The following is a 72089-nucleotide window of genomic DNA, read 5'->3' on the forward strand; positions in this document are numbered from 1 at the left end:
TAACCACTGAATCACCGTGCCGCCCCAGTTTCCAATTGATACCAGTTTCTGATTTCTAGATATTTTAAATTCCCGAATGACCATGATGAGAGTTGAATACACTACACTGCCCTAAAGTGGGATATTCTGTTAATTCAGTTCCTCCATATAAATCTGAGCTGTGCTGGACTCACAGTCTGAATTATATTGTAAACTAATCTCAGAGATCATTTCTTCACCGCTTGGACATTAACATTAGAAGATAGGAATAGGAGGCCATTCAGCCCTTAAAATGAGCTCCTCCATTCAATTAGATTTTGCCTAACCATCTACTTTAATAGCATTCGCCTACATGTGCCCCTTATCTAAGGGTTTTTTGTTTACGTGTCGAATTCTGTTGAACTCAGTCTTAAATATACTCAACAACTGAGCTTCCTCTCTGAGGCTGGCAAATCTCAAAGACCGCCATTACTCGAGTTAAAAGATTCCTTCATATTTCAGTACCAAATGGTCTACCTCTCATTCTGAGACTCTGTCCCATAATTCTTGACAGTCTCCCCCCCCTCCTCCACCCCCCCCACCCTCTCAGAATGACATACACGACCTCAAGATATTCCGAATCCAACTTCTGGAGGATAGTCGTGGCTGAAGTGTAGGAGATGCTGCAAGATCCCACAAACACAAAGGTGATGAAAAACTAGTGCTGAGTTCAGAGGTAAATACTTGTCAGAACACTGGGGATAACTTTTTTAAGTAGCTTCAGAGGATCTTACACGTTGACCTGAGAGGGCAACCAATATCTTGAAAGGCAGCATTGGATTAGTACAGTGTTGCCTCAGGTCTGGCCTACAGCGTCAGTTGGGACTTCATACTTATATCTCCAGAGTGGGACTTGAACCTACAACCTTGTAATGCAAGATGCTGACAGCTGAGCTCCCGCTGATATTGAAATACAGTCTGACATTATATTACGTAGATTACATTACTTACAGTGTGGAAACAGGCTCTTCGGCCCAACAAGTCCACACCGACCTGCCGAAGGGCAACATCTGATCGGTCAAATGGCTGCTATGATTACACTTCAGGAGTGATTCACTGATTGGAAAGCACTTTCTCCAATATGCTCATGCTTGGATGATATGGGGCTGTGAAAATGCAAGATCCTATATGATTTGGGCAGATCTGAACAATGACTTTCCCTCAATGTGATCAGAACCTGCACCACAGATATATCTGTAGTGGACCACAAGTGTGCAAGCAGCAATAACAACAACAACAGCCTCTACTTATATAGCATTGTGAACATAATAAAACCACCTAAGGTGTCTCACGGGAGTGTTCATAAAATGAAAACATATTCCTCAAACAGGAACTATGTCTCCTATACATTTAATCCATACGTTACCCATATGGAAAATATGTCATTATATGTTCGCAGTTTGTAATCAAAATCTTGGATATTCTCCCATCACTTTTGCTCTGTTGGTAAATAGCGCCCCCTGTGCTATTTTGCCTGCAACGCTCCCTCTGGTTTATGGTGGCACAAGGTAAAATGGTGGCGAATGGTGTCAGTGGAGAACTGGAGCGAGCAACTGAATCATTCGCCAGTTCTTCAGCCGCCACTCCCTGAAGAACATGCTAAAGGGAGCTGTCAGCCACGGACAGAAGGAGTCCTACAGGATCCCAACACCGTTCACCGGCCATCCCGTGAGGAATACTGAGCAGAGTACAGACAGGTGGAACGGAAGTGGTGCTAAGGTGACAGCTGTAACATACCAGGAAAGGAATTCAAGACAGCGGCGATAATCTCCACCTGTTCAGAATTTCACCCACAAAACCACTCTTCCTCCCAAATTGTAGATTAAACACATTGGTAAACTGAATCCATCCTGTACCAGGTTGTCCATCAGGGACACAAGAGAGGTCAGGAAAAGCCAATAAAGTCAGAAATTCTTTCTTTTTTTTTGGACCGACCTTTCCTTTCTAACATTTCCTTCTCTTCAGAAACAACTTGAAACAGTCTCCTGAGTTCAGTTGTGCTTCCAAAATTATTTTCCTCCTCCACACTGCAATTTAGGAGTGTGTAGGATATAACAAGAAACAAGACATTCACCAATAGTTACACTCTATTCACATCTACTCACATCTTTTCTCATCAAAATCTGCTATGCTGACCCTCTACTGTCTACTCTTCACTTAGAGTCATATAGCACGGAAACAGACCCTTCGGTTCAACCAGTCTGTTCTGAAAATAATCCCAGACGAAACTAGGTCCCACCTGTCTGCTCCTGGTCCATATCTCTCCAAATATTTCCTATTCATGAACATATCCAAATGTCTTTTGAATGTTGTGACTGCAGCTGCATCCATCACTGCCTCTGGCAGCTCATTGCACACACAAACCACCCTCATGCCCCCCATGTCTTTTTTAAATCTTTCACAAATCACCTTAGAGATATATCCCCTAGTTTTGAAATCTCCCCCACCCTAGGGAAAAGACCTTTCTATGCACCTTGCACTTGTATAAATCTCTATAAGGTCACCCCTCAACCTCCCACGCTCCAGTGAAAACTGTCCCCACCAATGGAGCCTCTCTTTAGAACTCAAACTTTCCATTTCTGGCAACATCCCTGGTAAAACTTTTCTGAACCCACTCCAGTTTAATAATATCGTTCCTACAACAGGGTGACCAGAACTAAACACAGTATCCCAGAAGACGTCTCACCAATATCCTGTACGTCAACATGACATCCCAACGTCTATACTCAAACATCTTGTCTAGCTTCCCCTTAGATACACCCAAACCAATTATTTCAATTATTCCCTGTGGTAATCATTTGCTCATTTGCACTATTCCTTGAGTAAAGATGTTTTTTTCTGAATCCCCTACTAGGTTTGTTAGTGGCCATTTCATATCGATGGCCTGTAGTTGTACTTTCCTCCACAAGTAGCAACATATTCTCTCCCGTGTTTACTCTCCCAAAACCTTCCATAATTTTCAAAAAGTTCTATTAAGGCATGCCTCAGTCTTACTTTCTTAAAAAAAAAGGCACAGCTTGTCAATTCACTCTCGTAGCTTTTAAATTGTTTTTTTATACAATTCGTTCATAGGCTGATTGGCTAGATATTTATTGGCCATCCCTAATTACTCAGTGGCCAGTTAAGTGTCAACCACACTGCTGTGGGTCTGGAGTCACATGGAGTCCAGACTGGGTAAGGATGGCAGTGTCCTTCACTAAAGGACATTTGTGCATCTAGGTTGGGAGGTTATTTTGCAGCTGCACAGGACATTGGTGAGGCCACTTTTAGAATTTTGCATACAATTCTGGTCACCCTGCTAAAGAAAGGATGTTGTTAAATTGGAAAGGGTTCAGAAAAGATTTACAAGGATGTTGCCAGGGTTTGAGGATTAGAACTATAGGGAAAGGTTGAATAGACTGGGGCTGTTTTCCCTGGAGTGTCAGAGGCTGAGGGGTGACCTTACAGAGGTTTATAAAATCATGAGAGGCATGGATAAGCTGAAGAGGAAATGTATTTTTCCACGTGTAGAAGAGTCCAACAGTGGAGGGGATAAGTTTATGGTGAGAGGGGCAAGTTTTAAAAGGGACATGAGGGGCAACATTTTCACATGGGGGTGGTGTGTGTATGGAATGAGCTGCCAGAGGAAAGTGTTGGAGGTGGGTACAGTTAAGTTTGGATGTTTACATGAATAGAAAGGGTTGAGATGAATATGGGCCGAATGGGAATAGATCAGTTTAGGAAACCTGGTCAGGGCAGACAAGTTGGACTGAAGGCTCTGTTTCTGTGCTCCATCACCTTGTGTTCATCATTAGACTCTTAATTCCTGAGTTTGAAATGAATTCAAATACCACCAGTTACTGTGGGAGGTTCCAAGCCCAGGTTCACAGATCTCGAGGTGAGCAGCTCACTGATAATACCACGAGGCTCTCAGGTCCTGCTTTCCTGCCTTTAAAATGCTGGCGGTTAATCAGTGTCGCTGACACTGGAAGCCTTCCCCCGAAGTGAGCAATAAATCCAATTCTGCTTTATCAGTCCCCCTCACAATCAATCACATTACTTTACTACTCGATAACACCTGATGAACACAGCAAGTGCACTGACGTATTCGACACCTGAGTTACCATTATGATCAAACTCCAGATAAAAATGGCCAAAGTTTGTGAGAAGATTTGTAACTCGGGTACTCGTTGTTGTGATTCTGTTCGCCGAACTGGGAATTTGCGTTGTGGACGTTTCGTCCCCTGTCTAGGTGTCATCCTCAGTGCTTGGGAGCCTCCTGTGAAGCGCTTCTGTGATGTTTCCTCCGTTTCCTATAAATGCCGGAGGAAACAACACAGAAGCGCTTCACAGGAGGCTCCATGGCACTGAGGATGTCATCTAGACAGGGGATGAAACGTCTGCAACACAAATCCCCAGCTCGGCGAACAGGACCACAACAAAAATGGCCAATTTATAAATCTTTTGGTCACAGTCGTTTACTCCTATGATGATGCAATCTGAAAAAAACATATCATATATCTACTCCCTTTGGATCAATGCATCTCAAGACACAATGGCTTATGGCCAACACAGCTTGCAATGTATGGAGCTGCAGATTATCCTGTTTTCAATGATAGATGAATTCAAAGAGACTGGAGGGTGACTGGTGTGTAATAGAAAGGGAAACACTGTCATTGCATAGACCCACATCAAGTCAAACCAGAGAAGTACATGACAGAGAAAAGAGTAGCAGGACAGATTAACAGAAATGAAAAGAAATAAGATGGGGCGGTAATTGCCAGATCTGTAAATTCCACGTAATAAAATGCTGAACACATCATGGACTTCCTTTGGAGGATGTTTTAAGGGAGAGTCATGTCAAATAAATAAATTAACACTGAGATAAAAACAAGAAATATTGGAGAAACTCAGACAGCAGCTTTGGAGAGAGAAAACAGAGTTAATGTTTCGAGTCCAACATGACCTTTCTCTACTAACAAAAGTGTTCCGTATCATGGCAGGGATCTGGACCAAGCAGTTCTGGAGAAACTGCTCTCATTCACAAAAAAAAAGAGACAGCACGCAATTTAATTTAAATGCTGGCAAATGGGATTAGGTTAATTTAGAATATCTGGTCGGCATGGATTTTGGACCGAAGGGTGTGTTTCTGTGCTGTACAAATCTATGAATCTGATGTCATTAGCAAAAGAAGCCAGCATGGAAAAATGTTTTGAAAGAGCCAGTGGTCAGCACTGCCTGAGAGTGTGGTGGAGCCCCATTCAATCAAGGCTTTATGGACTTAGACTGTTACTTCAAAAGGAAGAATGTACAGTAATGTGAGGAAGGGGCAGTATGGCATGAGGTGGGATGTTCATTGGGAAAGCTGTCACTGACTTGATGGGCTGAAGGGACTCCTTCTTTGCTGCAGTCATCCTGTGATTCTGTGAGATGTGTGGTTATTCTTAAAGGTCACACTTTCCACAAAGTTCGCTCCATGAGCCCACGATAGGAATTTCAGGCCATGGTTCTCTCTTTTTGAGATGAAGTGTGGGGGTAAGGGTATTAGATGTTGACTGAACCTCAGAGCTGACTGGTGAGATTCAACGTGCATCTCATAGACTTCACAGTGGCCTCCTGGCTCCCCAGATGCTGCTGTCCAATCAGAAGCTAGCAGCCTCTGGGGCCTAAGGGCTTTCTCCTTGGGGTTGCTGACTTCCTGTTATTTTTCTTTGAGTGGGTGAGGTAATGATCAAGGGGAGAGGGGTTTGGGGCTGTCAGAGGCAAAGTCTTGGATACTGGGATTTTGGAAACCAGCCCTGTGACCCGCCAATCCCTTATCCATGACCCGAATTGCCCCCCAGAGGGCAAAACAGTAGGCAGGTTACCTTGGTTACCCAGGTGGGAGAGGGCAATGGGAGATGGTGTGTTAAGGCCCATAACGGTCATTAATTGACTACTTAAAGGCATTAACTTGTACATATGAACATAGGAATTAAGAGTGGGAGTAGACAATTCAGTCCTTTGAGCCCTCTATGCATTTAATATCTCAGCTGATCTTATCCAGGTCTCACATTCACTTCCCTACCTGCTCCCCTTCGCCCTGCATTTCATCAGAAATATATCTATTTCTTTATTAAATGTGTTGATTGATTTTGCCTCCACTGCACTCTGGGACAGTGAGTTCCCCAACTGTGCGAGCAGGCCATATAGTTCTCCGGTGGGTCTTTTCACCCAGAGGTTAGGAGTTGAGAAGAGTTGGGGAGCAGGGTATCTGTTTGGGGTTAACTCTCCCAATTACCTCCCTTTCTTGCTATCTCTAATGCCATGTCCACAGAGCAGAACATTCTTCCTTTGTTGTCTTAGGAAGAGTTCTTCATCCACCTGGCTGCTGTTCCCTTCTTGTCTCAGGAATCGGTATATTCCCCTACCTTGTAGCTGATCCCCTTACAGATTTGTATTCATTCTTCTCTCGAATAAAATTGAAGGAAGATTGCTGTCATCTATTCAGTGGAAGCCTTGCTGCCTGAATCCACTTTTGAGCTGACAGTGTAGAGCACGGTCGATTTTAATATAGGAAATTAGGCCCAATTACTCGCAATAGGCCACAGCTGCTGAGGCCCAGATTGAGTTACATTACAGTCAGTTCTGACTTGCACATTGCCTGCCGAGAGTGTCTGGAGGCAGAACGCTCCACATCCAGTGGTAAAACTCATTTATCACCTGAACATATTACAGAGGAAAAGGGGTAAGTGGGACTTTTACCATTGGAGGAGGCCAGGAGATTTGGAGGAGGTAATCTTTATCTCTTCACATCTTGACCTCATATGAAGCCATTGTGTTGGATATATATTTCCCACAGGATGGTGCTGCTTTTGAACCTTTTTTGAGTGCCATTGATCAATGAAGTTTTCATAAAAGATTCCAGAAATAAAAAATAAAATAAAACTTGCGAATGATACTCCCACTCTTATCGTACACTTGGAAATGGAGTGTACAGTTCTGGCCACCAGAAGGGTGTGGATACTGTGGCAAGGGTACAGATAAGGTTTACCAGGATGTTGCCTGGTATGGGGGATTTTAGCACGGAAGAAAGGTCGGTTAGACTGGGTTTGTTTTCACTGGAATATAGGAGGCTGAGGGGTGACCTAATGGGAGTTAATAAGAATGTAAATGGCATGGATAGAGTGGAAAGTATAGGGGTCAATTACTATGGGACACAGATTCAAGATGTGAGGGGGAGATGTTTAAAAGAGTTGTGCAAAACAGGTCTTTCATACGAAAGGGTGGTGAGGGCCTGGAACGCGCTCCCGGAGGAGATGGTGGAAGCAGACACAATAACAGCATTCAAGAAACACCTGGACGAATACATGAATAGGAAAGGAATAGAGGGACACGGATCCTGTAAGTGAAGACAGTTTTAATATGGAAGGCCAAAATATGTTGGCACAGTCTTGGAGGGCCGAGGAGCCAGTTCCTGCGCTATGTTGTTGTTTTGTTCTTTGTTCTCGTACATTCGTTTTCAAGTCTTACTGTTTCTTTATTCTCCCCCCCTCTGAGACAATGTTTCTGTAGGCCACTCAAAACCTTGACTCCTGTCAACCACCGACAGAGGAACAGGAGGTGGTGGTGGTGGTGGAGTGGTCCAGCTCAACCAGAAAACCCAGACGGACGTTCTCAGGACATGGGTTGAAATCCCACCCTGACCACTGGTGACATTTAAATCCGAATAAAAAGCTGGAGTTTTAAACAAAACTCAGCAAACGGCCAGTACCTGCAGTCAATGGTTGCTACCCACCCATCTGGTCTAGCCATCATGTGATCGCAGACCCACAACAGTCTGGTTGATTCTTAACAACCTTCTGGGCAATTAGGGATTGACATTAGAACTGTACAGCACAAGAATGGGCCCTTTACCCAAATTAAATTAATCTTTTCTGCCTGCCCTTGTTCGATATCCCTCCCCTCCTTGCACATTTATGTGTTTATCTAGAACGCCCTTATCAATTATGCCTCCATCACCACCCCCAGCAGAGCGTTCCAGACTCCTACTATTCTCTGTGTAAACTCTTTGCCCCTCACATCTCATTTGAACTTTACCCCTCTCACCTTATATGCATGCTCCCTAGTATTAGACATTTCAACTCTGGGATAAAGATTCTGACTGTCAACTCTGTCTATTGAACTCAAAATTTTATAGACTGCTATCAAATCTCCCCTCAGTCCCCATCGCTCCAGAGAAAACAACCTGCGTTTTTCTAGCCTCTCCTTATTGCTCATACTCTCTAGTCCAGGTAACATCCTGGTCAACCTCTTCTGCACCCACTCCAAAGCCTCTCCATTCTTCCTGTAATGTGGCGACCAGAATTGAATGCAATACTCTAAGTGTGGCCTAAACAAAGTCTTATACAGCTCAAGAGGCTGCGAAGAGAGAGAGAGTTATAATCAGCGACACAAAATAAGTGAGAGTGTTCCAGCATTCTCTGGCCTAGGGAAGACAAGATCATGCAACCTCTCCTGATTTGAGATCACACTTCAATGACATCCCCATGTTTGTGGGCCTCAAACTGGCTTCTTAACTCTCCCTGGCGGGTTCAATAACTTTCTGACTGTCTCATCCGAAGCCTGGTGTTGCTGGATCGTCACTTGAAGCTCACTAGGCCGGAGCCTTACCTCAGAGGCAGGAAGCGAAGACCCTACTCCAAGGGACTGAGGACAAAATCAAAGTTGGCATCCAACATGGTGCTGAGGGAGTGCTGCTCTGCCAGAGATGCCCCATTTGTCTGCTCTCCGAGACAAAAGATCTCAGGGCCTCGTACGATTAAATGCAGGGGAGTTCGACTGGTGTCGTCACCAAGTGTCAGCCTGCAACTGTTATTGCTTTAAAAAAAACGAATCCCTTCTCCCACTTGCCTGTGGGATCTTGTCTCGGTAACAGCAGCAACTACACTTCATTAGCTGTCCAACACTTTTGGATCCTCTTAAGGCACATAAGTTGCTGTATAAATGCCAGGGTTTCCTTCTTCCAAATGATACAAACAGTGCAAATTCACTGTAAAAACAAAAACTGCAAGAGAATCGAAAGCAACACCGAGTCTGGTTCCATGCATCAATGAGGAACAGAAGAGTAGGTTCAGAGAATGTGACTCAGTAACTGAAGTAAGTACTAACAGAGGTCTGTCCAAAGAAAACATGCAAGAAAAGTACAATGTGACATTGACCCAGTACAATAGTTTGTAGCTGTTTCTATTTTGTAGACTAACGAGAACATGGAGTTGAAGGAAACAAATGTAAGACTGTCTACCCAACACCAATCCAATGAAGGCTTCAGGCAGATCATTGCTGCACTGAGTACACTGCGATTTGTAAGTTGGAGATATCGTGGGAAAATTATGAGGGTACTCTTTCTTAAAGAAGGGTCTTTTGTTGCATCTTTATCTGCGACATAACTCTATAAAACTTACATTCATATAAAACCTCACAAGCATCAACATGTTGGCCAACTACTGGAGTTTCTCTTGGGCCCCTGGTGATATGGCAACTTCTACACTTCCCAGACCCAATAGCTCATCCTTCAGTGTTAGGTCCAGCTGTGCCTCTCACTGTTTCTCTACAATATATACGCAGAATCATCTCCCCAGATAGAACTGCATCCTCACAAACAGAATTAGAACATAGAACATAGAACATAAGAAAAATACAGCGCAGTACAGGCCCTTCGGCCCTCGATGTTGCACCGATCCAAGCCCCCCTAACCTACACTAGCCCACTATCCTCCATATGCCTATCCAATGCCCGTTTAAATGCCAATAAAGAGGGAGAGTCCACCACTGCTACTGGCAGGGCATTCCATGAACTCATGACTCACTGAGTAAAGAATCTACCCCTAACATCTATCCTATACCTACCACCCCTTAATTTAAAGCTATGCCCCTTCGTAATAGCTGACTCCATAAGTGGAAAAAGGTTTTCATTGTCAACCCTATCTAAACCCCTAATCATCTTGTACACCTCTATCAAATCTCCCCTAAACCTTCTTTTCTCCAATGAAAACAGCCCCAAGTGCCTCAGCCTTTCCTCATACGATCTTCCTACCATACCAGGCAACATCCTGGTAAACCTCTTCTGCACCCGTTCCAGTGCGTCCACATCCCTCCGATAGTATGGTGACCAAAACTGCACACAATACTCCAGATGTGGCCGCACCAGAGTCTTATACAACTGCAACATGACCTCAGGACTCCGGAACTCAATTCCTCTACCAATAAAAGCCAGTACGCCATATGCCTTCTTCAAATTGGGCACATTTGCCTTTGCAGTACATTCTGAGCAGCATCTGATGTCACTCAATACTTAAATAACTCGATGGAAAATCAGATTCTGTGCTGCAATTAACACAATGCCACATCAGGATCATTGCAAGTATAACCTACACCCCTGAAGGCAGCATTTGCATAAACACTTAGTGCAAGCCACAGATGAGTAATGCTGTGTCGGGTGAAATGCAGTCACATTTAATGCAAGTGGACTTTCAGAATCCTACAATTTTTGTGCCATCTATACCACCTTTCCCATCAATGCAAGACAGTGACAGACAATGGAGAATCATGGCAGAGTCCATTAAACAGTCAGACACCAATCTGCATTAACAGTAGGTTCAAAGGCAAGTTCCATTGGGCCATTTGTGAGCTAAATGTGGTTGGAGAGCTGAATCTTCCCGTTAAGTCTTCACAAATCACAGCTAAACTGTATAAGTCCCTCACATGCATAGGGAGCTGACAGGAACATTCAGGTCTCCTGGTTATGGGTCACATTGCCCCAGTATTGGCTACAAAAGAGACTTTAACACAGCTGGTTCCTCCATCTGTGAATTGTTAAATATTATTCTTCTATGGGATGTAGGTAATGGTAGCTGGGCTAGCACTTGACTGGACTAATTGCCCACAGGGCAGTTATGAGTCAACCACATTATGTAAAGAACATTAAGTAACCAGATGGGTTTTTATAACAATCAATGATAGTTTCACAGATATTATTATAAAGACTATCTTTAAATTCCAGATATACAAAAATGTTTATTTCTGAGCCTGACCCTCTGGATTATAGTTCTGTGATGTTACTGCCCTTCCTCACAGCCAACAAGATGTTTTAGAGGCATTTATTTGCACAGGGAAGCTGGTATCTTCAACTTATCAACCACCCGAACCTTCCCCATTCAAAACCTGGAAAGCCACAATTACAAACATTGCACTTCTTCATTTTCCATAATTAACTGACAAAAGTATGGATTAGCTGAGGTTGCAATGATTGACCTCCAACCATCAAAACAGGTATGACACCAACCAGTAGTTCCCTCCTAAGTCCCAAAGATCCCCCCAAACACTCATAAATATCCTGAACTCCCAAGTGATGAGACTAATTCAGTTACTTCCATGCACTGCCTCGGCTCCCAATCAAATCATTGTAAATGGAAGGATTTGAATGAGCCCGTTCCTGAGCACCTTAATTCAAGGATGCTTCTCAGTTGCAAACTGCATGTCAAAGTATCAGATTCATTTCAAGCCAAGCTAAGGTTTTACGAGGCACAGGCTCAAGTTTCCTCAGAATGCCTCCATACCTCAGGACTTCAGGAAAAGATTTTGAACAATCTCCCTGTGTCGGTGTGGGTTTCCTCCAGGTGCACTGCTTTCCTCCCACAGTTCAAAGATGTGTAGGTTAGGTCGATTGGTGGTGGGAAATTGCTCCGTAGTGTGCAGGCTAGGTTGGCCATGGGAAATGCAAGGTTACAGGGATAGGGCAGGGGGTACTGTTGTGGGTAGGATGATCTTTGGATGGTCGGTGTGGACTTGATGGGCTGAATGGTCTCTTTCTGCACTGTCCAGATTCTATTCTATTGTAAGAGAGAAGAAAACAGCAGAAGGGAACAAGTTTCTGGAAACAAGGAAAATCATTTAATTGAACCGTATTGTTCTTAGGAGACAACTTCAGGAGGGGCTGTTGCCAAGACAGCAGAGCGGGAGCAGGGGCGGGGGGAATTAAAATCAACAAACAGCAGTCTGGGATGATTTGCTTCCACTGTGACTTCTACATAGGCAGTCCTGGCAAAAAAAAAGCTTGATCAATTGTTTTCATGATAACCATGGCAGCTTCAGTGAGACTTCTGTTCCAAAGAGTTAATAAAGAATTTGTAATGATGCTTGGGACATCTTCAGTCCCTGGTTTCCACGGAGTTACCAATGTAACCGGATCAGGAAGAGATCTTCAGTTTCCCTCAATCTAAATGCCTCCACTTTTGAAAAGCCAAACCCTTTGCTGAGTGTGAGTCCATAAGGCACTGAGTGGTTTTCAGCTGCAAGGAAGACAGTGAGATTAGTGTGGGGACACTGATGAACAAACACATAGATAATGGTCTGGAAAAGGAATCTGGGACCATGTGCCTAATTGCAAAGAGAGTCACCTTTGTCCAAGCAGAGATTAGCTTCTACTGTCCCGAAAGAGCTCGGAGCCACATCTCTCCTGATCACAGCAATGGAACTCTACTAACTGTTACCCTCATTTCAGGCCAACCTTAACAGAAAACGTTTCAAACGGGGATGCTTTAGAAAGAATAAATTTCTTGAGTTGTCAAATCTGGCTGGATTGTTGCTGAATAGCATGCCTCTTTAGATTCACTATCGTGTGGAAACAGCCCTTCGGCCCATCAACCCTACAAAGAGTAAGCTACCCAGACTCAACACTGCAGGCAATTTAGAATGGCCAATTCACCTAACCTGCACATCTTTGGACTGTGGGAGGAAAACCACGCAGACACAGGGAGAATATGTAAACTCCACACAGACAGTTACCCAAGGCTGGAATTGAAACTGGGTCCCTGGTGCTTGGGAGGCAGCAGTGCTAACCACCAAGCCACTGTGCCACCCTACAACATTCAATAATTTTATAACTGCTAAACTGTGTTCAATGAAAAATCAAACATGTATACATTATTTATCCTGAGTTAATGGTTTTCCTCACTGATTTGTCACTTGGATTTAGTATTTTTTTCTCTCATTTCTGAGACAGTCCCAAAGTGTAGAAGCTGAATTTGGACAGGAAATGAGGAAAGGATGGCAGTTGTCTACTTCATGGTGAATAAATATCACATCATCAAAGCTTTATCTCCAGAAGAGACTGACATTCTGGGGGTGGAACAGTGCTGAAGTTAATTTACTTTACCTTTGAATTTCTTATTCACTTGTGGGACATGGGGATTGCTGGCTGGGCCCAGCATTTATTATCCATCCCTAGTTGTCCGTGAGATGGCGGTGGTGAGCTGCCTTTTTGAACTCTGACAGTGCATGTGCTGTAGGTTGACCCACAATGCCCTTGAAGAAGGGAAATCCAGAATTTGACCCAGCAACAGTGAAGGAACAGTGATAAACTTCCAAGTCAGGATGGTGAGTGGCTTGGAGGGGAACTTGCAGGTGATGGTGTTCCCACGTATCTGCTGCTCTTGTCCTTTTAGATGGAAGAGTTCACATGTTTGGAAGGTGATATCTAAGGATATTCAATGAATTTCTGCAGTGCGTCTTGGAGATGGGACTTACTGCTGTTACTGAGCATTGGTGGTGGAGGGAGTGGATTTTGTAAATGTCATCCCATGTAAACATGTCTTGGATGGTGTTGAGCTTCTTGAGTGCTGTTGGAGATGCACCCATCCACGCAAGTGGGAAGTATTCCATTATACTCCTGACTTGTACCTTGTAGATGATGGGCAGGCTTGGGCTGCCACAGCATTCCTAGCCTCTGACTTGCTATTACAGCCACTTTGTTTATGTGACGAGGCAAGTTGGATTTCTGGTCAATGGTAGTGCCCATAGTGGGGGAATCAGTGATGGTAACACCATCGAATGTCAAGAGATGGTGCTTAGATTCTCTCTTATTTGAACTGTCCATTGTCTGAAATTGCTCAGAAATAAAAGATAAAGACATTTCAGCTATTTCTAGATAGTTAGAAACAAAATCTACAATTTGTGACATTAAAGTAATGTCATCAATGATGTGTCATGAATCCACCTTTCCAAGTCAATGTTTGCATTCTGCCCAGATAATGTGATTCTATAGGCTCTCATTGGGACAGCATTGTGGCTCAGTGGTTAGCACTGCTGCCTCACAGCACCAAGGACCTGGGTTTGTTTCTAGCCTTGGGTGACTGTCAGTGTGGAGTCTGCACAATCTCCCTGTGTCTGCATGAGTTTGCTCCGGTTTCCTCCCACAGTCCAAAGATGTGCAGGTTTGGTGGGTTGGCCAAGCTAAATTATCCAATGGTGTGCAGGCTAGGTGCATTGGCGATGGGAAATGCAGGATGATGGGAAGGGGGTGGGTCTAGGTGGGATACTTTTCAGAGGGTGGGTGTAGATTTGATGGGCTTAATGGCCTACTTCCACATTGTATGGATTCAATGATTTCATACACAACAGATCCACAGCTTCACAAACCTCAACCCCTGACAGGAATATGCGTTTGTACCAGAGTGGAGGAAGTGGCATAGCGAGGACGCAGGACTGATTCAAAGGGTTGTCTGTCATGTTACTCTTTGAGCACAAAATCTTCAGGATTAATCCACAGGGGCTTCTCTCAACTCCTCCATTTCAACATGAGAGACCTGCTCAGTAAGGGAGTTCAGGAACCACAGCAGGTTCCTGCTGAGGAGAGAGGAACAGTTGATCGGGTAAGTGCTCATTCTTTTGACAACTTCAATTGTTATTATTAGGTGCTGAGCTTTCAGTTAGATGTGTTTTCACTGCAGTAATTAATCAAAGTCCCATAAAGTTAAGATGGTCGTTACTTTGACGTTACTGTGTAAGTATTAAGGTGCATTGGTTTCTTTTTATTCATTCACAGGATGAGGGCATCGCTGGCATCGCTGGCCAGAATTTATTGCCCGTCCCTAATTGCTCAAAAGGGAGTTAAGAGTCAACCCCATTGCTGTGGGTCTGGAGTCACATGTAGGCCAGATCAGGTAAGGATGGCCGTTTCCTTCCCTAAAGGACATTAGTGAACCAGATGGGTTTTACCAACAATCAGCAATAGATTCTTGACCATTATTAGACTCTTAATTCCAAGTTTTCATTGAATTCAAGTTCCACCATTTGCTGTGTCAGCCTACCACCAGACCATCGCTTCCCTGTTATTTTCTGTTGGGAAAATTGCCACTGTGCATTCAGAGAAATTGAAAACCATGCTGATGAACTCTAGTGTCATGAACTGAAGTGACATAAATTATTACCCTAGAGTTTTAGAGTCATAGTGAGGTACAGCATGGAAACAGACCCTTCGGTCCAACTTGTGCATGTTGACAGATATCCTAAATTAATCTAGTTCCATTTGCCAACACTTGACCCATATCCCTCTAAACCCTTCCTATTCATTTACCCATCCACTGCCTTTTAAATGCTGTAACTGTACCAGACTCCACCACTTCCTCTGGCAGCTCATTCTATACATGCACCACCCTCTGCGTGAAAAAGTTGCCCCTTAAGTTTCTTTTAAATCTTTCCCCTCTCAACTTAAACCAATGCCCTCTAGTTTTGGACTCCCTTACCCTGGAGAAAAGATCTTGGCTATTCACCCTATCCACATCCCTCATGATAAGGTCACCCTGCAGCCTCCGACACTCCAGGGAAATTAGCCCCAGCCTATTCAGCCTCTCCCTATAGGTCAATCTCCAACCCCAGCAACGTCCTTGTAAATCTCTTCTGAAGTCTTTCAAATTTAACGGTATCTTTCTATAGCAGGGAGACCAGAATTATATGCAGTATTCCAAAAGTGGTCTAACTAAAGTCCTGTACAGCTGCAACATGACCTCCCACTCCTATACTCAATGCACTGACTAATAAAAGCAAGTACACTAAACCTCTTCTGCACTGCCCTGTTTACCTGCGACTCTACTTTCAAGGATGTGGAAATATTTCAAGATGAACTGATGGTTTTGGAGAGGCACAGTTACTTGAAATAAAACTTGCCTGCTCGTTTAAGTTTGAACAAAAACATTATCTACCTGTAGAATTATTTTAAGCAGAGGTCAACGAGTATAACTCAGATAACATCCTAAATATATGTGACTTCGACTTCAATTGACTCACTCATTTAGAGCTGCACTAGTTATTTGGGCAGTTAGGAGAAAGTTAGCATGGCAGATGCTGGAGAGTCAGTCAAAAAGTGTGGCGCTGGAAAAGCACAGCAGGTCAGGCAGCATCCGAGGAGCGGGAGAGACGACATTTCAGGCATAAGACCTTCATCAGGAATGTTTGGTCAATTGAATGCTTGGCTGAATTTCAAAAGCTTCAGAACTAATTAGTTCAACTTGACATTGTGTACATAATTTGATTGACAGTTTTAAGGAGTTATTAAATGATTACGTATATCTCCAATGTTGTTTATTTTTCTCTGCTTTTATTACTAATTGACTACTTTAGGAGATTCAAAATGATGTCATTGAGTCCATGGTCTCCATACCCCTCCTGGTATAAATGGCTGCATTCTTTCTTTACAGCTCCATGAGAATGGAGATTTGATTATTTCCATTTCCATTTTAAAGGCTTCCTACTAATTTGACATAATTTTGGAGTTCTGTCCATACAGATACTGGGTAAAAGGCTAATGGAGGAAACATGGAGAACTGGAAGGGGTTTTAGCAACGGTAGGAGATCAGGGTTATGAGAGAATGGAACTTTAGAAGACAATAGAATCACAGAATCCCTACAGTGTACCAACAGGCCCTTTCACCCACACCAACCCCCCAAAGAATAACCCATCCACACCCATACCCTATTATCCTATATTTACTCCTGACTAATGCACCTAACCTACACATCCCTGAACACTAGGGGCAATTTAGCATGGCCAATTCACCTAACCTGCCCATCTTTGGACTGTGGGAGGAAACGGAGCCCCCAGAGGAAACCCACGCAGACACAGGGGGAATGTGCAAACTCCACATAGACAGTCGCCCGAGGCTAGAATCAAACCAGGATCCCTGGCAATGTGAAGCAGCCGTGCTAACCACTGAGCCACTGTGCCACCCGGAATGATATGGATAGGCAGCCTGATGTTCTTCTAACCAACCTGCCTGGACCTTCTAACCATTCCTGCCTTGACTTCTGCTCTCCCCTGACACTGCCTTGGGTTTGCCTAGGGAGTCCGCAAGCGGAAATCTTCATGTACACCACTTCTTGAGTATTATTAGGGCTCCACTCACCCATCCAAGCAAGTGGGAAGTATTACATCACACTCTTGGCTTGACCTTTGTAGATGGTGGACAGACTTTGAGGAGTCAGAAGGTGAATTATTCCTGAATTCTGATCTGCTCTGAATGGTGCTGACCATTGTGCAATCATCACTGAGCATCTCCACATCTGGGTCATTGATGAAGCAACTGAAGATGGTTGGCTCTAGGACACTGGCCTGAGGATAAGGATGTCAAATATCCTTCCCCAAAAGACATCAGTGAACCAGACTGGTTTTTTAGACAATGCATGATCATCATTACTGAGATTAGTTTTTAATTTCGGATTTACTAATTAAGTTTAAAATTCCGATAGATTCTCTGGTGGGATGTGTAATGCTGCTCGCCGCTTGGTGATGTGGGTAGTAACAAGGGGGAATGAGGGAGAATGGAGAGATGGGGAGGTAAATGGCAAATGAGGGAATGGTGGGATTGGAGTGAACTGCAATGAGGTGGACAGATAATGAGACAGAAAGGGGTAGTCAGAGTGGGACAAGTGTACAGAGGAGGGGTGGAGAAATGGGGGCAAGAGGGGGTAGAGAGCAATAATGGAGGGCGGGGGAGAGGAGCACAGAGATAACAGGAAATGGACTCACACAAGCAGACACGCACATACACATACTCAAACATATAAACGCACATGCACAAACACGTACACATAAAGAAACATGCATACACATACAGAGACAGAGACTCAGACTCTCACACATACACATGTTTACAGATGCATACATGCAAGTACATATCATAAACATTACATGGAGAGGCAGCTGTAGGATGAGGTGGGAAAACAATAGACGAGAAAGGGGAAGAGGTCCTGATAATACACTCAAATCTACAAGAGGAAAGGACAAAATGGCCAAGTGATATGAGGGAGATATGAAGCTGAATAGAGGCAAGTGTGAGATAAACAATGAGACACATTTAGAGAGAAGGCCGCCAAGCAAGACACACGGAGTGTGACAAACAAAAACAATAACAAACTGGAGTTTAACATCCTGAACCGTCCCAAGATAGTTCACAGGAGTATTGTCAAATGAAACTTAACACTGAGTTACATAACGAGGGCTTTGTGGAAGATGACAAATTGCTAAAGGTCTAGTTTGAGACAGGTTCAGGTTTAGGGAGGACATTCTACAGTTTGGCCGGAGGTTGTTGAAGGCGCAGCTCTGGTTAAAATTGAGGATGCTCGGGAGGTTAAGGTTGGGGACAGGAAGATATTACTGAGGTGCAGAGGAGTAAGACCATGCAGGGATCTGAAATTTTAAAAATTGATGCAGTGCTTAACGAGGAGTCAACTTAAAACAGTGAGCACAATGGGATCTTGTGGTGCAGTGGTAATGTCCCTGCCTCAGGGACAGAAATTTCTGTTTCAAGTCTCACCTACATCTTGTCATAAGATCTCCAAACAGGTTGATTAGAAGTCATTTTGTGTGATCAGTGAGCAGAGCGTTGATGGGTGAATGGGACGTAAATGAGAGTTAGGCTCCACTTAGCAGAATTTAGCTCTCTACCAGAATTTAGATGTCCTCAGGTTTATACAGGTGCGGGACAACCAAGAATGGGTTGACAATAGTCAAGTCTACAGGTAACAAAATCTCCAATGAGGGTCTCAGCAGCACATGAGCAGAGCCAGAGGAGGAGTCAGTCACAGTGGAGATAGAAATAAGCCAGTCTCAATGATGGTGTGCCTGAAAACTCAGCTCTGAGTCAAATAAGACACCGTGATTAGCCAGTTTGATTCTGAACGTCACCAGGAACAGCAATGGAGTCAGTTGACAGACACAGAAACGGTGGCAGGAACGGAGGCACTGGCTTCGGCTCATCAAATATTTGTCACCATGACAGTGGAGGAGTCGAGAACGGTCTCAGTGAGGTGAGCTCTGCCTGTCATCAGTGTGAAAGTCTGACATCAGATGGTGACACCTGGGGGGGGGGTAGGAGGCTGGTGGGAAATGGGAAGGAGGGGGGTGGGTGTACGTGACCAATCCAGTGCTAGAGAGAAAGGGACAGGAGTTAGAAGAAAATAGAGGGCACACAATTCTCAGTGGTTACAACTTAGTAGAAAATGAGGAGAATGAAATCCCATCAGAGGCTTGGTATTGTCAAGTTTGTAGACTCATTGAGAAGGGTTTTGGACAATTGTTTAGCATCATCCTAGTCACGCGGAGATGTTACTTGTGACTTTGGTAAGAGGCTGTGACTGGGGCAGTGGGTGGAGACCCTGCACCCTGGTCAGAGGTTTTGGATTTGAATTTGGAATTATGGGGCCCAATAGTCAGCCTATAAATCCTCCCAATCTACCTCCTGGCAGGCAGGGAGAGTGGGAGAGTCAGTAGAAGAAGGTGACAAACCATTGAAGTTCCATAAGGAGGGAATCCAACAGGGATTCTCAGCCCAATCCTTGAAAATAAAGGTGGGAGATGGAAAGAAGACTGAGGGATTCGGGGGTGAGATGTAGGAATGTTAGAAGGGTGCAGGGAGCTGAGCAAACACAGATATATGAATGCACGGGAAGAAGACAGTCACGAAACAGCTAGCAATTCCAATCCACCTTAAAACGCTGGGTAGGGAATGCTGGAATGATAAAACAAAAGCCACATGGTAAAGAGCATTTCCATAGCAACAGTTAATAATGTTACACTGAGCTTCCAAATTTGGATATCTAAACATGTGTAAAGCTTTTGTATTAAGTGTGGAAACCGTGTTAAAAACATATGGAATGATATCACAGCACATAAAGGAAAAATAATCAAAACATGCAACTCCCCAGCGTTCCAACTCAATCTGAAAATGAACAGAAAATTGAAATATTTGGTGATTGTTTTAATTACAAGAATGTGCATGAAGAGCTGGCTGCGGCCCAGAGACTGATGACAAGTTATAGGAAATCATTGCTAAATACCATTCGGCAAACTGACTTCAAAACACGCAATCACAGGCTATAAACAGCAACTCGAATCACACACTCATTCTGGAGAGACAGGAGTGCTTTTCAATAAAACTTTGTCCCCCTTATGCACAGGTAACTGGCTATTCTCATTGGAACCCTCATCCTCCCAATTCTCCTGTACTCGCCCCATCCTCACTCCCTTCCCCAATCCTCACTCCCTTCCCCAATCCTCACTCCCTTCCCCTATCTCCCTCCCTTCCCCTATCCTCCCTCCCTTCCCCATCTCCCTCCCTTCCCTATCCTCTGTCCCTTCCCCTATCTCCCACCCTTCCCCTATCTCCCTCCCTTACCCATCTTCCCTCCCTTCCCCATCTCTCTTCCTTCCCCTACCCTCCCTCCCTTCCCCAATCCTCCCTCCCTTCCCCTATCTCCCTCCCTTCCCCATCTCCCTCCCTTCCCTATCCTCTGTCCCTTCCCCTACCCTCCCTCCCTTCCCCAATCCTCCCTCCCTTCCCCTATCTCCCTCCCTTCCCCATCTCCCTCCCTTCCCTATCCTCTGTCCCTTCCCCTACCCTCCCTCCCTTCCCCTATCCTCCCTCCCTTCCCCTATCCTCCCTCCCTTCCCCATCTCCTTCCCTTTCCCTATCCTCCCTCCCTTACCCCACCCACCATCCCTTCCTTTATTTTTGTCCCTTCCCCGTTCCCCTTCTTTCCCCTATCCTCCCTCCCTTCCCCAACCCTTTTCCTTCCCCATTCCCCTCCCTTTCCTTGTTCTCCCTCCCTTCCCCTATTTCTCTCCCTTCCTCATCCTTCCTTCCTATCTCTATCCTTCTCCCTTCCCCTATTCCCCTTCCTTCCTCTATCCTCCCTTCCTTCCCTGTCCATCCTTTCCTCCCCCTAGCCTCTCTCACTCCTGCGCTCGCACTCACCCCCTCACCATCCCTCACTCCTCTGTATTTGCTGAGCTTCCTTCTTGCCAATTACCCATCTGCCCCTTGGTGTCTCAATGCCTGAACCAGCCCCTGCCTGGCCGCTTGCCCTGCCTTTAAGGTGAATTGGAGGGTCAGCCCAAGCAGGAGAGCCGGCGCTGCGTCAGGGCTACTAATGGCCTTAAAAATGAGCAAGTTCCTTTGACTGGAACGGTTGGGGGTGAGCAGTGTTTGATTGTGGAGAGTGTGGTGAGAGTGCGTGAGGTAAGTCAGCCCCTCACTGCCTGTTTCCCGGTGCACAGGCAGGTGAACCCAGTGAAGTTGACACTCCTCGTGATCCACACACTGGAGTTCAGCTCCTCTGGGCCAAGAGTTTGGAAAGCCCAGAAATTAATTAGCCCCAGCTCTGAATTTAAAAAAAACACAGGAACGACTCCAGGAGCTAGGCTTCAGGGTGAAGCCAGAAACTTTGAGCAGAGTGACTGAAATGTGGTTCTCTGTTATTTTATTTTTGAAAATGCAGATCTGAAAAAAAAACACATCCTGGCTCGCAGTCAGCAGCTTGAACGAGTTGTTCTGTTATAGAAATGTGCTTACCCATAAAACCCTCTGCCTGAACCACACCCATATACAATCCAGATAGCCAGGCCTTTAGCTCATTATTTGAATTATGCTGCTGTGTAACAACTGTAGGATCTTAAAAAAAGTGCTGACCTACTCACTGTACTAAAAGAAAGGCATTTAATATGAGTGGAATACAAGACGCTTGACTTCCAAAAGAGTAACATTCTTTTTAGATACGTTTTTTTACTGGAAATCCTCAAGGTGTGAGTATAATTATTCCAATCTTTCAGCATTTGCTGCCATCATCTTCTTTGCCTATATGTATTGATGTGAGAGCTACTGGCTTAATAATGTTCGTCTGACAAAGAACAGCTCCGAATTCAGGGCCACTCCTCCCTGTTCAATGCCACATGTCCCATGGTTACCTGTAGTCTGGATGCAGACAGCCCAGTGTTCACAATCATACACACTGCTCCCTGGTTGCTGTTGGTGGTGTACACCCAGTGTTGAGCTCTAAGTGCTGCTTGCAGTTTAACATTTGACTTGTGCCTGATATAAAGTCCAATGGAACCTTCTGTGTTATAAACATGACATGTTTCACTGTATCCTCCATCACTGGGCTCCCATCCTGTGGAAGAACACAGATCTCCAGAAACTATTAGGTTAGCCCTACACACTGGCAACTCAGTGAATGTTTCCAAGGGGCACATGGTCCCTCGCTGCTTCAACAAGAGGTGCCAGCAAATGCCCCACGCAAAACCTAATTGTAGAATTCCCTCTTCTCCATGGCCTTGGATGTACACAATGCCCTGTGCATTGGAAGGTGAAGCAATTTCTCATGTTTACATATTCATTGCACCTTCTGATACACACACACACACACACACACACACATACATACACATGCACTCTCTGACACACACGCATACACATAAACTCTCTGACACACACACGCATACACATACACTCTCTGACACACACACATACACTCTCTGACACACGCATACACATGCACTCACTGACACACACACATACTCATACACTCTGACACACACGCATACACATACACTCTCTGACACACACGCATACTCATACACTCTGACACACACACGCACACATACACTCTCTGACACCCACAGACACATACACTCTCTGACACACACGCACACATGCACTCTCTGACACCCACAGACACATACACTCTCTGACACACACGCACACATGCACTCTCTGACACACACATGAACACGTGCACTGTCTGACACACACACACAACACACACACACACACACACACACACTCTGACACCCACACACATGCACTCTCTGACACACACACCCAAACACACATGCATTCACTGACACCCACACACAAATGCTCTCACTGACACACACGCACACATGCACTCTCTGACACACACGCACACATGCATTCTCTGACACACACACATGCACTTTCTGGCTCACACAAACATGTGTACTCTCTGACACACAGACACATGCACGTGCACCATCTGACACACACACATGCACTCTGACATACACACTCAAACCCCCACACATGTTCTCTCTGATACATACACACATTTGCACTCTCTGACGCATATGCACTCTTTGACGCACACACATTCACATATGTACTCCCTGATACACACCCCCATGCACTCTCTGACACACCCTCTGATACACACACACATGCACTTGCTGACACACAAAGATATACACTCTCTGATACACACACACTCTCTCAAACACACACATAAGCATATACACATAATCTATACACAAACACTCACATTTTCACATACACACTATCTGTGACACATAACCCCACTCACTGCCACACATACACACACTCACACACATACACTCTGACACACACACACACACACACACACACTCTCTGACACACACAGAATTCCACTCTCTCTCGCACACACCTGTGCAGACTTTGATCCTTTCTCCCACACACGTTACATGACAGGACTGAAGTATTCATCAGCAAGGTTAGACCATGTATTTTAATTTTACTTTTCGAGAGGCTGGAATGTAATGTGGGGATGAAAAGCCAAGAAAAATAAAATCTGGCGAGTGTAATTTCAGTGTTCGTGTGGTTTGCTTGGTCCCTTCTCATTGTGCGTCCTCAGTGACTCCTACTCAGTGCTTGTCAGACAGCCAGGCGGAGGGGAAAGCCAAGGGTTCGACACCCTGTCAAAAAGGGAGGTCCCTGGACTGTCTGCAAATGAGACCCAGACACTGCAGCTTGGATCCAGTTCATATCAACATGTTAAAGGAAATCCTCGCATGAGATGCACGTCAGGCCCTCGCCGCCATGCTGTCACATGGGCTTTACTGTAACAGCCGTGGCTGATTAGTACCTTGTGGATGAATCATGAACCAACAAATGCAGCACGCTCTTTCTTGTCTCCAGCTAACAGCCCTCTAGCTGCCAACAACCTCCCCCGTGGGTTACCCTGGACAATGAGAGCTTGCAGTTTATTCAGTCGCTGGGGCATCATTACCAAATCCTATTCTTTTCCTTCCCGTTTCTCACACGCATGGAGACCAGCGTGATCCTTGTGAGTGGGGCACAGGTAGTCTCAGCTGATGGCAGTGCACAGGGAGTGCTGGCGATGTCAGAGGTGTCACCGTTCAGATCATGTGCCTGTCTGTGCAGTCGGAAATGAATGATCCCACAGCAGCTCTCCAGTGGAGTGAGGAAACTTTCCTGGTGTTTTGGCCAGTATTTGGCCAACAGTACCAGACTCGGTAACTTTAAGGGCATTTAAATGGTCACTGAACAGACATGTGGACGATGATGGAATAGTGTAGGATGAAATAGTGGGTGGCACGGTGGTTCGCACTGCTGCCTCACAGCGCCAGAGACCCAGGTTCAATTCCCGCCTCAGGCGACTGTCTGGGTGGAGTTTGCACATTCTCCCCGCGTCTGTGTGGGTTTCCTCCGGGTGCTCCGGTTTCCTCCCACAGTACAGATTAGGTAAATTGGCCATGTTAAATTGCCTGTAGTGTTAGATGAAGGGGTGAATGTATGGGTGGGTTGTGTTTTGGTGGGGCGGTGTGGACTTGTTGGGCCAAAGGGCCTGTTTCCACACTGTAAGTAATCTAAGATGAGCTTCAAATTGGTTTCACAGGTTGGTGCAACATCGAGGGACGAAGGATCTGTACTGAGCTGTAATGTTCTATATTCTATGTTTGATTTATCTCACTCCTCAGTTCTGAGAGAGGGTCATTGGACCAAAAATGTTCGCTCTGCTTTCTCTCCACAGATGCTGTCAGACCCGCTGAGCGTTTCCCACAATTTTTTTTTGTGTTGTTATCTTGGTAACCGTCAACACTAAAAGCAAATCTCCCAGTCATTCACATTTTCTGCATCCTGAGTGATTTTCTTTGTTCATCAGTATGAACTGACCACTGTATTTATATTGCTAATAGTGGCCACATTTCTAAAGTAAAGCCCTTTGGAATGTCCTGCGAAATTCTCCATGTAAGTAATTCTTCCTTACAAACATTTCAAATTAACACATTTCCTTCCAGCATTAAATCTTTACTCACCCTGTTGTTGTTTTTGAAGGTACTTAGAATCATAGATTCCCTACTGTGCAGAAAGAGTCCATTCAGCCCATTGAGTGTGCACCGACCTTCTGAAGGCCATCCCAGCTGAAAATGTGTTGCTGGTTAAAGCACAGAAGGTTAGGCAGCATCCAAGGAACAGGAAATTCGACGTTTCGGGCACAAGCCCTTCATTCCTGATGAAGGGCGTGTGTCCGAAACGTCGAATTTCCTGTTCCTTGGATGCTGCCTAACCTGCTGTGCTTTAACCAGCAACACATTTTCAGCTGTGATCTCCAGCATCTGCAGACCTCATTTTTACCTGAAGGACATCCCAGCCAATCTCCATAACCCTGCTTTTACCATGGCTAAAACCTGCATGTCATGGGTAATTTAACATGGCCAATCCACCATCCTTTAACTGTGGGGGGAGGAAGCCAGGGCATCCGGAGGAAACCCGCACAGACAGTCACCCAAGGGTGGTATTGAACCCAGGTCCCTGGTGATGTGAGGCAGCAGTGCTAACCACTGAGCTACCATGACACCCACTGCCTGGGCTGAACTTGAGCCCTCTACCTTCTTTTGGGACTTTATTAACCGAAGGAACAAAAAAAAATACAAGTCAGTAATTTGTCTTAATTTACCATTTTTCGTGACATTGGGATGTCCTGAAGTGGTTACTGGCAAGCATTTCCTTATATTTGACCAAACAAACGCGAGATGTTGCTGAGGATTTTCATCTTGCATTTATTGAGGCAAATACAAGGAAGCTGAATATTACACAATTGTACCCGTTTGAATCATAGGAAAAAAATGGGCTCTGATTAGTTTGCAAATCATCTCTGACAGGCTATAGGGAAAGTAACTGGGAACTGTAGGCACTCCAGGATCTGGGATAATTCAAATCAGGTACAAGACTGGAACATATTCCTTTATTTTGAGGGGAATGAGCCCCAAATATGAATATATGTTGCTTTCAGCAAGTGTAAATGCGTATTGTTTCTGAGCGTGGAGAAAGTGAGGACTGCAAATGCTGGAGATCAGAGCTGAAAATGTGTTGCTGGAAAAGCGCAGCAGGTCAGGCAGCATCCAAGGAACAGGAGAATCGACATTTCGGGTATGAGCCTGAAGATTCCTGAAGAAGGGCTTATGCCCGAAACGTTGACTCTCCTGCTCCTCGGATGCTGTCTGACCTGCTGCACTTTTCCAGCAACACATTTTCAGCCCTGTTTCTGAGCGTGACCAATTATCTTGAATTTACTTGGGGTAGCTGTTAACGTATTTGGGATAGATCAGCAAGTACGACGCAATCACTTCAAATAGGAAACATTTTGATTTGGGTTTTGCAAGTGCTGGCTGTTTGAAGCCTAGAAAACAGGGGAGCCATTTGCAAGGTTTATAAACTGCGCTGAGATAATGCTAATAGTTCATTTTTGACAATGTGGGTTGGGAGATAAATATTGCTAGGAATGTTGGAAAGAGAGCTCGCCTAATCTCTCTCCAAAACAAAACCTTTGAAATCTATTGAAGCCCCTGAGAAAAAGGGAGGACCATCAGATTAGTGACTTACCCGACAGAACCATGCCAATGACAAGGCAGCACTCCTTCAGTACTGCTCTAAGGTATTCTGTTAGATTAAGAGCTTGTATCAGGAGAACTGCCTAAACCAATGACCTTCTGACTCAGAGGCAAGTGTACTATCACAGAGCTAAGGCACTCTGGAAGTAAGTTATGTATAAATGCAACTCTAAGTGATGACCTTGGTTGAAAGCTGATAAGAAGGTTTTCGGTGGTGAATTCCAAACAGCTTTGCTCCAAGCCCTCATGGGCAAGGAGTTCAGAGGTCAAAAGCTGCCTTGAGTCTGCCTGCAATTGGGACCCATTTAATAACCATAGCTCAGTCTTATTGCACTGGGGGGAAACAGTTGCATTTGTCTGTGCCCTATCCGTGCCCCAAGAGTACTGGATACTTAAACTAGCATCGTATCAACCAGAATTCAATATTCTGAACAACAGCAAGTTGAGTTTTTGCATCACTGTGCTATGTATTGATCAGGCTACACACAAACATAGACTCACAAGTGAATATTCAAGGACACAGGCAGCAACTAAGTTTGAGAATACCTGGCCATTCAATGTCTTAGGAATTGCGATTAACTTTGCTGTAGTGTGCGAAATAAAAGGATTAAGGAGAGATAATGGTGGATTGCAGGATGTTAAACAATGAAGGCGGAAACAGAGGCCTCAAGGTGACTTCAGCGAAGTCCTGGAGATTATGGAGGAATCCCATTGTGTTGGAACAGACAAGTTATGCTACCTGGCAAGGGTTCAAAGTTCAGGGTCTGCAAGTTACAAATTCAAACAGGAAATTGGGGGATCATTTTTCCCTCAAAAAAAATCGAGCTGTGAAATCAACTCCCAAAGCCAGCCAGCTCTCTGTGAAAAACTTTGGAGATGGAACCTATGGATTCACACAGCCATTTTGTGTGTTTAAGATTCCAAAGATGGCCAGATATTCTGCTTTTTGCGGTGTTGGCTGGGGTGGAATAGAGCCATAGAGTCTTAGACCTCGGAAAAAGACCCTCCGGTCCAACCAGTCCATGCTGACCAAACTCCCAAACTAAACCAGTCCCACCTGATGATGCTTGGCCCATATCCCTCCAAACACTTCCTATTCACGTATCTATCTAAGTGTCTTTTAAATGTTGTAACTGGACCCAAACCAACCTCTTCCTCTGCAATTACATTCCACATTCTCTGTTAAAATTGCCCCCATGTCTTTCTTAAATCTCGCTCCTCTCATCTAGTCTTGAAATCCCCTATCCTAGAAAAGATATCTGCCATTCACCTTATCTATGTCTCTCATGATTTTATAAATTTTATAAGGTCACCTCTCAGCCCCCAACACTTCAATGACGAAGCCCCAGCCTTCCTTGAAAGTGGTAGACAGGATCGTGAAGAAGGCTTTTGGTGTGTTACTTTTACTGGTCAGTGCATCGAGTATGGGAGTTGGAAGATCATGTTGCAACTATTCGGGGAATTGGTTGGGCCACTATTGGAATACTGTATTCAGTTCTGGTCTCCCTGCTATAGGAAGGATATTGTGAAACTTGAAAGGATTTAGAAAAGATTTACCAGATTTGGAGGGTTTGAGCTATAGGGAGAGGCTGAATAGGATGGGGCTGTTTTCCCTGGAGTATCAGATGCTGAGGGGGGACCTTATAAACTAATGAGGGGCATGGATAGGGTAAATAGACAAGGTATTTTCTGTGGGGTGGGGGAGTCCAGAACTAGATGGCGTAGGTTTAGGGTGAGGGGGGGGAAGATTTAAAAAAGACCTAATGGCAACTTTGTCATACAGAGGGTGGTGCATGTATGGAATGAGCTGCCAGAGGAAGTGGTGGAGGCTGGTACAATTACAACATTTAAAAGGTATCTGGATGGGTATATGAATAGGAAGGGTTTAGAGGGATATGGGCCGGGTGCTGGCAAATGGGACTAGATTAATTTACGATATCTGGTCGGCATGGATGAGTTGGGCTGAAAGATCTGTTTCTGTGTTGTCCAGCTCTATGACTCTGTGACTCTATCCAGTCTCTCCTTATAACATAAACACTCCATCCCCGGCGACATCCTGATCAATCTCTTCTGAGCCTGATTCAGTTTATGAATACCATTCCTGTAACAGGGTGACCAGAACTGGACACAGTACTCCAGAAGAGGCCTCACCAACATTCTGCACAACCTCAACATAAAGTTGACTAGGAAGACACATTCAATGTTGCTGTGGGAATTTGAAGGCAGTGGTGGGATGCCAGTCAAGTGAGTTGCTTTGTTCTGAATGGCGTTAAAACCGTTTGAATGTTGTTGGAGTTTCCCTCATCCAGACAAGTGGAGGGTGCTCCATCATCCTCCTGACTTGTGGATGGTGGAAAGACACTGAAGAGACGGGAGGTGGGCTGCAAGATTCAGAGTCTCTGACCTGCTCTTGTAGCCGCGGAATTGATACGGCAGGTTCAGTTCAAATTTTCTGATCAGTGGTAGCCTCCCTGGATGTTGATAGTGGGAATTATCAATAATATTACCAATAAACTATCAAATTAGATTCTCTCCTTTTGGAAACACTCACTGATTGGTTTGTCTTGATAGTACAAGATTGGTGATGGTATTGTTGTTGAAGGGATGATGGTTCTCTCTTTTTAGATTAGACTTACAGTGTGGAAACAGGCCCTTCGGCCCAACAAGTCCACACCGACCCGCCGAAGCGCAACCCACCCATACCCCTACATTTACCCCTTACCTAACACTACGGGCAATTTAGCATGGCCAATTCACCTGACCCGCACATCTTTGGACTGTGGGAGGAAACCGGAGCACCCGGAGGAAACCCACGCAGACACGGGGAGAACGTGCAAACTCCACACAGTCAGTCGCCTGAGTCGGGAATTGAACCCGGGTCTACAGGCGCTGTGAGGCAGCAGTGCTAACCACTGTGCCACCGTGTGGAAGATGGTTATTGCTTGGAATGTGTGTGCGTCAATGTTTCTCATCAAGAATCAATCCAAGATGTTGACCAGGTTTGCGATTTTTGAAAGGATTTGTAGCTCAGTTTCAGGATCAGGTTGTATGTTTGATCACTGCGCTGGTAGATGTGTTCCCCAGGTCTTGCTCCATGACAGTTTCATTATTTGAGTTGCTGTGATGATATTTTAACGCATGACCTTAGAGAATCAATCAAGGCCTGTGAATTGCTGACTAGTGACATTATCCCACCGTTCCACTGCCATTCACGGGTTACCTTGGTTTGGAAAGGCATTTGGAGTGGGAAAGAATCGAGGGGTCCTGTGAGAATGGTGGTGGGGATGTGTGGTTGGAATGCTCTGTCAAACAAAGACCCAGAGATCTTGAACAGTTTCAAATTGGCAGCATGCTGTGGTATAGAGGTTTCTCATGGCTAGTGGATGACATTCCATTTTGCCCCTGTTACAATCCAAATCTGATCCCTATTGACTGCACTGGGTGAGTGGCTCCACAGCTCAAAGTCAAGTTTTGAATCTTTCGGGACCAAACATTATTAAGGGGCTGGAGAAGGAAGAGAAAACAAAGGCGATCAATAGAACGGGAAACCTAAAATAAAATGGCAATCTAACCCCCCCAAAAAAAAACTTCAAAGAGCAGTGTGTTTGGAATTCTACTGGCAGAAATCCTCGACTGAAATTCCTGTCTCTGGTATTCCAGTCTCATAATACACTAAATGAGAACAAGCTGCTGCGAAGCTGGACCCGGGCCTATCCAAACCTTCAGGCATCGCACGAAACAGCATGTGTTTTTCAAGCTGGGGGACCACCAAATGAAGAAAGGAAGAGAACAAACGGACACTTTGAGTATGAGGTAAGTAACTCTCCACTTCAGCAAGGAAACACTTCACTGGCTCATATTCTCCAATTTAAGGAATATTTATTTGGTCGTGGTTTTTTAGTTTGGTTCTTTTTTTCCCCTTTGAATGTCAGTCCTGCTCCAGCGGCTGCTAAACCCAAGGCCAGTACCTGCTCTAGCTCGTGACATTTGGCTCACTGTGTTCTCCCCTATCCCCCTTCAATCACCTCCTGCCTTCCCTCCCCTTCAACAGAGCATCATGTGGCCTGGCAGGGCGACCAACCTTCAATACGTACTCTGTGAGGAACTGTAGGCACAGTTACCTGTGTTTTCCTCAAGCAGTAAGAGAGCAGAACACCGAAATCTTCGCCACTGTATCCAGCTTTTCCCTACACCCCACCTCAAAGGTTTAAGGTAAGTGGCAGTGATTGTCGCTGTTCACCGTTAGGAAGTTGTAAGGAGGTTGACAAAGGTCATTATATTAAGAAGACTCTGGACAGGCTAAGGTGTCAAGTTCAGAAACGAGACCCATTATCAAAAGCCGTTCCACATGAATGCGGTTGCTGATGGGAGTTAGACCTTTGCAAACTGCCCCAGGCACACGCATCAGAGAATGTTTACTGTAATGGCAGAGCTTGAGGCAATCAGTGAAGATGTGTCAGGTTTAAAGCACTCAGCAATGTCGCTCCAAGAGGAAAGTCCCACATTGGCACACTGTGTCACATTAACCATGTCGTTCCCTGCAATCAGCAAAGCTCTGGCTAACTTCCAGCAGTTCCACAATTAATAATGAGAAATGTTGGAATACAGAGCAACTTTGTCTCTTTATTTGGGATTTATATATTAACAATAAAGGTCTGCATCGATCCAGTACATATCTGCCCTGTATTAAATCAGAAACGATTCACATTATATTGGAATGCCTGGATGGAATCACTGTATACTGCACTAGGTGGCAGTAGTCTAATCCAAAAGTCAATCATTTTAAAAGTATGACAAAGCTATTCTCCGTGCGATCTTCAAATTTTAGCTCCTTGCGTTCTCTCAACTTCCTTTCGCATCTTATCTCGCTACACCTTTTTGCTTAGTCTGATGCAGGTAAGATCAATGGCCTGGAAGAACATACGCTAACTACTAAAGACTGAGAGACGACAGTAGGGCAGTGCAAACAGAGACAAAGGTAACTAACAAACTGTGAAAATATGTATACCATGATCAAGCCAGAAGAATGCTGAGTCAATTTGGTTTGAGTTAAGAAAGCAGTGCAAAATGGAAAGATTTGCATTTATATATCACTTTTCACAACTTAAGGATATCTCAATGTGCTTCATGAACAATAAAGAGCAGTCACTATTGTAATTTAGAAAAGGGGCACTCTATCCTGAGCTCCATTGTTCACTCTACTCACACAGTTGAGCCTTCAAAGAGGGTGCCTTTGTTAGCAGCATCTTGAAATGGACCTTATTCACTGTTATGTGTCTTCCAATCATTGGACACTATGTAGTTATAGCTGAGAGAACTCTGCTCCATCATAGAATGGTCTCTCTTTGTTGCTCCAGGCCATTGGGCGCAAGAGTAACAGAAAATTGTGAGGTGCAAATACAAGGCTTGGGAACCAAAGGACCAAAGGACAATATAGCTCAAAGTAGGATGAAATAAAATGTCTGACATCAATGCATTGAAAGCTCACCACCTATGTCTCAAAGCTAACCAGGGCTGGGTATTAAATATCAGCATTGCCAGTATTCACACATCGTACAGAATTTTTAAAAAATGTATTAACTTCATAAAGCAAAAAAAAGACTTCAGTTGCAATCACCGACATACTAGAAGACCTTACATAAAATGCTATTAACTTTTTACATAAAGGATCACACAAGAGATATACTGTGGGCATACACAAACTGTCCAGGAATTGTTATATTTCATTAACACAGCTGACCTATTTGAGAAGCAAATTACTATCCGAATGGTTGACTTTTCAGTTATCATACAGTGATAACATAGGTCTCATGTGGAATAGGTTAAACTTTTGCATTAAAATAATGCAGAAAGAGATCACACATAAAGTCACCGAGGGGCATATGTGTCCATTAAGGAACCTTATTCAAAGTGGAAGTCTATGCTTTCTATATGCAAGCTGACTTCTTGGTGGAGTAAGATGGGGAATGCTTTTCAGATAACTCCTTGCTGTTTGTGCTCTGGCATTCTGCAACAGTTATGCCAGTCACCTGATGCTGTTGACTTGTCTAATATCCTTCAGGGAAATAATCTGCTGCCCCTACCTTACCTAACCCATATATCACTCTCAGCATTAACCACACAGGGTGGCACTAATGACCCAGAGGCAAAATGCCACAGATGTAGAGGGTCTTTCACTTTCCAGGCTACAGAAATGGACAATGAGCGTGGCCTTGCCAGTACATCATCCACATCCTGAGAGCAAGTTGACAATCAGAACAAGGTTATAATTCCCGCCTGTGGAAGAGTCAAAACTGTGCAATGGAGATTCTCCAGTAGGAGCTCTTTATAACGTCATTCAACATACCATGAATTTGCTTATTCTGTGGGAGCCAGAGGGGTCCCAGAACTCACCATCATGCACCGCAAAGAAAAAGACCATTCAGCCCTTAGTTAACAAAGATCTGACTATACTAAGTTGAAAATGTGTTGCTGGTTAAAGCACAGCAGGTCAGGCAGCATCCAAGGAATAGGAAATTCGACGTTTCGGGCATAAGCCCTTCATCAGGAATTTTCCTATTCCTTGGATGCTGCCTGACCTGCTGTGCTTTAACCAGCAACACATTTTCAACTGTGATCTCCAGCATCTGCAGACCTCACTTTTTACTATCTGACTATACTAACCCCATTTTCCAACTTCTGGCTCACAGCCCTAGCAGCTAATAAATGCAAGCTAATTCCTCAGTGGAAAATGATGGGGCAAACTTGTCTTCAGGAGAACTTGTGTTCTTGCAAACTGTACTAGTCAGGTGATGCCATTGACCTCTCTAAAGCCTGGCAGGGAAAGAATCAGCTCTGCCTGACCCAGTACACAAACTCCACAGAGGAATATCTTTATGTTGCTTGTTGAAAATAAGACAAAACATGACTTAACATTTTGGGTCCGGTGACCCTTCCTCAGAACTTCAGCATAGTTAACATTTCTGATCCAGAACTGAGGTAGGGTCCGAAACGTTCGCTCTGATTTCTCTCCACAGATGCTGCCAGACCTGCTGAGCTTTTCCAGCAAATTCTGTTTTTGTTTCTGATTTACAGCATTTGTAGTTCTTTTGTTTTTTATTGAAGAGAAAATATGAGTTTTCTCATTAACACAGTCTAGCTACCAACATTCAGATTATAAAGCATTTAAGGGAGCTTTGAATGTTTGTTTTTTTAAAATAGTAACGGGGTGAAGGGATAGGTAACAGATTGGCATTAGATAATAGAACCTCGATGGGCCAAATGGTCTCCTTCTGCAGGATAGTAACTCTATGACAACCAACTCCCACTGTGCATGGATTCAACATCAGCAATAAAACAGGTTACAGCAATGACAGCCTAATCTTGAGCTCATTGTCTGGTTACTATCTGGGCTGTCCCACTCGTAGCAAAATTGTCTCTCATTGAACAGTCATGGTGTTGAGGGCAAATATTGCAGTCACTGGATGCTCAGTTTTTTTTTCCGCTACTAAATGGCCCTCTGTACAGTCAGCAGAGGATTGGGCTGCTTTCAGCTGGAGACATTAAGCAGCTCCAGCACCGAGCACAGCGCACTGTCACCAGGGTGCTTTGGAACGATAAATGCACAGCAGAGCTCAAAGACTGACAGCCACTGGGGTGGTTCCACAATGGCATGTAAAGGCACGAGCAGCACCTAGAGACAGAATACTCAGCGGCGCGTTTTAAGCATCTTTCAATTGCTTTCAAACACTTGAACTAATGGGGTCAACTACATGTTGGAAAACTGACAGAATCTGATGCAAAATTGACTTTTCCTCCCTGTCCTTTTTTGCTAATGTCAACGAGCTGTAATATTGGTTGTAGGAGAGAATCAGCAATCAACGCTGATGGCTTTCTATCCAGGGAGTTCAGTTAAAATCTCACCCAGATATTACTTTGTGTGTCGGTGAGAGGAAGGGGATTTCACTTTCACAGCAATGATACAGGCTTGGAATAAAAGCTGGACGGTAGCTCAGTAGTTAGCACTGCTGCCTCACTGCACCAGGGAAATTGGTTCATATTCCAGCCTTGGGTGACTGTCTGTTTGGAGTTTGTATGTTCTCCCTGGGTCAGCATGGGTTTCCTCTCAGAATCTAAAGATTTGCAGGTTAGGTGAATTGGCCATGCTAAATTGCCCATCATGTTCAGGTTAGGTGAATTGGCCATGCTAAATTGCCCATCGTGTCCAGGTTAGGTGAATTGGCCATGCTAAATTGCCCATCGTGTCCAGGTTAGGTGAATTGGCCATGCTAAATTGCCCATCGTGTCCAGGTGGGTTAGCCATGGGAAATATAGGGTTGGGCGAGGTGGGATGCTTTATGGAGGGCTGGTGTGGACCTGGTGGGTTGAATGGTCTCTTTCTGCACAGCCAGGAATCGATGATCAAAACAGAGATATTATTTGCTGCTTTCCCTTTACCCCTCCAAGCCACATGCTATCTGAATCTGGAAATATATTGCATTCTCTTCAGTGTGGCTGGGTCATAATCCTGGGAACCTGCTCTCTCAACCTGTCAGTGTGCCACTTCACATGAAGGAGTTAGCTCATCGCCCCCTATCTGAGGGGCAATAAAGGACAGGTAATTAATGTTGACCCAGCCAATGACACCCTGTGAATAAATTTTTAAAAACCTACAGATGGTAGTTATCAGAAAAATCTTTGCAACATGGATTTTCACTTCACATTTAGTTTTGATGCACTTCTTCCATTCCTCTGTATCTTGCCTAATGGAGAGAGAGTAAGTTGCTTACTCTGTCAGGATCCCTCTCTGTGTAACTGAGTTGACAGTAACTCAGGATCCCTCCTATCCTGTTGCAACCTCTGCCGATGATGAACTGAGAGAGATTAGGTACAGGTCAGAGAGATCTGAAGAAGGGTCACTGGATTTGAAACAGTAGCTTTGTTTTCTCTCCGTAGATGCTGCCAGACCTGCTGAGTATTTCTATCAATTTCTATTTTTGTGTGTTTCAGATCTGCAGCTTTTGTCATTGCTTGTTTAATTAATTTTATCAAACAGGAAAGGGGAGCTGAAAATATCTTTTAATATACCATTATATATACCATTTTAAAAATTAACCAGAATTTAACTTCATATTAGGGTTAAGGTTAGTGTTAGGATTAGGAGTCAGGGTAAGCCTAATCCTGACCCTAGCCTTACTCTGTTCCTCACATCATGACCATCAGGAGGTAGTGATGGCCTAGTGACATTATCACTGGACTCTTAATGCAGTGACAGGTAATGTTTGGGGGACCCAGGTTCAAATCCTACCATCATGGAATTGCTGGAATGAATAACTATGGATCCATTGTAAAGGAAAGCCAATCTAGTTCCCTAATGTCTTTTTCGGGAAGGAAGCTGCTGGTCACCCTGTGACTCCACAGGCACAACAAGGTGGCTGACTTTTAACTGCCCCCTGAGCAATTAGAAATGGACAATAAATACTAGTCCAGCCTGTGACACCCTCATCCCATGAATGAATAAAAATAAACCCTACAGTGTTGGCAAAAACCTTTCTTTGGTGCTTTCTGATCAGGACAATGGTAATATCTGACCAAGACAATGGTAATGAGCTGAAAATGTGTTGCTGGAAAAGCGCAGCAGGTCAGGCAGCATCTTGAAGAAGGGCTTATGCCCGAAATGTCGATTCTCCTGTTCCTTGGATGCTGCCTGACCTGCTGCGCTTTTCCAGCAACACATTTTCAGCTCTGATCTCCAGCATCTGCAGACCTCATTTTCTCCTCGAAGACAATGGGAATGTCTGACCAAGACAATGGTGCTGCCTGATCAGGGCAATGGTAATTTGGTTTTGTTAATGAGGGAGTGGAACCATTCATGAGAGCTCAATGTTTAGAGGAAAGGAGAAAGATCTGGGGCTTGTGTACTTCTGCAGCTCGATGACTTCTGCACCTATTTAATCCCTTCCAGGCACTCTAACACCCAGCAATGTGCCCATAGGATTGGCAACCCAGCTCGGCTTGCTTCTCTCGAGCTGCCAGCTTGCTGGGCATGGGAGTGTAGCAAAGTGTCCAAAGCAGGAAACCAGGAAAATGGAAGGTGGTCCTTAAACCTAGGTTTTCTAAATCAATAACATTTACAGAGTCCTGAGACAAGCCAGCACACCTGCCCATCTTGAACCAATGCAGTGTGACGTGGGGAAGGTCAAAATGTGAATTTTGAGAAGGAAATACCTCAAAATTAGGAATCACTGCCTTGATTGAATAAGAACATCCAAATGCTGTAACCTAAACCATCGATCTGTTAAGTCTAGAATATCACTTCCTATGCAGGCATTCTGCAAAACATTCTGAAAACACTGCACTTATTCATTCATATAATGCATGCACAATAAGCTGGTTCTTCCAATTGGTCTTATCTCACCAGATTGTTTCCTAACTTGCCTTCCGGATAATAAAAAGCTGGAGAAGTTACAGTATCTCGTTCATATCCTGAGATATTTCCAGTGAATGGAATATAAGTGACATAGAGTCCATGTACAGCAGGGAGCTGAGTGAGGGAGAATACCGAATGCAGACCCGAGACTTAAAATAATCACTTGCAAGGAATGGCCTCTTGGTTCACCAGCAGACTGGTGTGGAATGGTACACCCGCAAACTTCTTCCCCATACATGGAAGGGAGATTGGAAAACAAATTTTCCATGATGCTGCTCTTGCCAATAACGTAAAGCACATACTTCACTTTTTATCAGAAATCTATTAACTGTGGATAAGGCAGCAATTCAGTCCGAGAGTTCCACTTCACACTGTAGGATACAATCTCAGTGGAGCAGGTTGATTTGGCTCTGTAATCCGGTGCCAACTCAGTCATCTGATACACACATCTCCGGCATTGCTCAATCCTCTGATTTTCCAGTCTTAACGGGGGCCAGCTGCTCTCAGATTTGTAGATGGGCCACAGAAAGGCGGGAGGAGGAGAAGCCCTGTTTTTCCAGTGAAGTAGCTGAACTGATTGAGGACAGTCTCTTGAATGTACTGGAGAGCAGCTCTGAACTCTACAAGTCCAGCAGCTAACAAATACATTTTGTCTGATGATCCACTATCCTGCAATGTTATTGTCACATACCTTCTCCAGCTAGCATAGCCCACCCAAGCCTTGTAGGGTTCAAGAGAAATATCTTTGCATATAAAACATAGTTTTGAGGATTTTGCATTATATTTACAGGACAGGGGTTATAAGTTACAATTACCCCTCTTCATCTTCATATCCATCTATTGCTTTGTCCTCATCATACACTTATCTAACTTCACCCTAAGTACAACCACCCACCACTCCATGGAGCAGCAGGTTTCACATGTACGTGCATTGAGATAAGTACATGAATAAGAAAGGTCTAGAGGGATATGAACCAAGTGCAACTGGGTTGGACTAGTTTAATTTGGGATTATGGCTGGCATGGACTGATTAGACCAAACGGTCTGTTTCAATGCTGTCTGTCTGCAATGCTCAGTGACTTCATCTTAATCACGGTGGGTGGCACGGTGGCTCAGTGGCTATCTCACAGCACCGGGGACTCAGGTTCAATTCCACTCTTGGGCAGCTGTCTGTGTGGAGTTTGCACATTCTCCCTGTGTCTGCGTGGGTTTCATTTGGGTGCTTTGGTTTCCTCCCACAGTCCAAAGATGTGCCGTACAGTAGTCAGGTGAAAATGTAGGGTAATGGGTCTGGGTGGGCTACTCTTCGGAGGGTCGGTGTGGACTTGGTGGGCCGAAGGGCCTGTTTCCAACACGGTAGGGATTCCAATTCTGTAAATATGTTTACTTTGAATTTTATTTGAGCTAATCTTATCTTGGTGGTCCCTTGTTTTCGCCTCCCTGGGAAGTGGGGAAGTTTTTGTGACTTTCTCACATGCAACAAAGAATGGTACAAAGTAAGTGTCTGATGGCAAGCTATACACCAGATCTTGTTTACTGCGATCAGCAGCACCGGTGACAAGCCACTGAGTGAGATCCACAAGGTAAGTGCTCACAGCCAGCAATGGGTGTGTGTGCACTTTCAGCTTACACCTCAGTATGAGAATTCTGTCATCAAATTTGCTTCCTCCTCTCCATAGGATCGGCCTGGTTCACACATGTGCTATAGGGGCTGCACATCTAATGGTATCGCGCTGTTCTCCAGTTCAGATATTGGTGTTTGGTCCATTGGATGAGACAGTATTTAGCAGGTTTATATATAAATAAACTTCTTATATGAAGAATTGTAAACTTCAACTTAGAAAGAGTTAACCGTTTAATTTTTAAATAATCATCTTTAAATTAATTCCGTAATTCCCCATGGTTTACTAAAGTCTGAAGAAATTTAATTTTCTGCTTGTAGATACAGGAACTGCTCGTTAATTAGACATTGTTAGTCCAAAGATGTGCAGGTCAGGTGAATTGGCCATGCTAAATTGCCCATAGTGTTAGGGAAAAGGGGTAAATGTAGGGGTATGGGTGGGTTGCGCTTCGGCGGGTCGGTGTGGACTTGTTGGGCCGAAGGGCCTGTTTTCACACTGTAGGTAATCTAATCTAATTGTTGCCAAAGTAACTCAAATCTCTTTACACTCCTTTTGTCCCCATGACCTTACCTATCAGAATCTCAGTCTGGAAAGCCCCCCCCCCAGTATCTCCAGGACTATGTGAGAGAGAGTTTCAGATTTCCCTCACCCTTAGTGTGAAAAAGTTCCTCCTGTTTGCAGCCTCACTCCAACAAGACCCTTGACTGAGAGTGGAGACCTTGCAGGTCCATGGGAGTCCTCTGGAGGTCTTTGGAAGATGAACTAAGCTGCTTGCTACACAGTCTGAGGGACGAGCCTTTTAAAAAGCACATTTGCCATGTCTTTGTGAAGTTAAACTGTCGCTGAAGAGCGAGCAAAACGCAAATGTCTTGCTGACTCGGATCAAATTAAACAACAAAAGGAATTTGCATTGAAATGATATTTTATAACTTAGAAAATTCCATATGTTAAAGTGAAGCAAATGGGACAGATGTGGCCTTTGTCATATGCACAGCAAGATTCCACAAACAGCGATGACGAAGTAAATTGTACTTTGTTTTCCCTGCTGGCACCATCCTGGGCAGCAGGGGAGCTCTGTGCCCATCCTCATACCAGTGTCTGCCAGCAGCAGGCTTTATTTTCCCCTCTTCTTCTCTCTTGGGATAAGAAACATCAAGTTATTTTCATTGCATTACCCTGGCTGTGAAAATCTTCAAAACAGCTTTTGATTTAAGTGTAACTCCTGTCAGAAATTTCAGTCGTTTTTGTTCCCCAGTAGTGAGTGTGGAAGCTGTTTACTGCTCACCGCTCCTTGCAGGAACAGGGAGTTCTTAAAAGGGGTATTTTCACAGTGCCTAACCACATACAGTAACTCTGGGTGTCCCTACATGTGTGACCTTTTTAGAGATTTATGCTGCATCAAAGGTAGAAGGAATAGGTTTCCATAAGAATCCACTTCTGATACTTACTGGCTTAAGGAGCAGACACCATTGTTTTTACATTAATGTGATTTAAGATTCATTTCTGTATTTTTAATTGCAGGATCGAAAAACAAAATTTGCATTTAACTCAGAGTTTTCAGAATGGTCCATTTGCTTCCATTGTTAAATCTACATTTTTCAAACACTTTCTACAAGGATAGAGGAAGAAACAAAATTGTCTGCATGGGGTTTGCACCTTCTCCCCGTGTCTCTGTGGGTTTCCTCTGGGTGCTCCCACAGTCCAAAGCTGTGCAGGTTAAGTGGATTGGCCATGCTAAATTGCCCCATAGTGTCCAGGGATCTGCCGTCTAGGTGGGTTAGCCATGGGAAATGCAGGGTTACAGGTATAGGGTAGAGGGATGGGGATGGGTGGGATGCTTTTCCATGGGCCAGTGTGAACTCGATGGGCTGAATGGCCTGCTTGCACACTGTAGGGATTCTATGATTCTAAATTTGAGATATCGAGGCAGCCTGCATCAATGAAACCTGCACTAGAGCCAGAACTAAGAATTGAAACTTCAAGAGCCATGATTCACTTAGAATTCCTTCAAATCAGTGGATACAATTTGGGAAACCAAGTCTCCAACATTGGAAATGGCAACCACTCTCTGACTAAGACAATTCTAGAGAAGGTTAGAGCACTGGTGAGGCCCAGCAGCTACAACACAGAAGACATGGTTCTCAGCTTAGCATTAGGAACAGTTTGAGGTTTTTATTCTCACTTCGCAGCTTGTTGTATAAGGGAGTCAGTGTGGAAGCTCCCAGCAAAGATTGGCATGGTTCTGATGGAGAGTCATAGAGTTATCCAGCATGGAAACAGACCCTTGGGTTCAACTCATCCATGCTGACCATAATCCCAAGCTGAATTAGTCCCACCTGCCTGTACCTGGCCCATAGCCCTCTAAACCTTTCCTATTATGTACATATCCAAATGTTTAATTAAACATTGTACCTGTATCTGCGTCCACCACTTTGTCTGGCAGTTCATACCACACATGAAACACTCTCTGTAAAAATGTTGCCCCTTTTTAAATCTTTCTCCTCTCGCCTTATAAATATGCACTCTCGTTTTGAACTTCCCCACCTTAAAGACAAGACCTTTCCTCTTCACCCTATCCATGCCTCTCATGATTTTATAAACCTCTATAAGGTCACCCCTCAACCTCCTACATTCCAGTAAACAAAGGGCTCTGGCCTATTCACCTATTGTTATAACTCAAACCATTCGTGACAACATCCTGGTAATTCTTTTGTGAACCTTCTCTGTTCAAGTAATTTCAGACCTGAAACATTAACTCGGTTTCTTTCCCCACATAAGCTGCCAGACCTGCTGAGTTTCTGCAGCGCTATCTACATTTGCTTCTGCCTCATCATCTGCAGTATTTTTGTTTTGATTCAAAAGAATGGAGTGGGCCAGATTTTACCGAAACCTTAACTTCTGAAGTCACAGGAAAGTTCTGGGGCTTGGCATTTGGAAATTGAATAATGTATTCCATAGTTGCGAAACAGCTCAGTGTTGCAAGTTCCACATGGGGGGTGGGGGTGGGGGGAGAGTGGGGAGGAGGGCTCAATCTATCCATGAATGGTTGAGATGGAATAAAGCCAGGATTCAAAAGTTATTTTTGTTTAATATTCCTCCTGAATAGATTTCATACGCAGTAATGCAGGATTGTTTCTTTTAAATGTGCACATTGATGTCTATGTGCAAGAGACAGCAGCAACTCGTGCTCCAGAATGTAGGAAGCAAAGGATTTCACTCCAGCCTGATTCCCTTACTGTTATATAAGGAACAGCGCTGACTAAATGACAGGTGCATCCACAGGTATTTCACTCTAACATTTGCTCATGAATCATCGTTTCTGGAGTTGACCTATTTTCACCAAGAGTAAATGAAACATGCAATATTGGCATCCTGAAGTGGCAGAGACCCTCAGCAATACATGCGAGATAATGCCAGAACAGAAAATTAAAGTCAACCCCATTACCGGGTTTCAATGAGTTAAAATTTCATCTAATGTTATTCCCACTCAAAGTTGTCAGTTCTGTCACTCCACAACCTCTGTTTGGGACCAGCGTAGGCTTTGATTAGCCTGACTCTGATTATTGCTTATAAATACTATATGATTAATCTATATGCAAATATAAACAAGGCACAAATATATACACCAATGTATGGTTTTTTTGTGCGTCTTCTGTGAGAGATTCCTTTACTGCTGCATTTTACTGCTGTTACATCTTTAATCCTGCACTATACTGCTCACACAAACCCATACACAGATATATTCAACTACACAAACACTTCTATTCACACACAAAGATACTTCTGGGCATAGATTTCACAAATCTGTTCCGAAATATAAATCCACATGCGGATTTCTGAACAGAAGCACAAAAACTCACAGCTGTACATAGAATCTCTCTCTCTCACACACACACAAACTGCTGTGTACATAAATACATCCTCACATATACACTGATACCAATGTGCACACAGATGCCTGTAGGTGCTGTGCTTTTCCAGCTCCACACTCTTGTCTCTGAGCTACAGCGTCTGCAGTCCTCACTTTCTCCTGCCTGTGGGTTTAGACAGGCTCACCACCTGGGTACAGATAGAGAAAGCTGTCCCTATACAAGCTGTGCATGTACAGGTAGGTACACCGAGAACACAACTACAAGAGATTCCTGTTAAGTGAATGCAGCCATCCCCTACCCATCTTTAATATCTTGAATCAAACGATTCTGAGGCTTGTACACAGCGAACAGGCATCGTGACAACGACCATGTGCTCAGCTCAAAAGAGCCCACTGAAAGCCAACAGAAATCCTGGTCGGATTTTTCAGCCTGGGGATCTTGGACCGTCAGACTGAGTGACTGACAGACAGCTCCATTGGTATGAAGCAATCCCTTTCTCTCCCCCCACCCCTTCAAGAATCCCAATGATTCAAACCAACAAAACACACACACACACACACAGGGAAATCCTTCAGCCCGGCTTCCTAGCGTGCAGCCGGCTAATGGTACTCGCTCGCTCTTTGCAGAACATCCCAGAACATAGGGGACCAATTTCCATTCACACATCAGCCGGCATTAGGAGTCGAACCGTCCCGGGAGGGGGAGGAGAGGGGCAGTGAGATAAAACAGCCCTTTCTCTAATTCAGAGCAATATTCCAATGTTCAGCAACAGGGCGTGAATTGGACAGACTCTTTATTACAGAGCTAGATGTGTGTAACTTTTCACTTTTTTAAACATTCGGAATAAAGCGATTCAGCACTAGTAGGCAACCAAGGAGGGGGTGGAGGGGAAGCAGAAACACTGAAAAGGAGACAGGCAGACAAGTCAATGCAGGAATTAAAAACCCCCTACCGTTCAGTGTGCGAGAGCTGGGGTAAAGGATATGGGTTACAGACCAGCTTAAGACACCAGCTCCTGGGGCGAGTTGTCTGTTTCAGATGGAAAAAGACGACGGGGGCGAGGGCAGGGTAAGGCAGGTGCTGCTGGCTGGCACTCGGTTCCTGCCGGGTTCCGCTGCCCTCCGCTCCCTCCGGGAGCTCCCTGTACTCCGAGCCGGGCTCCTTGCACTCAGCGCCGGGCTCCTGCACTTCCCTCCGCCTGCCCTCTCGGTCCAGGTCGTTCAGCTTGATGAAAGTAGTGGGCAGAGGCGCTCTCCCTTCTCCCTTCGGACTGGTGTCCCTCTCATCCTCAGCCATCTCCCCCCCTCTCCCAGGCAGCCAAGTGAGAGTTCGAACAGTCCCTGGAAGCAACAATTTCAAGGGATTTCGCCCTGTTTCTCCGTCTCTCCTGCTGGTTCTTAAAGAGCTGTCAGAACATCAAATTGCTCCTTTGGAGTCAATTCCAACTCAGGCATGGTGAGAGCAAAAATCAGGTCAAGTCTTTCCCCCTTCACATCGAAAATGCTTTGCATTGACTGGTGAAATCTTCAGCTCTCTCTCCCATTCATCTAACATCTTCTTTGGAAACCATCTTTACATAACAACAACGTGAATCCCCAATAGGGACTGTCTCTCTTTTGATTTAGTTCCTTAAAAAAATAAGACAAACAGAATGTTGCTTAGAGTTGGAAGATGTTTCAAGCGTGTTGTGCAAGATCTCTTTGTCTCGGCTCCTCTACAGAGATGATGAAGTAGTTCTGTGAAACATCTGAGAATTCATTGACTATTGTAGAGAGAGAGAGACAGAGAACCCCTCGCCGAAACAATGCATTTATTTTTCCGCCCTCTCTCACAAACATAAAAGAAGAAACTACATTTTAAAGACCAAAATTAAAGCTCTTTTGAAAGAAAATCCTCTCCCCCGGAGAATCTGTAGTCTTCAGAGGATGATGATGATGAAATTAATCAAAAGCTGTATCTTTGCAACACAACCCTCGCAGAAGGATCTCCCCTCTCTTTCGTTTTGTTTTACCCTGAAGCAGAAATTATTGATGCAAATTCTTGTGATGCATTTAATTCCCACTCATAATGATTTTTTTTTCCACTCTCCTGAAGTCCTGGTGAAAACCAACAGCTGACAAGAGATTTTAAAAGAGAGAGATAAAAAAATAACGAGAGAGATGCGTGCTTCTTGCAAATAAAGGGATCCCACTATAAACGATGATGTCTCTTTTTATTATATTCTGAGGCAAGAATAACTGATGGCAAATTCATTTTGTTTTTGGAGAGTGGGAGAGGGGAGGCTGCATGAGAAAGAATCTTCCGCCGGCAGGTTTACTGGAAGTGTTGCTTGAAGTCTGTTGCTCTGGCTCCCTTGCTGTGACTGGCGCTATGTTGGGTTGTGCTGGAGATGCCAGCAGCCACACACCAGAGGCTGCACCCTCGCAGCTGGAATCCCAGGCAAACTTCAGATACTCGCTACTTCCCCCTCCCCTCAGGACCCGCCTCCCCTCCACCACCATTGGTTGACCGCCCCACGCCGGGCTCCCATTCAGAGCGCACCCTGCGAGCGGTCTCGCTTTCCATTGGTCGGAACGGTTGTCCATCATCGTCGAGACCCCGCCCTCCTCGTGCCACCGCTGGAATCGCACGGAAACTTCAGGCCCCGCCTTCCATTGTCTCCGGTTGGCCCACGGTCCCAACGCTTTGGACCAACGGAGACGAAACTCGACCCAGTCTCCTGATTCTATTGATCACCACTTCTGTCGATCAGCAATGGCAACACGGACGCCCCGCCCACTTCCACTCCGATTCGTGCAGAGGCTGCCAATCACCCAGCCCACCTGCTGACCAATAGGACGCGGAAAAGGACCGCCCCCTGAGCAATGATTGGCTTCTCACACCGGCTACCCTGCGGAGCGACGACCAATAGAAATGGTCGTCATCCCCTACTCCTCTTGTGATTGGCTGTTTCTCAGTTCAATAGAAACCAACCGCAGCCTTCGACTTGGAAGAGGGGCACGTGGTTATTGGCCAGGGGAAATAAGAGGCAGATATGAGGGTAATCAGGGAGGATATGGGGCAAGTGGCACAGAGCCTGGAAAAGGGGGAAATATGGGTGAAAGTAGGAGAATGTGTAAGCAAGAGAAGAAAATATGGAGTCAGTTATGTGGCAAGAGACAGATATGGAGCAATAGGAAGCCTTTGGGGCTAGAGGAAGAATATGCCAGTAAGGAGGGTAGATATCAGAACTGAGGGGAATATAGGGGAGGGGGGGAATTGGCAAGGAGAGTAGATCTGAGGAAAATATGGAGGCAAGGTGACAATATGGGCAAGAGAAAATTATTGGATATGGGGAAAATATGGCGCAAGTAGGGAAAATATGGGGTAAGAAGAGAGAAAATGGGCCAAGAGGGTATAAGTTGGGGCCAATAGATAGATATAGGGCAAGTTGGGAGAAGATAGGTGGCATGGTGCCTCACAGCACCAGGGACTTGGGTTCAATTCCACCCTTGGCGACTGTCTGTGTGGAGTTTGCATGTTCTCCCTGTGTCTGTGTGGGTTTCCTCTGGGTGCTCCGGTTTCCTCCCACAGTCCAAAGGTGTGCAGGTCAGGTGAATTGGCCGTGCTGAATTGCTCATAGCGTTCAGGGATGTGTAGGTTAGGTGCATTAGTCAGGGGAAATGTAAAGTAGAAGGGGAATGGGTCTGGGTGGGATACTCTTCGGAGGGTTGTTGTGGACTTGTTAGGCCAAGCGGCCTGTTTCCACACTGTAGGGATTCGGTGATTCTGTGGAAGTAGGAACAAGAGGAAATTATGGGGGCAAGTGACAAATATGCAACAATGAGGAAGAATTATAAGGCAAGAGAGTAGAATTTGGGGCTAGAGAGACTACATGGGGATAAGAACAAAGAATATGTGGGAGGAGGACGATCCAGAATCTTTAGCAGGTTATTTCCTGAAGCACAGAAGGGCTCATTTGATGCTTTGTTGGCTCTTTGAAAGAGCTACCCAGTTAATATCAACCCCACCTCCCTCACCAGGCATTCCCCATCACCTTGCTTTTAATTGTATATCCAAAAACCTTATACCTGAATGGTTCAAGGGAATGAGGATTTTTAGTTGCATGGTTGAGTTGGAAAGGCTGGGGTTGGCATGGAGTCATTCAGTACTGAAACAGGTCCTTCGGTCCAACTGATCTGCGCCAATTGGGCATCCCAATCTGATCCAGTCCTGCTTGCTGCAAGACGATTAAGGATGATCTGACCAAGGTAGACAGGATTATGACAGCTTTAGATTTGATAGACAAAGTAAAGGAGTTCCTGTTTGCTGCATGCACAGAGGTTAGATGACCTTAATTTAAACACCTGGGCAAGTAATGTGTGGAGTGGGGCGATAACGTGGGGAAGATTAATGCAGTGAATAGGGAAGACCTGGGATTCGCTGCCTCCAGGAGGGTAGAAATGTAGATAGTCATGACTACAAAAGGAAATCGATTGAACATTGATGGGAAATTGTCTGGTTGTGTTCTGGGGTGAGCAAAAGCATAAGACTGACTGGATTGAAGGGCATGGAGACCTCTTTCAATGACCATGATTATACTTGCTTTCAGGCAGTATATTGCCGATTATAACAACCCATATAAAAATATTTTCTTATCTTTCCTCTGGTTCTTTTGCCCATTCTCTTAATCTGTCACAAAGAATATTTGTGTCACACAAGTGCCAGGTAATGACCATCTCTGGCAAGGGGACATTCAGTGACATTACTTTCACCGAATCCCCCACTATCAAATTCAATGAATTACAGTTGACCAGAGAATGAACTGTACCAGATGTATAAATACAGTGGCTATAATACAGGGGCTCAGTGGTTAGCATGTTTGCCTCACAGTATCAGGGACCTGCGTTCAATTCCAGCCTCAGGCGACTATGTGTGTGGAGTTTGCATGTACTCCCTGTGTTTTCTCTGGGTGCACTGGTTTCCTCTCCCAGTCCAAAGATATGCAGGTTAGGTGAATTGGCCACCCTAAATTGTCCATCGTGTCCAGGGATGTGTCAGGTAAGGTGGGTGGGTCTGGGTAGGATGCTCTTCAAAGGGTTGATGTGGACTCGATGGGCTGAATGGCCTGTTTCTACACAGAAGGGATTCTATGATTCTATGAATAGAGTAGGTCAGAGGCTTGGAATACAACTGCGAGTAACTCACCTCCTGACTCCCCAGGCTGTACGGATGAAGCTTCAATGACACTCAAGATGCTTGACACAATTTTGATTGGCATCCTGTCCATCATCTGCCATATGCACCCCCTCCCCACTGAGGCACAGCAGCAGCAATGTGTACCACCCACTGCAGTAACTCACCAAGGCTACTTTAACAACACCTTCTAAACCGATAACTTCTACCATCTAGAAGGACAAGGGGAGCAGGTACATGGGAGCACCACCCACAGCAACGTACCTAAGATGGCGCAATAAATGCAGACTTTGTAAACTTTTCACCACACTCATGTGAGTACATGTGACAATAAACCTGATTCTAATTTGAATACCATCCTGACTTGGAAATATATCTCTATTCCTTCAATGCCATTGGGTTAGAATCCTGGAACTTCCTTTCTAAAAGCATCATCAGCCTACCTACACTCAGAGGCTTGCAGTGGGTCAAGGAGACCACTCAGGATCATGTTCAACAGTGCAATTAGCAATAGGTAATAAATTCTGGTTTAGCCAGCCACACCTACATTTCACAAATTAATTTTTTTTAAAATTGTGGTAAATCCTCTAACATCTTGACCTACTTCTTAAAATATGTTGCCCCTGCATTGGCTATACGAGTCCAACTGAGATCTAACCAGTGATTTTGTAGGGATTTGCTTTTATCCTCAGGAAATAACATTCGTGGAGAGAGAAAGTTTCAATGAATCCTTCCCTTTGTTGTTCAGTTTACTGCATTAGACCATCCTCACTTATTCTCCTCCATTTCTTACCTATCTGATCATTCTGCAGAGACTCTCCCACAGTGGCTTCTATTCCTGTCCAGTGTCCACTTAGCTCTGGAGCTCCACAGAAGGCATGCTTGGATGCTCCTCTCTCAATCCCTTGGGACACACATTTTGCTGTTTGAAAACTTGGCCAAAGGGAAGGGATTCGGAATGGGGTGGAGGGGGAAGTGGTGCAGTTTCTCTGTATGTCTTGCTGCCATTTAGTTAATTTGAGAAATCCCTGTGAGGGGCAAGAATCTAGTCTGCAAGAAGAGCCAAGGAAAGGAGACAAAGTGCCAATTATTATTTTAGGTCATTGGCAAAAGGGAAAATGGCTAGCTTCATTGTTTTGCTTGTAATGCATCACCTTTCTGCTTAAATGGTTTCTCACCTAACTCCCTCCGACCCTGTAACCTTCTAGGATCGCTGTGTTCCTCTAATTCTGGCTCCATGTGCAACTCACAAGTCCTTCACCCTTCCATTCGTGGCCATGGGTTACAGAGAGTTGTGACACAACCCAGTCCATCAGGTAAGCCAGGCTTCCTTTCATTGACTCCATCTACATTTCCCGCTGCCCCAGGAAAGCAGCCAACACAGCCAAAGACCCTTTCCCACCGTGGGTACACTCTCTTCCACCCTCTTCTATTGGGCAGAAGGTATAAAAGTTTGAAAACACCGACAAAACAGATTTAAGAACAGCTTCTTCCCCGCTCTTATCAGATTTATGAATGGACAACTCATATATGAGAGATGATCTTTCCCTGTATCTTCTCTGTAGCTGTAACACTATTTCCTGCATTCTGTCAATTACCCTGACACACTTATGTAAGTTGGGATTTGTCTGGTTAGAGACAAAAAAATTACAGACGCTGGAATCCAGACAGGCAGGAGGCTGGGGGAACACAGGAAGGCAGGCAGCATCAGGAGGGACAGGCAGGAGGCTGGAAGAACACAGGAAGGCAGGCAGCATTAGGAGGGACAGGCAGGAGGCTGGAAGAACACAGGAAGGCAGGCAGCATCAGGAGGGACAGACAGGAGGCTGGAAGAACACAGCAAGGCAGGCAGCATCAGGAGGGACAGGCAGGAGGCTGGAAGAACACAGCAAGGCAGGCAGCATCAGGAGGGACAGGCAGGAGCCTGGAAGAACACAGCAAGGCAGGCAGCATAAGGAGGGACAGGCAGGAGGCTGGAAGAACACAGCAAGGCAGGCAGCATCAGGAGGGACAGGCAGGAGGCTGGGGGAACACAGGAAGCCAGGCAGCATCAGGGGATGCAGAAGTTGACATTTTGGTATAATCCTTCTGAAGGACTCAGGGTTTGTCTGGTCAGCATGCAAAACAATACTTTTCACTGTATCTCAGCGCATGAGACAATATTAAATCGAATAAAAGAAATCAAAGAATGAATTCAGTTCCTTTGTCTCCAAGTTTTGAAATTCTCTCCCAAAGTTCTCCCTGCCTCACTCCTTCTCTTTTATACCTTCCTCTTTGATCACATTTTTGTCCTAATACCTCCTCATGCAAATCTGTGTCAAAGTTTTACTGAAGTACCTCTGGAACTTTTCACTGTGCAGAGGTGTCACGTAGACGTGAGCTGTTGTGTTCATTGCTTTCAGTCACATCGTACATGCTTCGTGCGATGTCTCCAGTTTCCTATTCTGGGAATCTGTGGAAGAATTAATGAGGATTGTGACCATGGAACAAAAGTCTCCCCTCTCGAGTCTTTCACTCAGTAAGGCATCTTCTTCAAAGGGAACTTGCGCAGTGCAAACTTCTCACTTTGCAGATGTGTGAAGCAGAGCGGGGCTGTGACAGCAGAAAATTTACACTTCCTTTATAAATGTTAATTCATTTTGAAGCGAAGATGTCATTTTAAAACGAACAAGCCTTTCGAAAGAGTTGCTCTGCAAAAAAACACAAATGTCCTGCAGCGTTGGCTTGCTCTTGCAGCCAAGCTGTCGATGCAGCAGACTGTTTCCTTTCTAAACAAAAGCTGTTGCAGCAACTTGACCTCGCGTCCCTAAAGGCCAATAAACGCCCTTTAAATCTGAATGGTTGGCAAGATTGTGTGGCTCCTCTTCACGTTTTGACACATGCTGCTGAGTACACACGTGCCAGCTCACCTCTGTGAAGCTTTGAGTTACAAATGAGCGTGTGTGTGTGTCTGTGTGTGTATGTGTGTGTGTGTATGCATGTGTGTGTGCGTGAGTGTGTTTGTGTGTAACTGTGTGCGTGTGAGTGCTTGTGTGTGTGACTGTGTGTGCTTGTGTGTATGCGCACGCGCGTGTGAGAGTGTGTGACTGAGTGTGTGAGAATGTGTGTGCATGTGTGTGTTCGTGTGTGCATGTGTGTGTTTGTGTGAGTGCATGTGCATGTGAGAGTGTGTGTGCATGAGAGTGTGCGTGTGAGAGTGTGACTGTGAGAGTGTGTGTGTGTGTGTGAAAGTGTGTGTGAGTGTGTGTATGTGTGAGAGTGTGTGTGTGAGTGTGTATGTGTGAGAGTGTGTGTGAGAGTGTGTATGAGTGTGTGTGTGAGAGTGTATGTGTGTGTGAGAGTGTGTGTATGTGTGAGAATGTGTGAGAGAGTTTGTGTGCGTGAGAGTGTGTGTGTGAGAGTGTGTGTATGTGTGAGTGTGAGTACGTGAGAATGTGTGTGTGTGAGAGTGTGTGTGTGTGTGTGTGAGCGTGTGTGTATGTGTGTGAGTGTGAGTGTGTGAGAGTGTGTGTGCGTGTGCGTGTGAGAGTGTATTCTGGGGACTGGGGTTTGTAATCGATAATTTTAAATAAAATCTTTAATGAAGAAGAATTATCATCTGGAAGATTCGGGAATTAAGGGTCTAATGATGGCCATGAAATAATTATTGGGGAAAATGCTTCTGATTCATTAATCGCCTAAAGAACGTTATTGTCCCGTGTACTCAAGTGCAGAAGTACTGGAGTACAGTGAAAGGTTTACAATGTACTCTCCCCATGACACCATCTTAGATGCAAAGTACCGAGGTACAAACCTTAGATACAAAACAGAGAATAAAGAAAAATAAGTTGTATTACCTTACAATTATTCATAGTCTAAGTTACAGAAATAAAGTTAAAAAGATAAAAATTGCAGTCATTGAATTATAGAATCCTGACAGTGTGGAAGGAGGCCATTCAGCCCATTGAGTCTACACCAACCATCTGAAGAGTACCTCACCCAGACCCACCCCCCTACTCTATCCCTCTGGCCCTGCGTTTCCCATGGCTAGTCCACCTTGCCTGCATACCCCACGGCCAATCCACCTGACCTATTGGCAACACAGGGGGCTTCCACACATGGTCTGACTGGGCTTGCAAGTCACTGACCACCTGCACCAATCCCTAGTGTAACATCCGTCCCCACTCTGTTCCAGGCACGCTGGCCATCCCACTCAGCATGGGCCTCCATATGATTCCAGACCCACAACAATGTGGGATGACTCTTAACTGCCTCCAGGACAATTAGGGATGAGTAATAAATGCTGGTCTAGCCAGTGACCCCTACAATCCTGTGAACGAGTTAAAAGAAAAGTCATAATATGAACTCCTGTCATCAGGATAGAGCCATTGATCCTGGGAGAAGCAAACCAATGGCCTTTGTTGTGTGTGTGTTTGAGTATTGCAGCTGGTATTCTAGAGCTGGGCCCATGCAGTTAACAGTAATGTGTACTCTTAAGTTCAGCCTGATAGTCTCCCAAGCAACTATGAAATATTTTAGATATAATTTAATTGCTATTCAGTACTATGTAATAACTCTTTATTGCTTTTCAAGATTGAATCTATTGCCCGCTGGGGGCAATCCTTCCCCGCTGGGCATCAGTAACGTAGACCAATACCAGACCAGGATGGATTAATGGCAGTGATTCTGTTCAAAGCATCTAGGATGGTTTCAGTGAACACAACCATGACAGATAGCAAGCTGACAGAGGGGACAGTGTCATCAGATTAGCAATAGTAGCAGCAGCTGACCATCTTGTCTCATATAAAACAAAGAACTCTAGGCAAACTAGAGTCAATGGCAATCCGGGGAATACTCTCTGCTAGTCGGAGCCATACCTGGCTCACAGGTCAATGGTTGTGATTGTTGGAAGTCAGTTATCTCAGCTCCAAGGCATCTCTGCAGGATTTTACTTTTAGAATTAGAATTCCTACAATGTGGAAACAGGCCCTTAGGCCCAACAAATCCACACCAACCCTCCGAAGAGTAACCCATTTAGACCCATTTCCCTACATTTACCCCTGACTAATGTACCTAACCTACACACCCCTGAACACTATGGGCAATTTAGCAATGATCAATTCACCCTAACCTGCACATCTTTGGAATGTGTGAAGAAACCAGAGCACCCGGAGGAAACCCACACAGACATGGGGAGAATGTGCAAACTCCACACAGACAGTCTCCCACGGTTGGAACTGAACCTGGGTCCCTGGTGCTGTGAGGCAGCAGTGCTAAATGCTGAGCCACTGTGCCGCCCTGAACCAGTTCCTCAGGTTGATGTCTAAAGATGTGAAGGTGAGGTGGACTGGCCATGCTAAATTTCCCACAGTGTCCTGGGATGTGCAGGTTAGGTGGGTTGGCCATGCTAAATTTCCCACAGTGCACAGGGACGTGAGGGGGATTGGCCATTGGAATGTAAGGATAAGGTGAGAGGAGGGGGTCTGGGAGGGATGTTTTTCGAAGAGTCAGGGTGGACTTGATGGGCTGAAAAGTCTGCTTCCATTCTGTGAGGATTCTATGTTTCTAAATGTTATTCAGTAGGGTTTAGGCAACTGCTGGACATGCACATGGATTTTGGCAGTGTGGAAGAACAGAGGGATCTGGGTGTGCAAGTACATAAATCCTTCAAAATTGCCACCTGAGTGGATAGGGTTGTTAAGAAAGCATATGGTGTTTTGGCTTTCACTAACAGGGCAATCGTGTTTAAGAGCCGCGAGGTCTTGCTACAGTTCTACAAGTCTCTGGTGAGACCACACTTGGAATATTGTGTCCAGTTCTGGTCACTCTACTATAGAAAAGATACAGAGGCTTTGAAGAGGGTGCAAAGAAGGTTTAACCAGGATGCTGCCTGGCCTTATGAAGAGAGGTTGAATAAGCTCGGACTTTTCTCTCTGGAGAGAAGGAGAAAGAGAGGAGACCTGATCGAGCGATACAAGGCAATGAGAGGCATGGATAGAGTCAATAGCCAGAGACTTTTCCCCAGGGCAGGATTGACTGGTTCGAGGGGTCACAGGTTTAAGATATTAGGAGAAAGGTGTAGAGGGGATGTCGGAGGTAGGTTCTTTTTGCAGAGAGTTGTGAATGCATGGAATGCATTGTTAGTGGTGGTGGAAGCAGAGTCATTAGGGACATTTAAACGACTGATAGACATGCACATGGATAGCAGTGAGTTGAGGGGTGCATGGATTAAGTTATTTGATTTTACATTAGGATTAACCCTCGGCACCACATCGTGGGCCAAAGAGCCTGTTCTGTGCTGTACTTTCCTGTTTTCTATGTTCTACAGCTGACCCAACATTCTTCAGGCCCACTTTTCTGCCCTTTCCCTGTAACCTTTAATTCCCTTATTACACAAGGACTCTACCCCCACAGCTCCCTGTGACAATGATTTCCAAAGAGTCACAACCCTCTCAGAGAAAAAAAAACTCTTCCTCTCAGACTTAAGTTGGCACCCCTTCATTCTGAGACTATTCCTCTGGTCCTAGACTCCTACAATAAGGAGAAACATCCTCTCAGCATTTACGTCTCAGCAAGCCCCTTAATGTTTCAATGAGATCACCTCTCGTTCCTCTGAACTCCAGTGCGCTGAGTCCCAATCTGTTTAGTCTATGCTCATCAGACAATCCCTCCGTACCAGGGATCGTGCTTAGATCTTCTGAAGGTACCTTTGGCTCTGCAAATGTCTCTGCTCTTCAGTCGTGAGTCTGAATGTATCTTTACGTATCCAGCACCTTAAAAATGCACAGGATCAGTTGGCTTCTGTGTACCCAACAAGTCAGCAATAAAAAGAGCACCAGACTGATAGTAATACCAAGTCTCAATGAGAAACTGTCATCAACTAAGAAAAGCTAAATGGTGGAAAATAAGGAAGGTTTGTGAAGACCATGCAGAATCTCACCAAAGCACGAGGAACAGTCTGAATCGCCATGTTAGACTACAGCAATTGACATCAGGCACGAGAACAAAGGTTAGGTTCCTCAGGGGAAGGGTGAACATTCTTAAATTTAAGGAAAAGTATTTTAAGTCTGCAAGTATTAACAGGAATTAAATCACTTTATGGAGTAAATAAATATTGTTAAAATCATTTAAATTTATCAGGAAGCGCTTAAAATAAACTTTGAACAAATATCATCCAATAAGGAAATAGTTAAAATTACAGTTTAATTAACTAATTAGAGTGCAAAGGTTGAAAGCAGAGATGAGTTTATTAAAAATCATCATTAAGCACCTGGAAACCATAAAGCCACAATGATGATGTGCCAGTATTTCTTTTCAATCAAAAATGGCACAACCATCACAGAAGCAAAACAAAAGTGGGTGGCACGGTGGCACAGTGGTTAGCACTGCTGCCTCACAGCGCCTGAGACCCGGGTTCAATTCCCGACTCAGGCGACTGACTGTGTGGAGTTTGCACGTTCTCCCCGTGTCTGCGTGGGTTTCCTCCGGGTGCTCCGGTTTCCTCCCACAGTCCAAAGATGTGTGGGTCAGGTGAATTGGCCATGCTAAATTGCCCGTAGTGTTAGGTAAGGGGTAAATGTAGGGGTATGGGTGGGTTGCGCTTCGGCAGGTCGGTGTGGACTTGTTGGGCCGAAGGGCCTGTTTCCACACTGTAAGTAATCTAATCTAAAAAAATGGCGTGGACCATCCATGTTTCTAAAACGTGTGTAAAAATCACTCGGCAGAGGGGAACTGATACAAGTTAGCAGGTTTTCCCTCTATGTTGGAAACAATTAACATACTATAGTTATTCATTTTAAAGCATTTCACTGGTCTTTAAACAATTGAAAACATTATTTCAGCACAAGAGCAGGTTAATTCTGAAATATGTAACTTTTGAAACCTCCTCAAGTTTGACTAACAAATACAAGAAAAATTATGACTAAAATAAGAATATAGAAGTTAATATATCTTCATTAAAACAACAAAGCTTCTTAATTATGAACCCTTATTAGCTATTTATCTTTATTATCCAATAATTGATCTGGCCCTTTCAGATTTGTTACAAGCAAAAGAGGATTTTACATTGGAAAGTGCTAATCAGGTTGCAAGCTGAAATCCCAGACCAGTACAGAGCGGTGATGGGAATACAAAGCCGATCTAGCCCAAGAAGCTCATCAGACTTTATCGATTTCTTTATGCAGATAAGAAATCTGCATAATCTGTAACCTCATGGCCCGGCATATCCCCCTCTCAGCCATTACCCTCAAGCCAGGGAATCAAACCTGGTTCGTGTGGAGAGTGCAGGAGGACATGGGAGCAGCACCAGGCCTAACTTAAAATGAGGTGTCAACCTGGTGGAGCTACCAACAGATCTACAGCACAAGCAGCAAGTGAGAGAGCTAAGTGATCCCACAACCAACGGATCGGATCTGAACTCTGCAGTCTTGCCACACCCAGTCATGGACAATTAATTCAATGTTGGAAGAGACCCCACAAATATCCCTGCCCTCCATGATAGAAGAGGCCAGCAGATCAGTGTAAAAGATAAAGCTGAGGTTATGCAATAATCTTCAGTCAGAAGTACTGAGTGGATGATCCATCTCGGGCTCCTGCAGTGGTCCCCATCATTAAATAAAGCAGTCTTCAGCCAATTCGAGTCACTCCATGTGATATCAAGAAATGGTTGGGAGGCACTGAATACAGCAAAGACTATGGGCCCTGACAACATTCCAGCAATAGTACTGAAGACTTGCACTCCAGAACTTGATTTGGAGATGCCGGTGTTGGACTGAGGTGTACAAAGTTAAAAATCACACAACACCAGGTTATAGTCCAACAGGTTTATTTGGAAGCACTAGTTTTCAGAGCGCTGCTCCTTCATCAGGTGGTTGTGGAGTGTAAGATTGTAAGACGCAGAATTTATAGCAAAAGTTTACAGTGTGATTTAACTGACATTATGTATTGAAAAAGACCTGGATTGTTTGGTAAGACTGTATGATGGAATACTCTTTACCTGCCTGGATGGGTGCAGCTCCAACAACACTCAAGAAGCTTGATATTATCCTGGACAAAGCAGTCCGCTTGATTAGCACCACATCCAGAAGCATTCACGCCCTCCCCCACTGATGCTCAGACCCAGCAGTGTGTACTATCTACAAGATGAACTTCAGAAATTCATCAAAGGTCCTTAGGCAGCACCTTCCAAATCCACAACCAATTCCATCTAGAAGTACAAGGGTAGCAGATTCGTGGGAGCACTACCATCTGCAGTTTCCCCTCTGAGCCAATCCCTATACTGACTCGGAAATATATCGCCATTCCTTCACTGTCACTGGGTCAAAATCCTGGAATTTCCTCCCTAAGGGCATTGTGGGTGAACCCATAGCAGATGGACTGCAGCGGTTCAGGAAGGCCGCTCACCCCCACCTTCTCAAGGGGCAACTAGGGATGGGCAGTAAATGCTGGACAGCCAGCGACACCCACATCCCATGAGTGAATTTAAAAAAAAACTAAAAGGACAGACCAACAGGAAACATAGTTACATCTTTTGATGCTAGGACTCACCAGATGTGGAGTTCAAAACCAACATGAAGAGAAATAATGTCCAACTTTGTCAAGTAGTGCAACTTCTGTAAGAAAGGCGGACATTTCCAGAGAATGTGCAGAAGGCAGTAATAATGGTTGAGCCACAGAACTAACAATGCTCACTTGCACATTGAGGTTAACACCTTACAGCAAGCAGCTTTGGAAGAAAACACAAAATACCAAGACATGTCTTCGTTAAACTCACAGCATTAGACGAAGATATACCACCTTTGCAAGATGTGAATGAATCAATGCTTCCTAGAAGTAAAAGCTGACTCAGCTGAATTAGATGCTACGAAGATCATACAAGTTAATGATCATCGACCTAATTTTAAATTTGACACCAGGGTGAGGGTTATTGTGAAGTCTCGGGGAAAACAAATCACTGCTTGAGGAGCATAAAGCTACAACTCTGATGGAGAACTGCATATTGCAGACAGAACATGGCTCAGAATTAAAAGAATACTGCAAGTAATGTTAAAATACAGAGGTCAATTTTATATTTAATATTTTTGTACATCATACACGCCTCACGTCTGAAAGCAGAAAGTTTGCTTTCGTCTTAAAAAGTCTACGGTATATTGAAGATCCAAAACCAGTTCAGAAGCCAATTCCCCAGGAGCAGCATTGCATTAACTGAGCACATAGGGATAGGGTGGGTCTGGGTGGGGTGCTCTTCAGAGGGTCAGTGTGGACTCGATGGGCTGAATGGGTCACTGTAGGTGTTCTATGATGCAATAGAACCATAGAGGTGTACAGCACGGAAACAGACCCTTCAGGGCAACTCATCCATGCTGACCAGATGCCCCAAATTAATCTAGTCCTATTTGCTAGTACTCGGCCCATACCCCTCTAAATCCTTCCTCTTCACATATCTATCCAGATGCCTTTTAAATGTTGTAATTGTACCAGCCTCCACCACTTCCTCTGGCAGCTCATTCCACACACACACCACCCTCTGTGTTAAAGCGTTGCCCCTAAGTTCCCTTTTAAATCTTTCCCCTCTCACCCTAAACCTATGCCCTCTAGTTCTCATTCCCCTGCCCACAAGGAGAAGACCCTGTCTATTTACCCTATCCATGCTCCTCATGATTTTATAAACCTCTCTCAGGTCACCTCTTGGCCTCTGACACTCCAGGGAAAACAGTGCCAGCTTATTCAGCACCTCCCTATAGCTTAAAACCTCCAACTCTGGTAAATTTTTTCTGAACCCTTTCAAGTTTCACAACATCCTTCCTATAGCAGGGGGACCAGAATTATACACAATATTCCAAAAGTGGCCTAAACAATGTCCTGTACAGCCACAACATAACCTCCCAACTCATGTACTCAATGCTCTAACCAATAAAGGAAAGCATACCAAACACCTTCTTCACTATCCTATCTACCTATGACTCTACTTTCAAGGAACTATGAGCCTGCACTCTAAGGCCTCTTTGTTCAACAACACTCCCCAATATTTTACACTAAGTACATAAGTCCTGCCTCGAACTGCCTTTCCAAAATGCAGCCCCTCACATTTACCTAAATTAAACTCCATCGGCCACTCCTCAGCCCATCGGCCCATCTGATCAGTCTACCATGAGGAACCTTGTCGAACACCTTGCTGGAGTCCATATTGATCAGATCCACTGCTCTGCCCTCGTCAATCCTATCTGTTACCTCCTCAAAAAAACAAGATTTCCCACACACAAAGCCGTGTTGACTATCCCTAATCAGTCCTTGCCTATCCAAATACATTTAAATTCTGTCCCTTAGGATTGCCTCCAACATCTTGCCCACCACCTATTTCCCTTCCTCTCAGTGACAAGCATCTTAGATGCAGTAAATTGATTAGTTCAGTATTTCAGTGTTTGGGAAACAAAAGGATTAACACACTGAAATCAGTATTAAAATCATTTCCAGTGCCTTAATGGGATTCAGTCATTGTAACACCTACCAACATTGTAATCAGTTCGCAATGAATGTCAAGCAATAATGCCCTCTTCAGTGAACATGAGTATTCAAGGGCACAAATGCAAAAGATTCCTCCGTAATGCCCTGCCAATATCTCACTCAAACAATGTCATTAGTAAAAACTATCTGGTCATCATAACGTTGTTGGTTATGAGTGCTTTGTGAATGAAAAGTAGTTATCATATTTCCTCCATCACAACTTCAGAAGTGCTTCTTTTGGGATGTGATGAGGTTGTGAAAGGATCTATATACATGCAAGATTAGTTTTCTTTATGTAAGGCTGACAGTTTATAAAATTTTCAAATCAAGGTGTCAATTGAGCCGCATTGGAGAGAAATCTAAATGTAGCTATAGTACAACAGTTCTTATTAACAGGATGTGGTCATAATTCATAATACAAGCATTCAGTTGCTCTGACAGGACAATGGTGAATTGCCAGGTACAAAATAGTAAGTCAGGTTACTACCCTGCTAGTTAGAAAGTTCTGAATTGTCTTGCAACTATGGATGAATCTTCAAAATCTAATCATCTGACATTCTTGGCAGACTTGGTAGGTACTGTTGTTGCTGGCAGTTCAATTAATTACAGGAAGCAGTGCCAAAAATGTTCAAGTCAGCTCTAAGATTGATTGTGAAAAAAAAATGAAGTTTTCCAAATGTAAAAATGGAATGATCATATTTGAATCCACCTCATTTACAGTGTCAAAGAGAAAAGCTAACTTCTTCAGAAAATGTGTCTCAAAAATGTGATTTTTGCATAAGGTGTAACCACAGTGGTAATGCCCCGATCTCTGGACCGGATGGTCAAGTTGAAGTCCCGCCTGTCGTAGATGTGTCGCAATCTGTTTGAATAGGTTGATTTAAAAGAAAGTCGATTGATAACCAGGTGGACCCAGTTACATCCAGTCCATTGTCTTCCATATTATTGTGTAGCTTGGGAGAAGGAAAAACTGTTGCTCATTTTCATAAACCTTTAACTTAGGTAAAGAAAGGTGGCAAATTTGTGTTCCCCCTCCCTAATGTTCACAGACTGTGCAGCTGTGACGTGGTAAATCTTCAAACAAACATTAGTATCACTGATCCTTTCAATATCAGAAATGGGCTATAACAGTAATTATGAGATTGTGTTTCGGCTTGAATTCAGTGCCAGCTGAAGCAGAAACTTTGGGTCCCTTTGTTCGATCTAAGCTTTGACAGGAAAGCAACGAGGAGTGCTCTTTCAATGAGTCAGCAGATGCAGGCAGGTCAAAATGCTGGAACTCGCTTCTTAATGGGACTACTTTCAGCAGCAGTTCATCACTGCTTAAGGATAATTACAGATGTGCAATAAATTGCTGGCTTTGCCACTGATGCCTCCTACCCAGAAATGACATTTTTTAAAAAATGTTGAGAGAGGTGCAGCATAATTGAACAGACAGAACGATGAAAATCGGAGGAAGGGAATGACTTTATGACTTTATGACTTTCTTGAGTTTGCAGTAAAGGTTCTAATGTATTGAGTTAAAAACTACTAATAATGTATTAATTCTGTTTGGTTAGATCAGAGTACACAATGGGCATTTTAATGACAGAAAATGAGCTTTCTTCGGATGGGGTCTTACAGTTCAAATCTTTTTACTTTGGACTAAAGAATAGTTGCAGGGCAGAAGTGGGTACTGCAGATGGCGGAGATTAGAGTCAAGATTAGAGCGGTGCTGAAAAAGCACAGCAGGTCAGGCAGCGTCCGAGGAGCAGGAGAATTGACATTTTGGGCAAAAGCCCTTCATCAGCCCTCATTTTCCTGCTCCTCGGACGCTGCCTGACCTGCTGTGTTTTTCCAGCACCGCTCTAATCTTGAAGAATAGTTACAATCAGGTGAGCAGGAACTCGGTTGACCCTGATCTTTCTCCAATCCTTATTAGATGACAATAGGTTTTGTATGACAGATACACCTGCCAGAATACTGGTTAAAAACCGAAAGAACTGCAGATGCTATAAATCTGAGACTAAAATAGAAATTGCTGGAGAAATTCAGCAAAACTGGCAGCATCTGTGGAGAGAAATCAGAGTTAATGTTTCAGGTCAAACTCAGAACTCAGTTCTGAGGAAGGGTCACGCAATCTGAAACGTTAACTTTGATATCTCTCCACAGATGCTGCTGGATCTGCTGAGTTTCTCCAGCAACTTCTACAGAGTGTTTATCTCTTTATATTCTGTGATGGGAAAATGTCAGGTCATCTTGGAATTGGTTAAACTAAATTTGTTGTGCCTAACCGAAGTAAGGATATGAAATTGCTCCAGCTCTCTCATAGGCACCCAGACACAAACACACACATACACAGACATATAACAACACATAGACACATACACAGATACATACACGTATACACACACACACACTTACACATACACACGCACACACACAGACATATGCACATACAGACACAAACACACACACACACACACAAATATAGCCATTTAAGGATTGGAATGTTCACATAACTAAGAGTGGTGGGCAGGTAAAGTAGATTTTAAAAGTCCTATAAAAATCAATGGGATGGGGATATTGTAGATTGATCATTCAGATGGTTTCAGCATTGGCTGGATTGTGTGTCAAGATGATTTCAAGATGTTGACAGATGATCTATATCATTTCTTCCACAGAAAGCGGCTGCAGGATTGATTCTTAAAATCCTTCCTGCTGTGTGTGAATAGTCAAACAGCAGGCGGTGCAGGAGTCTACAGGGCAGATAGGGGGGAGTGCAGGGGGAGAGAGAGAGAGAGAGAGAGGGAGAGAGAGAGAGAGAGAGAGAGCAGATTCCCAGGCTGGGTCTCTCTTTGCCACTGTATTTCGTTTTCTGTTCTGTGACCTGGGGAAAAGCAGTTTCTTCAAGTAGGGAAGATATTTAGTTGCTTATCCCATGATTTCCTCTCTGTGACTGACCAGGTGTCCACACATGGTGGCAGGATGTTGAAAATGTTCCCTCCTCAGCCACAGTCCTTTGTACAATGTGGTTGGGTCTAATGGTTTATCACACTCTGTTGAATACAGAGGTGATCGTCTGAATTGTTTGGGAATGCTTCAGGAAATTGTGTCGTTCACATTACCTATAATCTGATTCTCTCTGGTAGGTTCTACTAGGCACTCTGGATCATTAGCATGGTAATTTGCAGGATACGGTTATGTTCATGTTCGGCCTGAAATAACTCCATGAAGGCTGGGCTCCTATCGCCAGGTCACCCTTTACTCACACAAGCACAGTTACACGGCCCTGACCCAGCTAGCTTGGAACTGGCTGCTGGAGTGAATAGAACCCCTGAATCTTCTGTTTATCTTTTACTTCAGGGTAATGCCCATGGCGTTTTAGACATCAATTCCCAAGTACTTGACAAAGTCAGCAGCTATCAGTCCAACAGGGTTATTCAGGAGCGCGACTCGTACGTCCGGTAGTTGCGGGTGAACGCTCGTGCTTCCAAAGAAGCTGCTTGGATGAGAAACTGGCGAGGAGCAATTTGAACCGAGTACGCCTCGGTGTCTTACCCGGCGTTGAAACGGAGTGGGAGCTGACAACAAGACGGAGAGACCCAGTGAGATTTGAACTCACGACCTCTGGTTTACAAGACCAGTGCTCTAACCGCTGAGCTATGGAGCCGGGCGATCTTCTGTTTATATCTGTCAGCCAGGGCTCCCTGATTGGACCAGTGACAGCCCCAATCAGGGAACTCATATTCTGTGAGATCCATTGGCTGACCTTGTTACAATCACTACACGACCATCTTTGAAGCTGCTGTTTTAAGTCATTGTAACGCTGACGGTGTTTCTAAATTCAGTCTTTTTAGCTCGACAGGCACTTTCAGTGCAAGCGAAACATAGTCATGGGATGATCAGGTCATTAGCCCAAAGTTACTTCACTCCTTGGAGTTTTAATATATGTTACCACACCCCAAAGAGAAACATGCCCAAACTAATGTGCCAGGTAAGCTAGGAGAAAGTGAGGACTGCAGATGCTGGAGATCAGAGTGTTGCTGGAAAAGCGCAGCAGGTCAGGCAGCATCCAAGGAACAGGAGAGTCGACGTTTCGGGCATGAGCCCTTCTTCAGGAATGAGGAAAGTGTGTCCAGCAGGCTAAGATAAAAGGTAGGGAGGAGGGACTTGGGGGAGGGGCGTTGGAAATGCGATAGGTGGAAAGAGGTCAAGGTGAGGGTGATAGGCCGGAGTGGGGTGAGGGCGGAGAGGTCAGGAAGAGGATTGCAGGTTAGGAGGGCGGTGCTGAGATCGAGGGATTTGACTGAGACAAGGTGGGGGGAGGGGAAATGAGGAAACTGGAGAATTGGGTGCAGCGGATGCAGTAAATGATGTGTGTGGAGGTGCAGGTGAATTTGTGGCGAATATGGAAGGATCCCTTGGGGCCTTGGAGGGAGGAGAGGGGGGAGGTGCGGGCGCAAGTTTTGCATTTCATGCGGTTGCAGGGGAAGGTGCCGGGAGTGGAGTTTCTCCAGAATATGAAAGAAAAGAGAATGCATTTGTATAAGGGGTTTTCACATTTGTGGGCCACCCACAAGTATTTCGTCACAAGTGAAATACCTGTGAAGGTATACAGGTAAACCCAGCTGCTACATACTAACCACTTAACCATGGGGGGGGGTCAGAAGGCTTCGAAAAATAAGAATTTGGGACAAAATGTGATCCATTTTGAAGCAGCAGCGGGAGCAGTGAGAGTGAGGACCAACAAGGGAGCTTTCCGAATTTAAATACGAATCTCGTGGAATCAGTGGGCTCCATTGTGCAGCAGAGGTGGGGGGGGGAGAGTGAGGAGTGGGGAGAGCAAGGAGGGGGGAGAGCGAGGAGTAGGGAGAGTGAGGAGCGAGGAGAGTGGGGAGTGGGGAAAGCGAGGAGAGTGAGGAGTGGGGAGAGTGAGGAGCGAGGAGAGTGAGGAGTGGGGAGAGTGAGGAGCAAGGAGAGTGAGGAGTGGGGAGAGTGAGGAGCGAGGAGAGTGAGGAGTGGGGAGAGAGAGGAGCGAGGAGTGGGGAGAGAGAGGAGCGAGGAGTGGGGAGAGAGAGGAGCAAGGAGTGGGAGAGAGAGGAGCGAGGAGTGGAGAAAGCGAGGAGTGAGGAGAGTGAGGAGTGGGGAGAGTGAGGAGTGGGGAGAGTGAGGAGCGAGGAGAGTGAGGAGCGAGGAGTGGGGAGAGCAAGGAGCGAGGAGCAAGGAGAGTGAGGAGTGAGGAGAGTGAGGAGTGGGGAGAGAGAGGAGCGAGGAGTGGGGAGAGAGAGGAGCGAGGAGTGGAGAAAGCGAGGAGTGAGGAGAGTGAGGAGTGGGGAGAGTGAGGAGTGGGGAGTGAGAGGAGCGAGGAGTGGGGAGAGCAAGGAGCGAGGAGAGTGAAGAGTGGGGAGAGAGAGGAGTGAGGAGAGGGAGGAATGGGGAGAGTGAGGAGTGGGGAGAGTGAGGAGTGGGGAGAGAGAGGAGTGGGGAGAGTGAGGAGTGGAGAGAGATAGAGGAGCGCGGAGTGGGGAGAGTGAGGAGTGGGGAGAGTGAGGAGTGGGGAGAGTGAGGAGCGAGGAGTAGAGAGAGAGAGGACCGAGGAGTGGGGAGAGTGAGGAATGGGGAGAGAGAGGAGCGAGGAGAGGGAGGAGTGAGGAGAGTGAGGAGTGGGGAGAGTGAGGAGTGAGGTGTGGGGAGAGAGAGGAGCGAGGAGTAGGGAGAGTGAGGACCGAGGAGTGGGGAGAGTGAGGAGCGAGGAGAGTGAGGAGTGGGGAGAGTGAGGAGTGGGGAGAGTGAGGAGCGAGGAGAGTGAGGAGTGGGGAGAGTGAGGAGTGGGGAGAGTGAAGAGTGAGGAGATTGAGGGGTGCGGAGTGAGGAGAGTGGGGAGTGGGGAGAGTGAGGAGTGGGGAGAGTAAGGAGTGGGGAGAGTGAGGAGTGGGGAGAGAGAGGAGCGAGGAGTGGGGAGAGAGAGAGGAGCGAGGAGTGTGAGGAGTGTGGAGAGTGAGGAGTGAGGAGAGTGAGGAGTGAGGAGAGTGAAGAGTGGGGAGAATGAGGAGTGGGGAGTGAGAGGAGTGAGGAGTGGGGAGAGAGAGGAGTGGGGAGAGTGAGGAGTGGGGAGAGGAGTGGGGAGAGTGAGGAGCGAGGAGTGGGGAGAGTGAGGACCGAGGAGTGGGGAGAGTGAGGAGTGGGGAGAGTGATGAGTGGGGAGAGAGTGGAGCGAGGTGTGGGGAGAGAGAGGAACGAGGAGAGTGAGGAGTGGGGTGAGTGAGGAGTGGGGAGAGAGAGGAGCGAGGAGTGGGGAGAGAGAGAGGAGCGAGGAGTGTGAGGAGAGTGAAGAGTGGGGAGAGTGAGGAGTGGGGAGTGAGAGGAGCGAGGAGTGGGGAGAGCAAGGAGCGAGGAGCAAGGAGAGTGAGGAGTGGGGAGAGTGAGGAGTGGGGAGTGTGTGGAGTGGGGAGAGAGAGGAGCAAGGAGTGGGGAGAGAGAGGAGCGAGGAGTGGGAGAGAGAGGAGTGGGAAGAGTGAAGAGTGGGGAGAGCGAGGAGTGGGGAGAGCAAGGAGCGAGGAGCGTGGAGAGTAAGGAGTGGGGAGAGAGAGGAGTGGGGAGAGAGAGGAGCGAGGAGTGGGGAGAGTGAGGAGCGAGGAGTGGGGAAAGCGAGGAGAGTGAGGAGTGTGGAGAGTGAGGAGTGGTGAGAGTGAGGAGCAAGGAGAGTGAGGGGTGGGGAGAGTGAGGAGTGAGGAGAGTGAGGAGTGGGGACAGTGAGGAGTGGGGAGAGAGAGGAGCGAGGAGTGGGGAGAGAGAGGAGCGAGGAGTGGGAGAGAGAGGAGCGAGGAGTGGAGAAAGCGAGGAGTGATGAGAGTGAGGAGTGGGGAGAGTGAGGAGTGAGGAGAGTGAGGATTGGAGAGAGTGAGGAGCGAGGAGAGTGAGGAGTGAGGAGAGTGAAGAGTGGGGAGAGTGAGGAGTGGGGAGTGAGAGGAACGAGGAGTGGAGAAAGCGAGGAGTGATGAGAGCGAGGAGCAAGGAGAGTGAGGAGCAAGGAGAGTGAGGAGTGGGGAGAGAGAGGAGCGAGGAGAGGGAGGAGTGGGGAGAGTGAGGAGTGGGGAGAGTGAGGAGTGGGGAGAGTGAGGAGTGGGGAGAGTGAGGAGTGGGGAGAGAGAGGAGCGAGGAGAGTGAGGGGTGGGGAGACTGAGGAAGGAGGAGTGGGGAGAGTGAGGACCGAGGAGTGGGGAGAGTGAGGAGCGAGGAGAGGGAGGAGTGGGGACAGTGAGGAGTAGGGAGAGTGAGGAGCGAGGAGAGTGAGGAGCGAGGAGAGCGAGGAGTGGGGAGAGAGAGGAGTGGGGAGAGACAGGAGCGAGGAGTGGGGAGAGAGAGGAGCGAGGAGAGGGAGGAGTGGGGACAGTGAGGAGTGGGGAGAGTGAGGAGCGAGGAGTGGGGAGAGAGAGGAGCGAGGAGAGGGAGGAGTGGGGAGAGTGAGGAGTGGGGAGAGTGAGGAGTGGGGAGAGTGAGGAGTGGGGAGAGAGAGGAGCGAGGAGAGTGAGGAGTGGGGAGAGACAGGAGCGAGGAGTGGGGAGAGAGAGGAGCGAGGAGAGGGAGGAGTGGGGAGAGTGAGGAGTGGGGAGAGTGAGGAGTGGGGAGAGTGAGGAGCGAGAAGAGTGAGGAGTGGGGAGAGTGAGGAGTGGGGAGAGTGAAGAGCGAGGAGATTGAGGGGTGGGGAGTGAGGAGAGTGAGGAGTGGGGAGTGGGGAGAGTGAGGAGTGGGGAGAGTGAGGAGTGGGGAGAGTGAGGAGTGGGGAGTGAGAGGAGTGAGGAGTGGGGGGAGCGAGGAGTGGGGAGAGCGATGAGCGAGGAGCGAGGAGAGTGAGGAGTGGGGAGAGAGAGGAGCGAGGAGAGTGAGGAGTGGGGAGAGAGAGGAGCGAGGAGAGTGGAGAGTGGGGAAAGCGAGGAGAGTGAGGAGTGGGGAGAGTGAGGAGCGAGGAGAGTGAGGAGTGGGGAGAGAGAGGAGCGAGGAGTGGGGAGAGAGAGGGGCGAGGAGAGTGAGGAGTGGGGAGAGAGAGGAGCGAGGAGTGGGGAGAGAGAGGGGCGAGGAGTGGGGAGAGAGAGGTAAGGAGTGGGAGAGAGAGGAGCGAAGAGTGGAGAAAGCGAGGAGTGAGGAGAGTGAGGAGTGGGGAGAGTGAGGAGCGAGGAGAGTGAGGAGTGGGGAGAGAGAGGAGCGAGGAGTGGGGAGAGAGAGGGGCGAGGAGTGGGGAGAGAGAGGTAAGGAGTGGGAGAGAGAGGAGCGAAGAGTGGAGAAAGCGAGGAGTGAGGAGAGTGAGGAGTGGGGAGAGTGAGGAGTGGGGAGAGTGAGGAGCGATGAGTGGGGAGAGCAAGGAGCGAGGAGCAAGGAGAGTGAGGAGTGGGGAGAGAGAGGAGTGGGGAGAGTGAGGAGTGGGAGAGAGAGGAGCGAGGAGAGTGAGGAGTGGGGAGAGTGAGGAAGGAGGAGTGGGGAGAGTGAGGACTGAGGAGTGGGGAGAGTGAGGAGTGGGGAGAGACAGGAGCGAGGAGTGGGGAGAGAGAGGCGCGAGGAGAGGGAGGAGTGGGGAGAGTGAGGAGTGGGGAGAGTGAGGAGTGGGGAGAGAGAGGAGCGAGGAGTGGGGAGAGAGGAGCGAGGAGTGGGGAGAGTGAGGAGCGAGGAGAGTGAGGAGTGGGGAGAGTGAGGAGTGGGGAGAGTGAGGAGCGAGGAGAGTGAGGAGTGGGGAGAGTGAGGAGTGGGGAGAGTGAAGTGCGAGGAGATTGAGGGGTGGGGAGTGAGGAGAGTGAGGAGTGGGGAGTGGGGAGAGTGAGGAGTGGGGAGAGTGAGGAGTGGGGAGAGTGAGGAGTGGGGAGAGAGAGGAGCGAGGAGTGGAGAGAGAGAGGAGCGAGGAGCAAGGAGAGTGAGGAGTGGGGAGAGAGAGGAGTGAGGAGAGGGAGGAGTGGGGAGAGTGAGGAGTGGGGAGAGTGAGGAGTGGGGAGAGAGAGGAGCGAGGAGTGGGGAGAGTGAGGAGTGAGGAGAGTGAGGACCGAGGAGAGTGAGGAGTAGGGAGAGTGAGGAGTGGGGAGCGTGAGGAGTGGAGAGAGAGGAGCGAGGAGTGGTGAGAATGAGGAGTGGGGAGAGTGAGGAGTGGGGAGAGTGAGGACCGAGGAGTGGGGAGAGTGAGGAGTGGGGAGAGTGAGGAGTGGGGAGAGAGGAGCGAGGAGTGGGGAGAGTGAGGAGCGAGGAGAATGAGGAGTGGGGAGAGTGAGGAGTGGGGAGAGTGAGGAGCGAGGAGAGTGAGGAGTGGGGAGAGTGAGGAGTGGGGAGAGTGAAGAGCGAGGAGTTTGAGGGGTGGGGAGAGAGAGAGGAGCGAGGAGTGGGGAGAGAGAGGAGCGAGGAGTGTGAGGAGTGGGGAGAGTGAGGAGTGAGGAGAGTGAGGAGTGAGGAGAATGAAGAGTGGGGAGAATGAGGAGTGGGGAGTGAGAGGAGTGAGGAGTGGGGGGAGCGAGGAGTGGGGAGAGCGATGAGCGAGGAGAGTGAGGAGTGGGGAGAGAGAGGAGCGAGGAGAGTGGGGAGTGGGGAAAGCGAGGAGAGTGAGGAGTGGGGAGAGTGAGGAGCGAGGAGAGTGAGGAGTGGGGAGAGTGAGGAGCAAGGAGAGTGAGGAGTGGGGAGAGAGAGGAGCGAGGAGTGGGGAGAGAGAGGAGCGAGGAGTGGGGAGAGAGAGGAGCAAGGAGTGGGAGGGAGAGGAGCGAGGAGTGGAGAAAGCGAGGAGTGAGGAAAGTGAGGAGCGAGGAGAATGAGGAGCGAGGAGTGGGGAGAGCAAGGAGCGAGGAGCAAGGAGGGTGAGGAGTGAGGAGAGTGAGGAGTGGGGAGCGAGAGGAGCGAGGAGTGGGGAGAGAGAGGAGCGAGGAGTGGGAGAGAGGAGCGAGGAGTGGAGAAAGCGAGGAGTGAGGAGAGTGAGGAGTGGGGAGTGAGAGGAGCGAGGAGTGGGGAGAGCAAGGAGCGAGGAGAGTGAGGAGTGGGGAGAGAGAGGAGCGAGGAGAGGGAGGAATGGGGAGAGTGAGGAGTGGGGAGAGTGAGGAGTGGAGAGAGATAGAGGAGCGCGGAGTGGGGAGAGTGAGGAGTGGGGAGAGTGAGGAGTGGGGAGAGTGAGGCGCGAGGAGTAGGGAGAGTGAGGACCGAGGAGTGGGGAGAGTGAGGAGTGGGGAGAGAGAGGAGTGGGGAGAGAGAGGAGCGAGGAGAGGGAGGAGTGGGGAGAGTGAGGAGTGGGGAGAGTGAGGAGTGAGGAGTGGGGAGAGAGAGGAGCGAGGAGTGGGGAGAGTGAGGAGCGAGGAGAGTGAGGAGTGGGGAGAGTGAGGAGTGGGGAGAGCGACGAGCGAGGAGAGTGAGGGGTGGGGAGTGAGGAGAGTGAGGAGTGGGGAGTGGGGAGAGTGAGGAATGGGGAGAGTGAGGAGTGGGGAGAGAGAGGAGCGAGGAGTGGGGAGAGAGAGAGGAGTGAGGAGAGTGAGGAGTGAGTAGAGTGAGGAGTGAGGAGAGTGAAGAGTGGGGAGAATGAGGAGTGGGGAGTGAGAGGAGTGAGGAGTGGGGAGAGTGAGGAGCGAGGAGAGTGTGAGGAGTGAGGAGTGGGGAGAGAGGATTGAGGAGAGAGGAGCGTGAGAGGGGGAGAGTGAGGAGTACGGAGCGAAGAGAGTAAGGAGGGGGGAGAGTGAAGAGGGGGGAGAGTGAGGAGGGGGAGAGTGAGGAGTGTGTGGAGAGTGAGGGGTGGCGAGAGTGAGGAGCGAGGAGTGGGGAGAGAGAGGAGCGAGGAGAGTGAGGAGTGGGGAGAGTAAGGAGCGAGGAGTGGGGAGAGTGAGGAGCAAGGAGAGTGAGGAGTGGGGAGAGTGAGGAGCGAGGAGTGGGAAAAGGGAGGAGAGTGAGGAGTGGGGAGAGTGAGGAGTGGGGAGAGTGAAAGGAGCGAGGAGTGTGGAGAGTGAGAAGTGGGGAGAGTGAGGAGTGGGGAGAGTGAGGAGTGGGGAGAGTGAGGAGTGGGGAGAGGGAGGAGTGGGGAGAGTGAGGAGTGGGGAGAGTGAGGAGTGGGGAGAGAGAGGAGCGAGGAGTGGAGAGAGTGAGGAGTGAGGAGAGTGAGGAGTAGGGAGAGTGAGGAGTGGGGAGCGTGAGGAGTGGAGAGAGAGGAGAGAGGAGTGGTGAGAATGAGGAGTGGGGAGAGTGAGGAGTGGGGAGAGTGAGGACCGAGGAGTGGGGAGAGCGAGGAGTGGGGAGAGAGAGGAGCGAGGAGAGGGAGGAGTGGGAAGAGTGAGGAGTGGGGAGAGTGAGGAGTGGAGAGAGAGAGGAGCGAGGAGTGGGGAGAGAGGAGCGAGGAGAATGAGGAGTGGGGAGAGTGAGGAGTGGGGAGAGTGAGGAGCGAGGAGAGTGAGGAGTGGGGAGAGTGAGGAGTGGGGAGAGTGAAGAGCGAGGAGTTTGAGGGGTGGGGAGAGAGAGGAGCGAGGAGTGGGGAGAGAGAGAGGAGCGAGGAGTGTGAGGAGTGGAGAGAGTGAGGAGTGGGGAGTGAGAGGAGTGAGGAGTTGGGGGCAGCGAGGAGTGGGGAGAGCGAGGAGCGAGGAGAGTGAAGAGTGAGGAGTGGGGAGAGAGAGGAGCGAGGAGAGTGAGGAGTGGGGAGAGTGAGGAGTGGGGAGAGAGAGGAGCGAGGAGTGGGGAGAGTGAGGAGCGAGGAGAGTGAGGAGTAGGGAGAGTGAGGAGTGGTGAGAGTGAGAGGAGCGAGGAGTGGGGAGAGTGAGGAGTGGGGAGAGTGAGGAGCGAGGAGAGTGAGGAGTGGGGAGAGTGAGGAGTGGGGAGAGGAGTGGGGAGAGTGAGGAGCGAGGAGTGGGGAGAGTGAGGACCGAGGAGTGGGGAGAGTGAGGAGTGGGGAGAGTGATGAGTGGGGAGAGAGAGGAGCGAGGTGTGGGGAGAGAGAGGAGCGAGGAGAGTGAGGAGTGGGAGAGAGAGGAGCGAGTAGTGGAGAAAGCGAGGAGTGAGGAGAGTGAGGAGTGGGAAGAGTGAAGAGTGGGGAGAGTGAGGAGTGGGGAGTGAGAGGAACGAGGAGTGGGGAGAGCAAGGAGCGAGGAGCAAGGAGAGTGAGGAGTGGGGCGAGTGAGGAGTGGGGAGTCTGAGGAGTGGGGAGAGAGAGGAGCAAGGAGTAGGAGAGAGAGGAGTGGGAAGAGTGAAGAGTGGGGAGAGTGAGGAGTGGGGAGAGAGAGGAGCGAGGAGTGGGGAGAGTGAGGAGTGGGGAGAGTGAGGAGCGAGGAGAGTGAGGAGTAAGGAGAGTGAGGAGTGGGGAGCGTGAGGAGTGGAGAGAGAGAGAGGAGCGAGGAGTGGGGAGAGTGAGGAGTGGGGAGAGTGAGGAGCGAGAAGTGGGTAGAGTGAGGAGCGGGGAGAGTGAGGAGTGGGGTGAGTGAAGAGTGGGGAGAGAGAGGACCGAGGAGTGGGGAGAGAGAGGAGCGAGGAGTGGGGAGAGAGAGAGGAGCGAGGAGTGTGAGGAGAGTGAAGAGTGGGGAGAGTGAGGAGTGGGGAGTGAGAGGAGCGAGGAGTGGGGAGAGCAAGGAGCGAGGAGCAAGGAGAGTGAGGAGTGGGGAGAGTGAGGAGTGGGGAGAGAGAGGAGCAAGGAGTGGGGAGAGAGAGGAGCGAGGAGTGGGAGAGAGAGGAGTGGGAAGAGTGAAGAGTGGGGAGAGTGAGGTGTGGGGAGTGAGAGGAGCGAGGAGTGGGAGAGAGAGGAGCGAGGAGTGGGGAGAGTGAGGAGTGAGGAGAGTGAGGATTGGA

The 72089-nt window shown here is 46.5% G+C and overlaps 1 protein-coding gene across 3 annotated transcripts; it reads right to left on the reverse strand.

Moving 5' to 3' along the window:
* Window positions 1-12260: 12260 nt before the first annotated feature.
* Window positions 12261-44770, reverse strand: LOC132827674 (voltage-dependent T-type calcium channel subunit alpha-1G-like). 3 transcript variants are annotated; one of them, XM_060844318.1, is made up of 2 exons: window positions 43630-44770; window positions 12261-12325 (listed from the first exon to the last, which is right to left on the reverse strand). In XM_060844318.1, the coding sequence occupies exons 1-2, from the start codon at window positions 43971-43973 to the stop codon at window positions 12322-12324; spliced, it is 348 nt and encodes a 115-aa protein (XP_060700301.1). In that variant the 5' UTR covers window positions 43974-44770; the 3' UTR covers window positions 12261-12321. The 3 variants fall into 3 exon arrangements, 2 of the variants coding, with proteins under 2 accessions (XP_060700301.1, XP_060700300.1); XR_009646024.1 differs by lacking the exons at window positions 12261-12325; window positions 43630-44770 and adding exons at window positions 39798-39941; window positions 42976-43048; XM_060844317.1 differs by lacking the exon at window positions 12261-12325 and adding an exon at window positions 39798-39941.
* Between the last annotated feature and the right edge of the window lie 27319 nt (window positions 44771-72089).

This window comes from Hemiscyllium ocellatum, chromosome 25 (genome assembly GCF_020745735.1).
Source record: "Hemiscyllium ocellatum isolate sHemOce1 chromosome 25, sHemOce1.pat.X.cur, whole genome shotgun sequence".
Classification (NCBI taxonomy): domain Eukaryota; kingdom Metazoa; phylum Chordata; class Chondrichthyes; order Orectolobiformes; family Hemiscylliidae; genus Hemiscyllium; species Hemiscyllium ocellatum.

Bases quoted from the DNA above. Each gene is read 5' to 3' on its own strand.
- LOC132827674 (XM_060844317.1), bottom strand. From the start codon at position 43,973: ATGGCTGAGGATGAGAGGGACACCAGTCCGAAGGGAGAAGGGAGAGCG. The intron at 39,942-43,629 runs GTAGGGGGTTTT...TCTTATCCCAAG, and splicing joins CAGCTCTCGCACACTGAACG to AGAGAAGAAGAGGGGAAAAT.